At 41.6% G+C, this 59434-nt stretch overlaps 1 protein-coding gene across 1 annotated transcript; it reads left to right on the top strand.

The window, feature by feature from the left end:
• The first annotated feature begins 8855 nt into the window (after positions 1–8855).
• Positions 8856–54472, top strand: ZBTB46 (zinc finger and BTB domain containing 46). Its single transcript, XM_009893420.1, has 5 exons — positions 8856–8909; positions 16654–17623; positions 34732–35013; positions 48824–48999; positions 54086–54472. Exons 1-5 carry the CDS (start codon positions 8856–8858, stop codon positions 54470–54472), a joined length of 1869 nt encoding a protein of 622 aa, XP_009891722.1.
• The last annotated feature ends 4962 nt before the right edge of the window (positions 54473–59434 follow it).

The raw sequence follows: 59434 nt of genomic DNA, 5'->3' as shown, positions 1-59434 counted from the left end.
CGTAACCTCCAAAAGGGGAATTTTCCAGCTGGTAATTTCTGCTGCGTCAACACCCAGCTCAAGGGAGAGGAGAAGAGACAAGGGGGCATTTTAACAGCAGCTCCACTTGCGAATAGCCAGGCTCAATCCCGGCTCCAGCATTAAAACCCTTTCCGCCCCCTAAAAACCAGCATCCGTGCAAGTTGGACCAAGAGTTTGTCAGGAGTGTGGTTCAAAACTGCTTGGAAAAAGGGATGAGGTAATAATACCGGTGAAGCATGTTGTATTTCTCTCTTTCTGCCTGTCTCTCTTTCTCTTTCTCCCTCTCCTCTTCTTCTTCTTTTTTTTTTTTTTTTTTTTTTTTTTTTTTCTCCTCTCTAAAGCCAGTACTGTTTTGGGTTATTGTCTCCCCCTAAAGCCAGACATAGATCGCCTGGCCTTGCCTCCATTTTAATTGCAGGCTGAAATGGGGGAAGTGACCCTCTTTTCTTTAAAAAAAAAAAAACAAAAAACCAACCAAAAAAACCCAACAAACAAAAAAAAAAACCCTTGAAAAAATTATGCTGTTCATTTGTGGGGGGATATAGGTGGTTTTTCATAAGGCTGTAACAAGTGCAAAAGTGGCTGTAAATGTTTTCTGTCATGCTGGGAAACAAGTGAGGTGTCCTCCCCCCTCCCCAGAAGAAAGTGTTTGTAAAATTCGGCTGAGGGGAGGAGGAGGAGAGGTGGTGGGAAAGGTGCTGGTAGAAGAAGGGGTTGTGCTGCTGGATTGCCTTTGTGTCTCTGTAAATAGACATGTCAGTTCCCAAAGTAATACAAGTAGTGTCTGATAACTCAATCCCAGATGACAAATAGAGAATGGAGCAGATTTTCAGGACTGTAATAGTGGGAGGATTTCTCTTTTGAAACGGAGGAAAAGAAAAAAAACCCAACAAAAAAACCGCTGGTACCTCCTGAGGAGGTTCTTCACCGGCGCGGTATTGTGAAGCTCAGTGTTCGGATGAAATCGGGAGATACAAACCGATATTTATTTATTTTTACACCTGACAGGGGAAAGATAAACAAAGGAGAGTTTAACAGCTCTTTAATGAATTCCTCATGCTTTTTATTTTGCAATCTCAATGATTCATTTGGCAAGCCTTACAGGACCGGATTATTATCAGCATTGTTTAAAGCCATGCTAATTAGGAGATGTGTTTTGCAAACAGTGGTATTGTAGACACCTGTACCAAAGTTCTTGCATGCATTTTAATTGCATCACTAGTATCATTTTTAGCATTTAGTCACTGTAATACAGATCTAGGTCTCAGTTCTTGAACTCAATCAAGTATTTATTACAAGTGTGGTTCTCTGTGTGCATAGAGCAGCTCTGCTACTAACGCATTAAATGTATTTTCTCAAAAAGGGCAGTATTTTTTCGCTTCTCTTTTTTTCTATGGGGATTAAAAGGAAAAGCTACGTGATCCAAAAAGAGTGAGAGAAACGTAGTTTTGAGGAAGAAGCTTGCTGTGACTGGATAGCTCTTCCACTTTTATCATTACCTTGCTTGAACATTTTATGTTTTTATAGCATCTTTTAATTGGAAGTAAAATTTGACTTTCCCCTTCTAAATTCTGTCTAGCTTCTCTCGCTGTTTCTCAAGTTTTATATTTTGAAGTGCTTGGTGATGGAAAAAAATGGGTGGAGTGTATTATTAGTCACAATATTTTCAACATGTGGTGAGGAATTATGACTTTAAGGTGTTTTTGGGGAACTGACAAGAAATGGGTAGAGGAGCCTGCCCCATGGGCTGGAGGGAGAGCTGCTAACAGTATTTAGGGGGGCTCCCAAACATACTTTCCTGAAAAATATTACGTGGTTTGGTACGCCGGGGGAATAACTGCAACTGAAACAGAAAACTAGTCTTTTGTTTTTTTGATGCAGCCTGTCCAGGAGGGGGAAACTCACTCACAGCTAAACTTCTCTCGCAGTTGTTTTCATAGGCTGTACGTTAGCTGTGGTGTGATTGAGTCGATTTTAGTGTGGTATCAAAAAAACGGGGTATTCTAATAATTCTAACGTTAGATGTTTATTCATATACTTTAAATGCTGCTTCATTCTAGGGTGTGTAGCCTTTGAAAACATGACCTGTACACGGGGTTCTTGGAGACTGAAGAAAATGGGCCACTTTCTCCCCGTGGTCTTTGTTTTCTGGGACAGTTGTACAACAGTGGATATGTTCTTTGCAAGAGGATTTTTTTTTTTTTTTTTTTTATAACTGGAATTGCTTAAAGGAAAACCAGTTTAGCAGCCCCCCTTCCCCAGCAATCCTCCGTCAAAAGGAAAAATGCCTCGTGCTTGAAAGATCTGTTATTTGCTGTTAATACGCCTGCTTTTCCTCCGGTAACGTGTTGCGTTACTGTGAGGTTGAGCATATTCTTTTTGTCTTTGCTGTCCACTTGTGTGGATTATTATTATTATTATTTTTTTTTTTAAGATACGTGTTTTTGAAGTTTCTAAGCAAAGTTTCCTGTCCTCCCAGCAGCGCGGCAGCAGGCTAACACCCAATCCAAACTGCTGTTGCTTGCTTTCAGAGCAGAATTATTTCATAAACAGCTCAACCTTTCCCAGGACATTTTCCCCTTAATGTTCCTGCCGGCTTTACTGGCTGCTCCAGAGCGCTCTGTAACCCTCTCTAGGCTCCCCTTAAATTGGGAAAAAGCATTCACAGGGGTTTTCCTGGCTCCTGTGCGTGCTTAGTTTAATGGGCAAACAAAAGAGCAAAGAGAGGGCTTAGTTTAAGTCTTTGAAGAGCTACCTGCAGTTGTAATGGTTATCCCACACCTCCCTTATAATTCCCAGGAGCCGGCAGTTTGTGTCCATTCTTGGCTGCGAGCGTTTACCCTAGAAAATTCTGACACTTCGCACAAAAGGTTTCATACTGTGTTTATATTTTGCTTCTGGCTTATGACTGGCGTGAATATTTTTAAGTGCGCAGCTTACCTGTGTTTTATGTGTGTGATATTTGAAACTTAAAATGTATTAATAGTGAAAGCAGGCGTGCTGTGGGGTTGTCTGTAGATAGCAGGGGTCATGTTAGGCGAGAGTACAAGGACCTACCACGGCCGCGAGACAGAGGGAGGTGTTTGGTTTGCGTGAAGTACTGCGATCCTACTCCTCACCGAAGGGTCTCCGTGAGCATTTTTATGATATTTTCAAGTACAATGACAGTCAGGACTCCAGTGTTAAAATTTGTTGCTTCAGAACTTCACTTCAGTCCTTCTTGAGGGCTTTTTGTTTCACTCGGCGATACACTTGTGTTACAGCCCCCTTAAATATAACCTTCAGTAGTTGGTTTTCTCGATTCTTTCCAGATCTTTAGTGCTTTAGGCAGGACGAGAAATAAAAGCGCGTCTCGCTTGTTGCGGGATTTCTTTCACTTGAGAGGCAGGAGGAAAGAATCTTGGCTTCCCTAAAACAGTTCGACAGTTTTCTGTTTCGTGCTGCCTGGGTGTATTTGGAAGCAGAGCGATGCCCCGTTTGCAGGGATAGCTGCTTGGGATTCAGTTCCCATCCCATAGCTGTTGACCGAACGTGCTGGTGTCGTAACTGCTTTTCCCCTTCTGTGAAAAGAGGGTGCCAGGATTTACTCGGCTCTTCCAAAACAGTTTTCTAATACACCGATGAAAAATCATATCGTTCAAAATATGAACAAAAAATCAATCGTTTGTGCTGAAAACGCTTGTTCTTCATACATACAAACTAGTGTGAGGTCCTCCCTGAATTTCCTACGAGATATGGTGGAGTTCAGAGGCTGGTGGGTGGGGTTTTCTCTCCCTTACCAAGTTAGCTGTGGTGCAGATATTTTCTGAACGCTTGCTTTAACTTTCCTTCATACCCATATATTTAAGAAACATCAATTTGTGTTTTGACTGCTGTTGAAATGTTGGTTTGGAACAGCTTCCCCGTGCTTCGCAGGCGGGATGAGATCCTTGACAGTCATTCTAATTAGATGGAAACGCGTTCCGCTGTGCGGTGTTCTGTTGCGCGGAGGTAAGGCTGTAGGTGCGCACTGGAACAACGCGGCTGCCGAGAGGAGCGGTACCTTTGCTGAAACGTAACAGGTAGATGCCGAGTTAGAGCTGAAACTCACCTTTTTGCCTTGCTTTTTGGGGATGTGGCTCACTTGTATTCCAGCCCCTGGAGTGGTGGGGATCCCTTCTGTCCTGTTACTCACTTGGCTCGTGTGTGCGCTGGGGCAGGAGAACGTCCTGCAGATGTTGGAAGTTGCCTCACCTGCGCTTTATGCTAAAACTGAGTTGGGGTCTCCTGCGATGGAGGGAGGCAACCAGGCGTCAGAAATACTCTACAAACACAGCTACTAGCTTGTATATGGATTAAAATAAACTTAGTAACAAGAATGTCGGTGTGTGTGCCAGGACCTTAGCTGCTTAAGAACCCTACTTAGAAAAGTGAGTAGGATTTTACCTATTAAAGAAAATGTTTATACCTGTGTATACTTAAATACTTAGTTATCTTCCCTAATTATTTCCTCTTCAAGTATTGAACAAACTGCTTATTCCATCCAAGCAAGTTTGCTTCCTGGGATTTCTCACCTTGCGAGGAAGAACTCTGCAGAAAGAGTTGATATTTCAGGCAGTTAGCTCACTCCCTTTTCAGGAAAGGGTTAAACAAAATTTGCACCTTTTGCACTAATACACCATTGGAGGAAATACCTTTCTGACTAGTGCTCAAATCATGCTCTGAAAGAGAAGAATTGATGGTCTGTATTAGCCATTAGGTGCTTAAAATACCTAAACCCAACACCAACTAATTTAAGTACCGATAAATGAAGTAGTCAGGATGCAGTACTCCGAAAAGTCCTGCCACTATAGTATTGGAGAATGAGGTGGTGGCTAAATATAAAACTAGCTTATTGACTTCCTTCTTATTACCACTGTATCCTTCTTGGCTTCACTCCACTTTTTTTTTTTTTTTTTTTCCCTCTTTTTTTTTTAATAAGAGTTGATCAAATCTGGATTATGAGATTTATACTAAAAAGTCAAAAGGGATACTTATCCAAGGCATTAAGTGCTGGTGCCATGAATTACACAATCGAAATTAGATCGTTCACACAGCACCCCGTATGGTATCTTTAGTTTTGCACTGGTTGATTTTTTTTTTTTTTTTTTTTTTTCCCTGTTAGATTATTCCTGACTCCTTACACGTCTTTTCTGTCTCTTAGGTGCTCTTTCTCTCGGTTCCTCCGACTGCTGTACTTCTCTTTAAAAATTGCCTCATGATTCTTCCTCCTTCTTTGGCTCCCTCCCTTTTGACGTACTGAGTTTGGGAACTGTAGCAAAGATCCCCTAGTTAAAAAGCCAAAAACCAATGTGAAAGTTTTGGGGGAACCATTCTTCAGGGCAATTCCCAGTGTGATGTGCTTGCAGTTCTTCAATCCTCTTTTTTAAGGGTGCTTTTTATGTTGGTTTTTTTTGTCTAATAGACGCACAGGAGCAAAGTCTTTTTGTTTAGTTTACTTTTGTGACTCTTTTAAGTGGAAGCTTAAGATCTTATAGGAGTTAATGGCACTTGGACAGGTGAGTGTCATACTAGCCACAGGCATTTGGATTTTTTCAAGTTTTTTAATCTTCACTACTAGAGTAGCAGATATAGCTGTAGCTAAACTCTGGTTTTTTTTTGTTTTTCGGGGTGGGGTGTTTTTTGTTTGTTTTTTTTTTTTTTTTTTTTTTAATATCACCAGACTTCTCAAGTCTGTAAGGGACTTGGTTTTTAAGTGCTGGCTAGCTCTTCCATGTTCTTGCTGTGTTCTGCAAGGTCCATGGCACGGGTAGTGTTGGATCTGTTCTTCTCTCGGCGTGACCAGATGAGAGAGAGGACAGAGAACAAAAATAGGGGAATGGTATGAGCAACTGTTCCTGTACTGTGATGGAGAGAGAGGATGGAGAGACAGGCACATGGACAGAGTTGGAAGTTATGGGGAAATGAGTAAGTGAAATGCAGAGGAAATACAAAGAACTATTACTGCGAGTAAGCATTTTGAACGAGAGCATGCACCCGGTAAGGAAAGGTGTATCCTGTTGTGTTACCAGTTGGAATATTGGATTTTGGGCTGCATAACTTTTGTAGGCACGGAATATAAAACTATTACCTTCTGTAAGGTATTTGTGTCTCTTTCTGTATCTTTGTGCCTTTTCTTTTTTCAACATTTTTAAATTTTGTAAGAGGAACAAACTGCTTCACTTGGTGCTTTTGTGCGCGCTGCTCTTTAGCTTGAGAGTGTTCCTGGCTTTTGAAGGCTGTGATTCAGTTGAGTTGGGTGGGAATAGAACTCAAATTTATCTTTTGTATAATGTGGGCACATCATTTTTCTGTAACTTCAGGCAAATATTTTTGTTTGGAGGGGAATCGCTGTAACTGAGGTTAGATTAGTACTAACCCCATTTAAAGCGTGTGGATGGCAGGTGTCACAGAAACATCAACTGAAACTTTAGGACGTTAACTAGAACAAACAACAATGTTAAAATTGTTTGAAATCCTCATATAAAGTATTGTTTTTTACAGTGACTCCTTCAAAGCACTTCTGTCAAAGCACAGTCGAAAGTTATTAATAGCCTTAAAATTTGTATGTTAAACATAACTCTAACTTAACACAAGAGCTAAATCAGTTTCCCTATATGTCAGAATGTATTTCCTATATATCAGAATATTTCTTGTTTAAAATGGCAAAGTATTGTAAATATGCAGTTATTTTAACTGTTGCTTGTCATTATGTGACAGTGCAGGCTTTTGTATTAAGTTAAAGTTAGATTTTAATTTTTGCCTCCTATTCTTTCATTCCCAAATGCAGGACATCTGATGAACCTTTTGGAGCTTGTTACCAGAGACCATTCTCCTCTATTCATTAAAACATGCACTATCCAGCTGTGAAACATCGTGACGTTTGTTTTTGCTAACAGGAAACACTTTCAAATATTGGTAAGTTCTCAGCATTTAAAGATATTTTTGTAATGTGGTAAGAGAAAGAGTAGCTGGAGATAACATTGTCATGGGGGATTACAGTTCTTTCTAAAATTTGATATCAATCTAAAATTAGTAACAAAGGCTTGTTTAGAAATCTTACCCAACCGCAAGAGTTGAAGAAATACCTCTGGCTATTCTTCTGCACCTACCTTGTGGTAGAGGTGCCTCCATTAATCATGGTCACTTGGTTCTCATCTGTTTGATTAGAAGAGGAAAACAAGTGCAGAGCTCAAAGCAAGAATGAAAAACGCAGAGCAGTGCAAAATAGTATAGGTCTCAGCTTTACCGTCCTTACCAGACTATTCTGGCTCATTTTGTGACTCTGGGACAGAGGTGTAAATGAGAGTCTTAACAGCAACAGTCCTAAGATGAAGTGAAAATACGTATTACTTTTACACGTTGCTAACAAAGTTATTTCCCGTGTGTCTGTGTTGGTCTGGCTCCTTCACTCCCCCACTTCATTTTTTTTTTTTTTTTTAACTGTCTAAATAACAGGAGTAAAAAGAGCTAGCCAAAACAATTGCTATGGAGAAGCAATCAGAATTAGAGAAAGGCGAGACTTGGCAGTCTGAAATAGAAATTGAGAACAAAGTCAATGGTATTTGCTTCACTTGGGTCATATTTGTTTTCAGGATTTTCACAGTTCTGCTTGCTGCCATAAGAATGCTTGGATTTTCCTTATTACTTCAGTTGTTTATTAAGTATGTTATTGCACTGTTTATAATGACATTAGTTTGTACTGGAAAAGCCTTCCTAATTTTTATCTTCTGATGTTTTCTTTCACAATCTGTTACTACAGAAGGTCAGTCTTGAAATCAACAGTATTGATTTAAAACTTATTTTCGTTGAGAGACCTAATCTGTATATTGAAGATGTCTGAAATACAGACATCAGAAATACATGGCAAATTCTGTGCTGTAACGACTAACAGAGTATAAACAGTATAAAGTTTAGAACAAAGTAGAGTCAGAAGTTGGAGTTAAATGTTGCAAGGGTAGTGAATATTCGATTCTGAAGAAAATAAAGTCTGTGTTGCATAAGAAAAACAGGTGTACAAGATGATAGTTACAGTGAATGCGTCCTCACGGACAACAAAACCTTTGTGTAAATGAACTCTTCTTATACCTTGTAATCGTAAACGTTAATATTTTATCTGAGAATTTTATCTGTGAAGGTGCCTTACTGTACCTAAGTATCTATATGTTTACACAGAATTTTCAAAATCTTTGGGATAATGTAGTCTCTTAACCTGGAATGGCATCACCAGTAGAAACTGGCCATGAAACATTTCAAGAGGAAATTTTCTTGAATGTTCCAATGCAAACTTTTTTCAGGAGTTGTCCTGGTAGCTTTTTAACCTCAGTATTTTATAGGTCAAATAAGGTGAATTAGTGCCCTTCAGGCCACAAATGTCTCTTTAAACAGTCATTAAAGTGAGAATGTTTTGAAAAGCTACCAAACAGGAAACACCGTTGTTTCAAGGATCTGTTTGAAGTTTTAGTATCTAAAATTAGATTTTTTTTTTTTCCCATACTTTAAGAAGTAACTCTTGCTTGTATTGTCAAAAAGGTAACTAGGCTTTAATTACCTGCAATTTATTGATACGCTTTGAGTTAACGTTTTTGGGGGTTTGTTAGGTCATAAATAGGGGTGTTATAACTGTGAGTATGGAGGGAAACAAAATGTATCACTGTTGGTCAGTAATCTTGTAGTTTAATCTAATAACCTCTTCTGGGTTTGGGGTTTGTTTTTTTTTTTTTGGTCATAGTTCTGTCTTCTCCTGTGAGAGTTCACACCAGTGCGATTGGAAGGTCGTGGAACAGTGCACTACCTGTGCTGCCCTGGGGCTGTTGATGTCCTCAGCTGTTGTAGGAGAAACACTAGACCTGGAACCCAGTTTGTTACTGGTAAGAAGTAATTATCTTGGATTTTTTTGTTTGGTTTAATATTAGTTTGCATGGTTTCATTAACAAAATCACTAAAAATCGTTTCATTGCATATTAATTTAAGAACACTGCAGCAAAATGCGCATCTCTGATCTCTTTCTTTTGTTGTTTTTCTTCCCCTCCTATGTTTAACTTTACAGTTTCTACATTTCCAAATGCCCTCCTTCCAAAATGTGGAGGCTAAAAGTTTTCTCTTAGCTTTCATTTTCAGACCTGGTTTTCTCTTGAAATTCTGCGTGCACTGTCAGAACTAGCGAAGGTTAATAAATGGGTTTTTATAAGATACTTTCAGAAATCCTGTCTTTTGGTTGCGCTTTTGTAGTGTCCAGCTTCTGCACACTAGCTGGCCCCGTAACTTCAGGTAGATGGTTCAACAGGTCGAAGGCTAAAGCCAAGTCGCTGATTTAAAGTTTTGGATAGAGAGGGAGATGTTTAATGATAGCTCCCTGTTGGTTTATGTTCCGCTTATTGGAGTTGGATTTTGCTTGTGGTTCGTGTTTGGATTGTAGAAACAAAGCTTTAGTGATATGGTGAATGACTAGAAGCGTGTCGCATATTGCATGTCTTTATTCTTTTTGCTGAAATTGGCTTCCTTTTAATTCCCAATTGCATTTCGATCCATGTATTTTCATGGTAGGAGCGATGGTAAACTGATGATGTGGTCTTAAATGTATTGTATTTCCTGACTAAACCTAACCCCGACAGACAGGGAGTCGGAATCTCTTTGCCTGCCCAGAGGACCAGTGATTCGAGTGAGGGATTTCTTTGCCGGTGTGTTCCAGCTGCGGAGGGTGTAATGCTTGCCCTGCTGATGTTGTTTGAGCTTTACCTGGGGACTTTCAGGATTGTGACTGCTACAGGGATACTAAACGGAAATGCTGGTTTAATGCTGTCGATGATGGGGTAGCATTGGCTTGAAATTGGAGAAATGTTAGTCAATCCTCGTCAGGCAGGTGTTTGGGTTGTTGAATACTTTTAGGTGTTCGGGTTGTTTTTTTTCTTTTTCCGTACAGTCATAGAGAGTTGAGTGGGTTTCTCAAATTTGATAATAAAAATATAACTAGTATTTTTCACCGAAAATCATTTGCGTCCCAAATTCTTGACTTTTCTGTAATTCTGTAGTATTTCTGAAACTGAAGGGCGAAACTTTTATTTTCTTCCTATGACCCCTAACCCGTAAGGATGAACGTGCACTGTTGGGCTGTAACTAAACATTCTCATCCCCGGTCATGAGGGAAGAGTGTTAGACTGTTGTTTTCATGAAACCGTGAGTTGTGAGTAACCTCTTTGGCCCAAGGGTCTGGTTTGGTCTGTTTACAAACATCTGCCTGTTTCTCTTTGAATTCAGAGTTGTGGTTGGAATGACCAACTTAAACAAAATGATTGGTTTGGTGAGTCAGAATGGGGTAGAAGAGTTTCTTTTTTGCCAACTGTTCCTTTTCATAAGCTGTTACTTGCATCGACTTTGAACAACGCTGAACGCACGAATGTAACTTTGGGATATCTAGTATCAAGAAACTAAGACTATTCTAGAATTGTGTGCTCTTCCTCAAAAACACTTAGGAGAAGACACGTTACTTCTGGAAATTTGTACTTGTAAAGCTCGTGAGCAGTGGTGTCTTTGCAGGGAGTTATCCATTAATATCCTGAGTCTTCTGCTTGCTCTCTCATTTAGAATAAGCACAGGTACCGTCCTTTTCAGTTGCTAAGGTTACGTTGGGGTTTTTTTGTTCTCCATTTTTTTCCAGCACAAAGCACATGGATAGGAGGAATCCTATGCATCTCTGTTGCCTTTAATTGGATAAAAGTGAAACTCGTATACACGCGGTGTCTTGTTGTGCAAGGAGGCGTTTCAAGCCCGATCTCACCTTACAGAGCTCCTTTGCAGAGGCATTTAAAAAATGTTGGAATGTCTTGGGAGTGGAGACATGGACAGGACACAGGGGAAGCAGAGAAGTGGGGTGTGTTTGTTGGTTTTTTTTGTATAATAAACCATCGGAGTGAATTTGAGTTCTTCCTTAATCTGTTTTTACTTTTCTCTGAAGGGAGAGGGGGGAGGAAACAACACATTTTTGGTTAAATTCCAGTTGGCCTGTTTTCTCTGGGGACCATAGAGTAGCTGGTGGAGGTGGAATATTTTGGTACGCTGTAATTTGTGTCCTTAGTACTAAGTGTAGAAACACGTTTAGAAAATTGTAACAGACTAAATGTCATGTAGTTTAAATTTTTGGGTTTCTTATACTCTGAAAGCAAAAAGTAAACAAACAAAAAACCCCTACCAACAACAAAAACCCCAAAACCCCTCTAGTGCTTCTTTCTTTTTCCCCTGTTTTCCTTCTGAGTGAAGGGAGCTTATTTTTGTCCTCACTGTTTCCCAGGGGACTGTACTGTAGAGGCTTTCATCTGTGTACTCCATTTATTGTCTGTGGCTTTTTGTCAAATTTCAAATAATACACTGAGTTTTAGATGCAACAGATTTGCATCCCTTAATTTTACTGGTGTTAAGATTTTGGTCAAGGAGACTTATTATGGGTACGCGTGCTGAGGGGTGTTGGCTTTGTAAGTATTACTGGTTACTCTTTCTAAAACCCTTCCAACATTAGGTGAAGATTGTGTTTGTTTACTCTTATGTCATCAGGTGATGTTTCCATGTTCAAATAACTGTACTGATAGTGCAAGATAAACAGTTTTCATAGATGCTATATTTGTGTAGCAAAGGTTCATTCTAGCTTGGGTTAAAGAGATTATGTAAATTATTAATGTTTGCTTTAAGACCAGGTTTTTGACAACATGAAAAACAAAAAGCTGGCCTGTATCTTGGCAGAAGTTTGCATGAAAGCGATTATTAAATCCGTTCATTTTTTGTTCTTTTTGCTGTTACATGCAAGTGTTGTTTGTTTAGGGACAACTTTGTTGAGTTATTTCTGGAAAAGTAGTAGACGTGAATTACTGTACTGTCTGCGAAATGACTTATGAAGAAAGCCTGATCTGCTACAATTTATTTTGTGGAAAACCTACAGATGAGCTTTCATGGTTCATTGGCTTCTTGGAAAGCTGTGTCGTAGCCATGTGCTGTCATCGCAGGCCCAGACCTAAAGGATTTTAGTAGGTGTTCAACTTTGAAATCCTTCAGTGTACTAAAAAGACCTGAGATAAAACAAAAAAATATATCACTGATCTTCGAGGGTTCTTTCTAAAAAATCTCCGCAGTTTATTCCATCTTTACCGTGCTTCCACTACAAGTTTGAAGGGTACTGCTTTTCTGAAGAAATCTTTCCACAACGTCTTTTAAGTGGAGATAAATATCGTTACCAGGAAAAGGGAAAAAAACCCAACCCCAACAAGAAGCCACAAAACAGCATGTAAAATTGGAACACAAGAGCACAGGGTTTTGAAGCTTCCTGAATTTTTAACTACTAGCAAATTGCCTTAAATTTAACTTGGATTAATTCCCTAGTGATCCTTGACATTAAACGGATGTTCTGGTTTGACATGGGTAGACAGAAAACTAATTAATTCCTCTGAATTTGAGGCATATTTAATTTTCTCCCCCAAAGACCTCTCATTTAAAAGGTACAATGCTGTAACAAATGTTGAATGTGGAACGATGTGTATAAGGTAGCAGACCTTTAGACAGAGGAAGATCAAGACGTACAATAATAACTGCTGGTTTGGAAGATGTTAAATTTTATTGATCAGACTGAACACGGGAGTGTACAGATCATTTCTTGCGTACTTGAAAGTGCTGTAGTGTGCCCACCTGTCAGTGGAAGGGATGCTGCTCTTTGGGCATCTTCCCCATTCATTTCTCTCTCTCTTTATACTTAAAGTACTTTGGAACAAGGGCAAGTTGTCTTCCCTTTGCATAGAGGAATGATTATTCTCATTATTTTGACTTGTTTTCTTATATTCATTATATTTTAGAACGTCAGGTGGTTTTGCTTTCTTCTCCAAAAGGTACCTACCCGTCCTCTGCTCTTGTCCTCAGTGTCCTTGGAAATGTGGGCGAGTAAGATACAAGGACTGTATGATCGTACTGTAGTGACACGCTTTTGTTCATCCATGGCTTGCCTGGAGGGTGTCTTCTGTCAAGAGCTTGGTGGGAGGGAGCCCAGTAAGGAATCTTGCATAGATTGTTTTGTGTGTTTTTAGTAAAAATCCCTTGATATGAAATAGCTTTTCTCTGACTTTATTCCCTAAAGAGGCGAGCAAGTGCTTCATCCATAACAAGCACCAGATTAGTCAATGCCTGAGCCTCAAACTGGTCCAGTCTGAACCAAAGGTAGCAAGAGACAAATATTTTAATCTGGGTTTCTGCCATAGGCAGCTTAAACAAAGGACAACGTGTATCTAAAATAGACTGTTATCAACGGCGAGGGGGGACCCAACACACTGAACTAAGCTGAGTAAATATATGAAATAGTAAAGGAAAAAAAATCTCAAGGCATCGGTGTAATTTCCAGGTGAAAAACATTCAGGAAGAAAAACGGTTGTTGCATACATTCACAAAAGCAGGTGAAGACATTGACAAACTCTCCTGATGCTAAGATGTATTAAATTGAGGAAGAGAAAGTTATACTTGCAGGAGATACTCTCCCTGCTCCCTTCCCCCCAGTTCCAGGGAGTTGATGTGGAATCTTGGAATACGGATTTTGATACCCGTGAAGGAACAGCAAAAGGAAATGCCATATCTGAAACCTTCTGATCGCTTGGTGATTGTATGCTGTGAGGTTTTCTTGCGCCTTCCTCTGAACCCTGTGGATGTGGCAGCTGTTGAAGACAGGATTGGTGATGGACAACTCACTTTATCCTGTGTGGCAATTCATATTTCCTGAGGGGACTACGCTGACTCTTCAGCTCATAAAAGTAGATGCAGTAGTGGTTTCTGGAATAAAGACAAAACTGAACTGTCATTCGGCCTTAAGAGGTGGTTCTCTCAAACGTGAAGATGTTGGGAAGCGGTGGCAGCCACCTTCGGAGCCTGGGCTAGGGAGCTGCTGTGCTGGCTGGTTCTAGCACAGCCTTTTCAGGCCAAACACCTGAAAAATCAGTTGTTTGGGTTTTGTTTGTTTTTTGTTTGTTTTTTTTTTTTCTTTCTTTCTCCCTGACTCCCTGCTCCCTGACTCTGATTCTTGGGTTTATTTTTATTTCTTTATTTTATTTATTTATTTGAGATGGAGAGAGCTTCTCTGTGAGAACTTGATTTGAGGTCTCTGGGCAGGTTTTGATGGTAAGTAGGCAGTGTCATTAAATAGTGTAGAGCTATGCTGTTACTGACCTCTTCCAGTTCAAATTAAAAATAAAAAAAAATTAGCTTTTTTGTGTGTTCTGTGCTTAATTCTGTAGAAAAGCTGTATGAATTTGCAATACATAAACAACAGTTCAGCCTGTTTGTGTTGCAGGAAGATGGTTCTCCCTCTCTTGGGGGAAGCAAATGGTTCTCAATGATCAGGGACCAGCTGGTCTTGAAAATTAGCATTTCTGACACTGCTGAAGAGACAGCTCCATTCTTGCGGAACTGGAGAAGCTGGTGCAGGCAATATTGCGTAACTTGAACTTTTGAATCATCAGGTGGCTCTCTTGAAGAGAGGTCCCGCGTCTCGTATGTTCTGTGGGTTGAGAGGTTGTTTTCTAGCTAATAGTGTTGGCTAAACTGTAGTTCTTTTGCTCCTGTAGATGATAATAATAGCACAAACGAGGGAAAGGCGGCAGAGGTCTTACGGATCTGTATCCCACACTTGGGAAACCCACTTGCATGTGTCAAGAAACTTTCTTAATCATGGCTGTCCTAGGACTGCCCGCTGCTGTGAGCCGATTTGAACAGATGGGACTGAATTTGCGTTTGAACTTGATGTATGTTTGATAGTTGCTTCAAGCTCATATCAGCCTCCTTACTGACAGTGCTTATATTTAACCATGTATGCTTCAAGACCATAAGACTGCAGAAGTACAGTAATTTTTGGTTTTATCAGCAACCACCTGTAGCCTAAATCCGGGCTTCTGATGTGCGCGCCTGCCCATAATTACATTTGGAATTTGGTCTTGGTCAACACATACCAATTTTACAGTTGTATGATATCAATTCTATAGTTGGAACTTCTTACTTTAGAACAAATTTTAAGTTTTTGAGAGAAAGGAGTAGATGTCCTTCAGGTTGTATGGAGCTTGGTGGTCTTAATCAGTTGGACCATTAAACCAGTGTTGTAAACATGGTGTATCAATCTTGATAGTAAGTTCCAAAAAAGTGGTATAAGCTAGGTAAAATGGGAGAAGTTAATGCCAAGGGCTTTGTAAAACTGTGGCAGCAAAGGCAAGTATGGAATTGCAAAGGTAGTAACTGCCAAGGTATGGTGTCACGGAGAGGACTTCATCAGTCTGTTCTGGTGCTGCCAGCCTTCATCCTTAACATCTTGAGTGTTGTGAACGTGAAGTCGTCTCACTTGAGAGACAGAATGTATTGATGCGCCACACACCAGTGAACGCCAGTTGCCTTGGGAGATGAAGGGCAGGGACTTTCTGACGAAGCTGCATGGACAACAGATTAAGCTGCGTGATGGGAGTGACTTACTGAATGCTGTGAGAAATGTATGTATGCGCTCGTCCATGATGAGGTATTACTTCTCTTGTGTTTGTGCTTTGCAGGTGGGATAAAATTCAATCTGAAAATATTAGTGCCACTGATTACTTCCAACATATCCACATTTAAGACCTTTTTTTCCTGGTTTGGGAGTGAGAGCAGGATAATTTGGAGCATAACTTACAAGATACGGGTCTCTGCTGTGCTGCTGGCACTAACTAGCCTTTTTTTGGATAATACTGTCAAATTTTATGAAAGGTGATGAAGAGTCTTGTGAATTCTTCTTGGCTTGATGGATTCTTTGTTATTTTGGTCATAAGCATCCTTTCTAAACGCGAACGTTTAAGTGATTATTAGAATTTCTCTACCCAATGTCTTAGGGTGGTTGTGGGGTAAACCTGAAGATGTAGAGCTAAGGAAATAACATGCTTTCTTGCAAAGTTAAAAATCTTGTGCTTGTAAGTAGTTAAGCTTCAGATAACATTAAATTCATAGTTCTGATCTATTGCCAATTTAGTTTGGGTGGGGACTTAAAATTTTATCTGTGGTCTTGGATTTGCCTATTGCTCTTCTGACTTGAAAACAGTATTTATAGCTCCTCAACGGCAATATAGCATGGGAAATAGCTGGTTTTAATTGGCTTTTGCTGTTTGAGGATTTCAGCTATTCAGTGTGCTACACATAATGCTTGTTCCCTTGAGGAAATTGTGTTTCAAGAGTGCTCCTCAATAGCTTGTCTTCATCAGCACGGTTTCAAGTGTAATATCTCTTTCAAACCCAAACTTTACTGAAAGCAGACAGTAAAAACTGACAGCTGTTTAACCCAAGTAACTTAAGACAGGTTTTCTTAGAAGTCTGTAGTAATTTAAAGAAGTGTTTCTCTGGGATGTTATGAGCCACTGGAGGATTGAGCTTCAAATGTAGTCCCTTTTAACATAAGTTATCTGAAGTCTGGTAAAAATAAGCTGCATGGTGTAATGAATGTGCAGTCTTTCTAGGCAGTAGTAGTATTTTGTGGTATTCTTTCAAGATGAGCCTGTTACTTAATTTGGTCCAACTTGGGGTTTGACTCAGTCGTTGTGAGCTTGTATTGGATTTTGTAATACTGTCATTTCCTTCCCCATACAGGACTTGTGGAAGAGGAAACACAAAGATTTCCAAATGAATAACCGAAAGGAAGATATGGAGATTGCTTCCCACTACCGTCATCTGCTGCGCGAGCTTAACGAGCAGAGACAGCACGGCATCCTCTGTGATGTTTGCATTATAGTGGAGGGGAAGATATTTAAGGCTCACAAAAACGTTCTGCTTGGGAGTAGTCGCTACTTCAAAACGCTGTACTGCCAGGTACAGAAAACCTCCGACCAGGCCACAGTTACCCATTTAGACATCGTAACCGCCCAAGGCTTCAAAGCAATCATTGACTTCATGTATTCCGCACACCTAGCGCTGACCAGCAGAAACGTCATTGAGGTGATGTCAGCTGCCAGCTATCTGCAAATGACAGATATTGTACAAGCCTGTCACAATTTCATAAAAGCCGCTCTCGACATAAGCATAAAGTCGGATGCCTCGGATGACCTCGTCGATTATGAACTTGGAGCCCCTTCCAGCAGTAGCACGGATGCTTTGATTTCAGCAGTCGTAGCTGGCAGGAGTATATCTCCTTGGTTAGCTCGGCGAACAAGCCCCGCAAACTCTTCTGGAGATTCAGCTATTGCCAGCTGCCATGAAGGAGGGAGTAGTTACGGAAAAGAGGATCAAGAACCAAAACCAGAGAGCCACGAAGACATTTCATCCCAGTCTCTTTGGTCTAGTGACATGGGCTATGGGTCTTTACGTATCAAAGAGGAACAGGTTTCACCGTCTCATTATGGAGGGAGTGAACTACATTCTGCCAAGGATAGTGCAATACAGAATGCGTTCTCAGAACAAGGAGTGGGGGATGGCTGGCAACCCACTGGGCGCAGGAAGAACAGAAAAAATAAAGAAACTGTGCGGCATATTACGCAGCAAGTGGAGGATGACAGCAGGGCAAGTTCTCCAATGCCGTCTTTTTTACCTGCATCAGGATGGCCCTACAGCAGTCGAGACCCAAGTAAGTCATTCCTCTGTTTTTTGTGGCTGAAATTAAAAGCGTTGACTTAATTAGAATCTGTTTACGGTATGATCTTATCAGTCTCTGAAATATATTAGCTTGCCAGAAACTGAAGAATGTAGAAACCTGTGTTTCCAGCAGTTCAGAAGAACTAAGCGCTGTACGGTTCAGTCGGGAGCCTCAGTGTGTCGCAGCATTGCAGGCTGGTTCTCCTCTGAAAGAAGTTGGTAGTTTTGTTTTGGCCTTGAAAGTAGAATGGCCTAAATCAGTCCTCAAAACACCATTGTAATTGTTCGAGTTAATGAGAGAAAAGGTTGGAATTTCTTCTAGCAGGTGTGCAAACTGATGTCAAGGTTGAAGAACTTCCCTTGCACAGTATATTGATGATGTAATTGCACCACGCGCAGGTGTAATTTACTCTTAACAATACTATTTTCAGTTCTTCTGATATTCAGGTGTCACTTTCTCGTGTGTAAAAAAAAAAAAAACAACACCGTAGCTTGTTGCTGGTAATGGCAAGATAAGTGTTTGGTAACTCTTAAGAATGTGTTTTTTTGAGGTACTACTAAGGCTTAAAATGGATTTTTGATGTGGGACTACTTGTAGTCTGAGATGAGTGGCTGCTTTTAAAGTGTATAGCCAGGGAGAATGATGTTTTCTTGACTTCTTTTGCATCTTCAGTAGTAATTTTTCTGTCTCAAGATAACGGTCCTATTTGATTCATTAATACTGGCAGTTAATAGATCCAGGAATGCTACTGATTTAGGGTTTGGATGTGGTTTTCCTAAGGACTTCAAGGGAGTGTGGTATTAAACTCCCTCAAGCTGACTTGAAGAACTTGGTCTGTGCTATGAGTTAGCCTGTGTTTCATTGCATACCAGAGTCCAAGTTGGCCAGGAGAAGGATGTGTGAGATTATATACCCTTATGTTGCCAAATTCAGATGAAAAAAGCAATATAAATAGAACTGAAAGTCTGAAGAGTCTTTATGGGCTGAAAAAGGATGTTTAAGTTGCTTACACACTGAAGTTTAAGTGTGGTTTTCATTGAATGGGTAACTCTACAAATGTCTTTAGATTTATTGTGTTTTACAGTTATCTGCTGCAGCAAGCTTGTGTATAATTATTCTTATTGGGTGATGATAAAATCTAAACAATGTCAGTTAGAAGAAAAATGTGAGATAACTTAAGATAACAGTGATCTATGAGTCCTGTTTTCATAATGCACGTATTTTAGGATTGTTCTGAATGAAGATTCGGCATGGATTGCCTGGTATGCTGTTCACATCCAAATATCCTTTATTTTCACAGCATCCCATAAAAACAACTCAGTCATTCGTACTGTCTGTGAGGTGGGGGTGTTTGGACAGGTATGTGAAGCAAACTACGCACATTGGAGTGACTGCAGAAACAAAACTGTAACTCTGATGGTCTTGTTCAATCTATAACCAGTTTGCTGTCTTTGAAAATCACCGGCGACAGTGCAAAATATAACAGATTGTATTCCTGGAAGCTGAATGATGTCTAGATTACTTGGTTCCTAATTGTTAAGGAATTAAATAGAAGTGGCCTTTTTCTTTACAGCTGTGTGCAGATGAGAGAAAGATGGTTTCTAGTGTTGACTCAGCGCAGTGCTGAGACAGCGCATCAGCAGGCACAATCAAATTATTTGTTCCGAATCTTGTCTTAAATGCAGTTTCCAATAAAAGAGGTGTTTCTCATGATGGGAGAGGGGAAGCGGAGTGGTGGTGGTTTGGGGTATAGCTTCAATATTCCACTAGTGCTGGTGGAAGGAAAAGGAAAGGAAAAACTGAATAGCAACACTTCTCACTGTCCAAAACGAGAGGAACGCCAGAACCGGACAGGCACAGGGGCAATGTCCAGCCGGTCTGGCGGCAGCTCCGAGAGCAATGTGTGCAATGTAAAAGGAACCATGCTGAGCAAGGGGGATGTTTGGAGGCTGAGCTGCTCGTGGTTTCCCCGTGTCGACCATCTGGAGAGGTGAGCAGAGATGAAATTCTCCTTTCCGCCCAGCTGAAAAGGGACGTTTCTCTGCACTGTGGCGGCTGAGCTCATGGGATGAGTGTGTCTCCTCTGCGTGCTTAGGGGGAACATGCAGGAGGAGCCTTGCTTGCATTTTAGGTTAAATTTTCTTGTCTTTTGGGAGATTTTGGGGTATGAATTCAGAGGATTTGAGATCTGTGTGTGTTCAGTTTCAGTTAACACTTGGACACCTTGTCAGCAGCACGGCTCTCGTGTGCTTGTATGTGTGGATGTGTGCTCTGGGTGAAATCAGAGTTGGTCGCTGGGGTGAGGTTGCTTCTCTTTCAATGTGTGGTGAGACCATCCCCAAACCATCGCTGTCTTGGACCCCACAAGCAGTGGGGTCTTTTGGTCTCACTCTAATATTTCCCATCTCCAGCAGGTGGAAGCAACCCTCTTGCGAACTGCTCCGTCTCCCAAGCTGCCGAGCTACAGGGGTCTGCTTAGGTTGGTTATCGGTACCCCAGGTTCTTCCCTCTCCTGCGAGAATTCGGAAGTAGTCTTGGTGTGTTGCAAATTTAGCTCCTGTGCATGAAGAAAAATTGATTCTCTTGTGTGAAAACGGATAATGGCAATTGTCTGCACTGCGTAATGAGTATTGGGGATGTGTTTAAATTTTAGCTTGAAGTAGTCTTTGATTTAGTACTGTCAGCCTTCATTCTTTAAAACAGACTTCATAGTCTAGGGCTTTTTTTTTTTTACCTCATTTATTTAGAAGTGTCCCTATCCATATCATTCATAGCTAAGATGAAAAGGTACTCGTTTGCTGAGGAAATGGGTGTTGAATGTTCTTTTATAAGTAGTTAAGAGGAAAAAAGTTACCTAGAACTCTTTGTTCTTTGAGGCTCATTCGCTTCTCTGATCCATCCAGTTATTTTAAGATGCTTGCTTGTTAAGTCTGGAAGCCCTCATTGTGGGCTAATTTGGGTACCGTTTGCAAATGCCTCTGTACTGGAGGGCTAACGCAGACCTTCTGGTAATGCAAAAGCCGATTTAGTAGAGTCCATCTTAAAGTTCAGTGTTAGCGTCTTCCTCCTGATACTCATTTGGTCTTGCTTGCAAGCAGCCTTGCATTTCAGCAACATGCAAGCAACGTTTTTGGAAGGTGGATCTTACAAGTAACCATTGCATCACGCTTTCAATTCAGCGATTATTTGGGGCAGTATACTTCACAGATTAAAAATACTCTCCTGTTGCTGTATTATGCAGGATTACCTAATTGAGGTTATGTTACAAAGCAGCACATTGCAGACATAGAAACTTTGCTTTTGAGACAACTAACATCTCGTTTACACTTGGTGTTGGCGCTTCTTTCAGTGGGAAACATGTTCTTACCAATACAGGCAGTGTACTAAAGTGTCCCAAATACGTAAGTAGACTGTACTTAAGTATGGATCAATGGGGCCTCAAAAAGACACAGTTGGGGTTTTTTGGGGTTTTTTTTTTTAATTGAAAGGATAAGAAAATTCTTTCCGAATCACTTGATTCTCTTCCAGATGCTGGTGGGGTGTTGCTGAGAGTCTTTGAATTTGATCACACTATGGATTAAAATAAATAGGAGTGTCTGGAGTAATCTTATTAATGGTAATCTAACATCATGGAAATAGCAACTGAAGCAAGAGATTCTTAATGTCTGCCATGAAGAGTGTATCTTCTTCATCAAAAAGGATTTGCAGAAGTATGCAAACTAAGTCGAGATGCTGGATTGAGAATGTGATTAAGCTCTCAGTTTCAACAGGGTGGTGTCAGTCAAGCACAAAGCTTGATGAGGACTATCTTTTCGTGCTAGTTTCAAGTTATTAATTTGGATTCTCTGTTTAACGTAAAACACATCAGGTTTTTTCTTTCTCATCCTGTTCGGGTTGTTCAGGATGTCAGTCTGTCACTCCTTGTATGAAACATTCGTATATATGTTTTCCTCACCAACCCGCATTACCTTGGAACAGCAATTCTCCAAAGTAAACTGAAAGATGGGTTTTTATAAATACTAACTTTCTTCATAACTGAGCCAAGAAGAATTTCCTCCACAGGCTTGCCAAAATAACAGGTCTGCCTTTTATTTTAACCTTTTTTTTCCTTGAATTTCATAGGTTTTCTAAAGAAACATATCGCCATTTGTTAGTCTTAATATCGAAGATGCTTATGAAATTCAGAAGTAGTCTTGTGCCTTGAGAATCTTCATTTTCCTTTGGTTGCTATTCCTTTAACATTGCTGGATAAAGTTTTTACACCTCCTGAGTGCATGGACCGCAGGACCGGGTGATATTTAAAAGGCTCTTGCGGAAGAGGACAGTGATCTTCACTAGAAGAGCTGTTAAACTAGCAAAACGTTGCTGGTTTTGCCTCTTCATATAACGCAAAACTCTGTCACTTGGAGGGTGACTTTTGAAGAATTTATTGATGGTTTTGTTAATGTGTTAGTTCAAGCATAGTAGTTATGAATCAGGAATTTATTTCTAAGGAAATACTCCCACACATCTTCTGAGTGTTTGCACCCTAAAGCTGTGAGTGAGTTTTTGTGTGCCAATTGACTGTGAAATGAAGCTAATTATTTTCAAAACAAACCAGTCGTTTTTAAAGACGCTGTGGTTTGGGAACTTTTTGCTTTACTTTGGTTATGTGTAGTGAAACTTGCATTCTGTAAGAAGAGCTTCAGGACTTAAATAAGCCCGGAGTAGTGACCTTCGTGGGAAGGATGGACGGGACTTCACTATATCCATCTGACTTTGCAGAGGTCCAAGTTCCTTTAGTATTTTCCCGTCAAAATCTTTAATTATGCACAAGTTTCCTCCCCCGTGGTGAGGAGACGTTCAAGTTCATCGTTTTCCAGTGACACAGTCTGATTTCAGCGCCTGCTGCAGGGCGTTGTGCTTCTGGCTCTCCGGGAAGACTGGGGACAGCTGGTGTCGTAAGCCTTTGCCTATCCCTTTTTTTGTCTTGGTTTCTAGAGAGCAAATTCTGGTTAGAGGAGTTGTTGGCGAGCACAGATGCTTGGCAGTTTGATCATATAGTCAGCTTACATTTCAGAAGGCTTCAGTGGGAGGCAAGAAAGAGCTCTGGCCAGGTGAACTCTCAGTGAATTTTGTGCCGGTGAGGTCTGGACCTGTCTGAGTACAAGTAGGTGAATGTGTAGATTGTCTTATTATAGGATAATTTTATTCTTGCTGAGAAAAAGTCTTTTTCTCAGCAAGCGACCGCGCTTCTGGTAACTTTCACCTTTTCAATGCAAATCTTCAAATATTTCCTTGATATTTTTTTTTTTTTTAAATTATTAGTATTAAAAAAAAGTGAAAATTCCATTGTTTCAGTTGTGATATTTGGCAAGCATATTAGTCCAAGTAGTGGAATAGAGGTGGTCTTGCATAATGAGAAGAGGAAAAAATTGAGCATGGTGTTTGCATTCAGGATTCGGGTGTTTAAGGAACTTTAAGATTTTTGTTCTGCAAAACCTGTGTGATACTTGTGGCTTTACACAATGCTTTATAAAGAATCGATTTCCCTGTCCTGAAGAGCTAGTGTTTAAAAGAGAAGAAAAAAGATCTGCAGGCTAGCACTGAAGGGTTAATATTAGTGAAGAAATAAACAAAATGCAGTGTGGACGAGTTCAGAAAGAATGGGGCTTTGCAATTGGTGACGGAGGCTATTTGGTGTGAAGGATTATGCCAACACAGAATTGAGATAGGGGAAGCGAAGGAGGGGTGGCGTGGTACGGTAGAGGAGTATGAAAGGAATGGGAAGAGGGATAGTAGAAAAAAGAGAACTGAGAACAAGTTCTGAGAACAAAGAGCCTGAATTTGGTGTAGTAAAGGTGCTATCTGAGACAGACTGAAGAGATCAAGAGAGCAAGGTTAAACCAGAACGTGTCTGGACCAGGAATACCTGTTAAGTGTGAAGACCCAATGAATTAATTGATTTTTAAGCTTCCCTACCTAGCTGTTCCTGTTAGAGATGGATAAATCTTACTGAGACTAACTCTCTCCTGTACAGTCATTCTTCATTCTTTTTAGCTTTTGCAGCCCAATATGAAAATCTTGTTGCTCCAGCTTGAGGTGCAGCTGCATGGTGAATAGTGGTGCTCCCACGTGCTGTTCTGCCTTGCCTGTATCCCGGTAGTGGCAGACTGAGCCCTCTACTCTGACCTTCGTGATTCTTTCCCTGCTCTTCAAAAAGTGTACAAAAAGTGTTGTGGGTTTGTTCAGGGTTTTTTTTTCTGAGATGCGGTATCACGTACTTGACATTCACTGTTCATCTTATCTAAAATAAAGATATATTGGTAAACCGGAGATTTTCATGGGATGAAAACAAATGTATTGAAGGAGATGCTACAGGGAGACTAAGTGGGTAGGTTGAAAGTGTGCAGCGTTGAAATGATCCATGTAGCGTGGCAGCTGAAAAAATCATTGGGACAGAATATAGTCATTTATTCTTCCTTTAAATGGATTTTGCTTTGAAGAGATGGGGTCTCCGATCCATCTGCCATCATCTGAGTTCTGGGTACAATGTAAAAATGTAAGGCTGGTGTTTAAGTATTTGTTACAGCCATAAATGAAAACCAAGCTGGTTAAAATTTCAGTTGTCAGATTAATATCTCATGTCCTAAAACAACACGGGCTCAAATTTTAATAGTTTCCTACTGTTTATTATTTAGATCACTTATGCTCAGTTGTGGAAAGATCACTTTTTAAGGAGGATGAATGTTTTGGATCAAAATGTTCAGCTTATTGGAAAGGTGTTGGAGTATTTTTGAGTGTAGGTAATAAGAAATTACAAACTGCCTGCCACTTGGAAAATTAAGTTAATTACTGCATTTTTCCACCTGCTTTTCATGACGTTGTAGTTATGGTGCAAGGTATTAAAATTTTCTTTGCTATGACTGAGGGCATTTTAATGATGCTTTTATTGGGGAGGTATTTCGCTGCCTTAAGCAGTGGTAGTGAGCGATGCCAGGCTTTCTTTCCCAGCCAGACCTGGAGGGGTTACAGATTTGTGCTCTAATGCCACCCCCAGAATTCTTTCTTAGCACCGAAAATCAGCTTAGCCCGTGTTCTGCATTCCTCTGGTTTACGGAGCTGCCCAGGTTTCTAGACTGTCTTTGGTACCCTCTTTTTGGGTATGACGTTCCCTGCATGGAGGTAGCTGTTACTTGCAGCAAAATGCAAAACCAAGCCAACAAAAAACCAAAACGCAACATGCTGACCTCTGTGTCCCTATGCTGAATTTTGCGGAAACATCGCCGAGAGTGCTCAGCGAATAATTCGGGTTCTCCGTGTCGCCACAGTTACAGGCTAACAAAATTATTAGGACGCAGCCTTTGCTGGAATAACTCTTTTGAGTCTCTGTTATTAAAGGGTTAGGTCAGGTTATTTTCAAGTCTGGAAACGAAAATCATTGCTTCAAACCCAGACACTTATTCCCTGGCTACACCCTGGCTTTAAAATGGTTCCACCCTAAACCAGCTTTAGCTCAAAGCTCAGTGTCTGTTTCCTTTCCCCACCCTGCATTCCATTTTAGCCAGGCTCCAAAGCCGCCCTCCTCCTCCTCCTCCTCCTCCTCTTCCTCCTCCCTATGGTAACAGCCCCGATTCTGTTAATCTGCTTTAACTCCTGAGATCAGTGGCACTTCCCCTCTCTTGAGTGCCCTTCTCACTATTTTACTTGTTCCTTGTGCTAAAGTTACACTAGGCTCATCTCTACAGAGATGCCAATTTAAAAAAAAAAAAAAATTACCTTTTTTTGTTTCGTTACTGAAATTACAAGTGAGAAACCAAGAAGGTTTTAGAATTTTAACATAAAAAGAAAATAATCTAATCCTACTTTGTAATCAACACTGTTCAGGACATTCACTTTGAAGTGTTGATTTTGCATTAAAATATAGTAGGGATTCATTCTTTAGTGCAGTGTCTAGGAATCAAACCCAAAAACTAACTTTGCTGTATTGGTCTCAGTTTTGGGTTTGGTTTTTTCTTTGTATTTTTTTTTTTTCCACATTTCTTACAGGCAGTTGTTTCAAAAGGTAAATATTTGTTCTTGAGGATTTTCAAAGGCTGTAGCTCAGCATCTTGTCATATCACCAGTACTAGTGTTCATATTTAATGTGATACTTGAATGTTATATTTCTGTCCCTTCATGTTTGTGTCTATTCATGTGCAGATGTGCAGCAAGAGACTGTCTCTGTACTGAGGAGCAGCAGAGAATAATGTCAGTCCTTTTACTGCGTGAGTTAGGAGACTTAGAAAAAGAGGTTAAGCTTACAGTCAACCTTAATATTTTTAAAGTGGTAGTCTGCCTGTTCTGGGGAAAGAAGAGTGTGACTTAAAGTATTTCTGCACTGCTTAGTTTCTTCTGCAAGGAAGATTTTATTATTCCATTTTACAACAGTTTCAAAAATAATTAACTCATCCAGTTTAACCATTTCCCTCTTCTTTGGATTTGGGTGTTTTGTTGTATCTTGTTTTGGGGAGGATGGGTTCATTGATCAGGTTTACTCTGTACCCCTCCGAACAGTTGAGTCGAGGTCACTAACGGGTGGTGGGAGAGTGGCAACAAACATCTGGGGTTGGGGCCAGGAGCTCCTTTTGCTGACACAGTCTGCAGAAAAATAGCTGTAGAATTTGATTTCAGTGTTAGAAAAAACAAGTATCACAGGAAAGAGATAAAAATTGATTTTTGATTTTTTATTTTTTTTTTTTTTAAAGCTGGAGCAGTGGGGGAAATTTTCCAGTTGATATTTATATACTGATTACTGTTTTTACAAAGATGGAGATACACTTGTGCTTTTAGAATACCACTGCAGAAACACCAATATAGAACCAGGTCATACTTGTGTAGAACAAGCTTGTTTTATTTTAGAAATACTACTCAAGAGGCATTGAGGAGAATGTTTCTGTTGGTGAAACATATATGGTTTTCCCATATATCTATACATACATCCTATGGCTGTAGGCTTGAAAATTATATTCAATCCTATATACTGAAAGCTGCCTTTCAGTTGGTGTGGACCCCCCCCCCAGCTCTCCAGAACAGTAACAGCATTGGAAATGTGCAGTTTTATGCAGGATGGTGTTTCTCAGCAGCTCAAATCCTGACAGCACAGGACAGTGTCCCGGGTCACCCTGCGTTGAGTCACGGCTGAGAAGCTGTAGCAGGACTCAAACCTGGAAGGAGAGGGGTGGAAAAGCGCAGTCTGAAGGAGAGTACATTTTCGGTTCCATAAGGATTCACTTGGGATATCTTACAGCCTTTAACAGAAAGGCAGTTTTTTGATGATCATGTATGTTGTGGTTAAATATCTATGTTTGCCTGATAGCTTCCCAAGTTATGAAATTGGAGCTTATTTTGAATGTTGTGCACATTTACTATACCCACATGTATACTATTATGTTTGTAAAATAGTGCTAATCAAAACCAATATAGCTCACGGCATCACTTCTCTATGTAAATATTACAGTGTGTGAGAATGCTGGGTTTTTCTTAACAAATACTAAGTTCTGAAACACTTTTGAACTTTCTGTTAGAAAGGAGGGGGTATCTGAAAGACAAGCTTCAAGGATATTTTTAGCAGTTGGTAAAAGTTTGTCATTTTTCTACCAGCCCAGGTGCTCCTTCTTTTTTCTTTTTAATTCCCAAGAAAAAACACTAGGAAAAGAAAGCGCAGGGGTTTTTTTTGTTTTGTGTTTTCGGTTTTTTTTTTTCTTTCCGTGAGTTTAAAAATTGTCTTTTGCACAGAAGGAGATCAAACCAAATCTTCCTAAACTTATACACGGAAACATCATCCCTGAAATTTTAGATTAAATCTGCAGATCTGTATAGGTGCTTGACACAAATAGGTAGAAGAACCTCAGAAAATTAAGTCTTTGATTTCACCTAACTTTTCCGGAAGAGTTCGGCTCAGGTCATAATTTGGAAGTGTCCTTGAAAGAAAAGCTGAGTTTAAGTGGCTCCCACTTTCCCTTGGTGCTTAATTGCACCCCCACGCTCTGCTGCAGTTGTTCCGGTGAAAATGTCTGTGCAACCATGTAGTGAACTGGATTGGGGAACTGATCTGGGTTTAAAAATAACTTTTTTTAATAAACCAGTTTATTTTTAACATATTAGTTCCTGTCTCAGGTTCACCTCACAACTGTACGTGTAGTCTTGGTACAACTGAGGGAGTAGGAGGGAGGATGCAGGAATGAGCATTTGGGGTGGGAGAAGTATCTGATGTTGGGACTTCTTCCCTCACCCCCCTCTGTCCTTTCTGCCTGTTGTGTTGTAAATGGAAAAAAATAAAAATAAAAATTGCATTTGACACCACACTGAAGGTCACCCAGCTGTGTGCAGGAGATCCTAAACCACTGCCCCAGAAAGCGCGATGCCTGCATCTGTCACAGGTGGTGTCCAAGGCCGATGCTGTTGACTTTGTTCATTAACAACTTGGGTGGTGGGATGGAATGAGCCCGCAGCAAGTGGCTGGATGACACCAGACTGGGAGGAATGATCTGCTGGAAGGCAACAGTGCCAGAAACGGCATGCATTCAGCAAAGACAAATGTGAAATCCTGCGTGTGGGACGGAATAACCCCCTGCACTGGTATGGGTTGGCAGCCAAGGAATGAGAAATCAGTGTTGCAGAAAATGTGTTGTGGTGAGAAAGGAGCTGAGGAGGGCTCTGTGTGCCCTCGTGGCGGTGGAGGCCATCTGTGTGCTCCGTTGCCTTACGGCGAGCGTACCTAGCATGTCAAGGGAAGTGAGACAACATTTGGAGTACAAGATCCAGTTTGGGGATCTCCAGGACAAGAAAGACGTAGACAAGCTAGAGCAAGCCCTGCTGAGGCTGTCAAGATGTTGTGTACAAGGAGAGGCTGAGACAGCTTGGGTCAGCCTTGAAGAAGAGAAGAGGGGTGGATGGATTGTCCAGAGCCAGACCCTTCTCAGATGCATATGGAGAAAGGATGAGAGATAATGGACACAAGTTACAAAAAGGGAAATTCTCATGGGGTAAAAGGAGGAAATTCTTTACAGAGTGGTCAAATGATGGAGGAAGGGACTGGAGAAGTTGTGGTATCTCTCTCCCTGCAGATATTCAGAACTTGGCTGTACAAGCCCCTGAGCAATGGGATCTAACTCAGAGTAACCCTGAAATCGCTTCCAACCTAATTTATTCTGCGATTCTTAAAAATGGATCCAGGTAATACAGCAGTAACGCAGTTACAAGTCGGGACAGCTGCTCGCTCACTGTCTGTTTGGTGACACCACTTAAGACATAACTTCAGTTGCTCTTGTTTTCAAACTGTACTTCCCTTGGTGCTTGCTTTTCTGTTTCTCGCAGCAGGATTCATGTACCTGGAAGTTTGTCTTTCCTTCCCTTCACCTTTACACCCTAATTTGTGTAAAGAGAGAATATTCTCTCCACCTATAAACTTTGCTGTGGGTTTTTTATGTGCTTTGTTCTTACAGGTGTTAAAAAGAAAATGAGCAGTGTGACTTGCCAGCCCTGCCTCACGTTTGCCTACAGGAGGGAAAGTGTTTGGTGGACTTAGCTGAGGATTCTACTGTTTATGACTGTCACGCGTGCTTTATAAATAAGAGTAGGATATAAGATTATCCAGTGTTTCTTTAATTAGCTCCAGGTAGTTGTGGGATCTTGCTGTCACCCCTAGCTTTGGCAAGTATCCACAAACTGCAGGCAGCCAGAGACCTTGGCTGGATTTTGTCACCGTGTTAGAATTGTAGAATGACAGAATGGTTTAGGTTGGAAGGGACCTTAAAGACCATCTCATTCCACCCCCCTGCCCTGGGCAGGAACACCTCCCACCAGCCCAGGTTGCTCCAAGCCCCGTCCAACCTGGTCTTGAACCCCTCCAGGGATGGGGCAGCCACAGCTTCTCGGGGCAACCTGCCCCAGGGGTTCACCACCCTCACAGGGAAACATTTCTTCCTAATTTCTAATCTAAATCTCCCCTCTTCCAGTTTGAAGCCATTCCCCCTCGTCCTATCACTACATGCCCCTGTGAAAAGCCCCTCTCCAGTTTTCTTGTAGGCGCCCTTCAGATACTGGAGGCCACTATAAGGTCTCCCCGGAGCCTTCTCTTCTCCAGACTGATGTCACTGATGTTGGGCTAAAAGGATGCTGGTGGAACCAGCAAGGACAATGGCGTTCGTGCTGCTGAAGCACCTGAAGTCTGAAGTTGTGCCAAAACAGGTACTCGCACTGTGTGGAAATGGGCTACATTCGAGGCGGGTTGTGGAGTGATCTGAAGGGCTCCTCAAAGCTTCCTGAAATTTGCCGGGTTAGGAAAAATGTACAGAAACTGGCTTAAAGCTTTGGCTGTAAATGATAAGGTAAATGCTGTTGCACTCCTTTCAGGGGCCGCCGTGTTTGCTGGCTGACTTCCCCCAGCTCGTTGGCAGCTGGATCGCTGTGATTAGGTAGGCAGTCGCGTGATGATGTGTGTCACGCGACCTCATCATCCTGGAAACTCAGAAGAGCGAGGGAGAAGCACTACTGCTTGGTGTTTCTGCCAGACAGAAAGGGACTTTGAAGAGAAGATGACAGGCTTCTTGGATCTCCTCTTGCCTTGAGGCTGTAATGAAAAGAGCAATATGGAGGGATAGCGACCTGGCCAAACGTTGCCTTTAGTTCTTGGGGACCAGCTTGTTTCTGCTTTGAATTTTCCAGCAGCAGATGAAATCTTGGATGGCTTTTATTCACGCCTTGCTCTCTTCTCATGGGTTTGGTCCTCCAGCTACAGATTTCTAGAAGGCATTCAACTATGTACGTGAGAGAACAGGAATAAAAGTTGAAAGAGGGAACAATTATTTAAAAAAAACAAATTATGAAAGAGAATAATAGCATTGGGAGTCTGGGTAACAACAGAAAACACAATGGGGAGTTTACTGAGAAGGTAAAAACACAATACAAACAAGAGATGAGTGGTGTGAGAGAAGCAGACACTGAGGAAGTAGTTTGCGAACAGCTGAGTTTAAGCTCTAACGAGGAAAAATGACATAAGCAGGGAGAAGAAATGCAAGAAAAAAATTTAGTTTGTGTATTAAAGTAATTAGTTAAGGTACTCAAATGGATTCTTTAAAATGGAGAAGCTTTTTCTTGGTCTTTCTGAGATGGCCTGTGTAGTTGTGGTTTTTTTTTTCATTTGTTTGACTAGGTTTAATGCTTTTTACTGTCAATTTTCTCCTAGATGTTGGAAAACAACTCGTCACGTTCACATTTCATTGGGATACTTTTTTCAGTTGTGTTACCTTTGTCTGTGCCATATCCCTTCCCCAGGGGCTGGCAGATGTCTGTGGTACTTCTTGATTTTTCTGACTAGTACAACTGGGTTTTCTCATATCTGGGTTTGTGATAGGAGCTCAGTTTGATGTTCAGGTAATTGTATTTATTTATTTTTTATGGTAGTAGCGGCATGCTTGCTGATAGATGGAATTTTTAATCTGGATTTGGACTTCTGATAGTGTAGCAAAGCAAGCGACTTTGCTGTGGCTGTCCTTCCCTCGCAGAGCGAGCACACAGTTCAGTCCTGTTTTGCCCAAGTGCAAATTTCTGCGCGACAGCCGCCCCGTGCGCCTCCGGGATGTTGTCTTGGCCCGAGCGTTATTGCTGGTTATAGACCCGTTAAAGCCTGCCTGGTCGGCGTGGTTGGGAATGAAGTACGTTCTGTCGCGCCGTGCTGAGCTGGGATGTGTGATCTCTGCCAGAAGATGCTCATGATCGGGTGTCCTATATTCCTTTTATATTAGGCTTTCATGTGTAGATAAGAACTTTACCAGTTAAATGTTGTTTTCAGAGTTTCAGAGATGCATGGAAATACTGTTGCTGAAATTGTAAAAAAAGAGTGGTTTGTTTGAAAATTAAAAATAATTTTAAAAAGACCCCTCATCCAAGTCAAACTAACAAAGCCTTTCTAAAGCGTCTGTGTTTTCGAAAGTAGGCTAGTGTAATAGAATAACTGCAAAATAATTATTTGCTAAAGAGACTAATGAGCTCAGTTTTTTAGAGCACCGTTAATCCCGCGTCTAGCTGGCTGCCCCGATGGGGGTTTCCCGCGAGCGGTGCCTGGGATCCGTGCAGTCGCAGGGATTGCCTCGGCGGCGTGAAAAACGAGATGTGGAGGAGTCGGACGGAGCTGTCGGGCTGCCCCGTGACGCGCTGCCTTGAATAATTGCGAAATAGAAGCTCATTTACTAAAGCTTGGTTTACGTACGGTTGAAGCGCTGTAGTAAACAGTTTAGATTACTGGGAAGTGACAGATACTTTTGATTCATAGAATTCTTTGGCTAAACTTGTTAAAAGGAGCTGTATTCTAGAGAAAAGAGAGAAGTGGTTTTGGAGGCGCCGTGAAGAGGAACTTTGTGCGTTTTTGGTGTACTGAGAGTATTTTAGTACTTATGTGACTAAGTGGATATTTATTTTGCCTTAATATGTATTTGATTAGGTTACATCAGCTATAAATACTGGAAGCTCTAAAGCCTCTGTTTCACTGTCTGTCTCTGATCTTGGCTTTTGAGGAACATTTAATGTCTTGTTGTGGTTACAATTAATCTGTGTGTGTTTTAGCAATTAGTGTTTATGTGCAGCAGGCAGCAACAGATTCTGGCAACTGTCAATCAGCATCTGTAATTGGCTATGAAAAAGGAAGGGAGAAAACCCAAGGTGATTTACTGCCTGCCCGGTTATTTGGCAACACTGTTTTGTTGACAAACACCCGTCCTGGCCCGAGTTATTTGCTGTGATTTGCCGTGTCGGTGGCGAGGAGCAGAATAGCAGTATTATTTTCACTGTGATTTGATAAAGCTGTGTTACGTTACCGGTTTAATGGGCTAGAATTTACTTTCTTCGCCACCTTTTGTAGCAGCTGCTGCTTCGTAAACTCTCGTAATTTCCCTTTATGCGGAAATGTTTGCTTTTAAAACAAACTTCATTATCATCTAGAAAAACGCATATACCTGTTAACCGCTCACTCAGTAACAGAGGGATGACAAAATGCGTAAAAATTCAAAGCAATTGAGTTCTTCTGCTTGGCTAAGAGTTAATAAAACCGATCATGTGAGATTATACAAGCGAAACGCAGATGGAGGAGGGAAAATGGTTTGTTTTAAAGAGGGAGCATCTCTAGTGGTTCACATAGTTGCTGCTGCTGTGTGTCTAACCCCCAGCCTTGGCTGTTCCTTACATCTCCCGGTGTAGGAGTACTCCGCTAGTTCTTGGGTTTTCCTTATTGTTTGCTTTGAGGCTTTTTGTTTTTTAAAGGAAGTGGGAAAAGTTAAGAGCAAGAAGTCCTGGCAGTACTGTACAGCTCAGGAAAGTAAATCTGAACGGGTTAAGAAACCTGATGTGCCCTGGGCTGGGACTGGGGAGTTCACTGCCTGATCCTGCCTCCGCCGGCTGGACACCTTGAGCGAGTCACCGTGTCTTTCTCTGGCCGTTACCACCTGAAAAATGAAGATAAAAATAATGTTACTCCTTGAGCAGTTTTCCAGGTTACAGGAGGTCGGCACGGGACTGGTGTCCTCGTTAGCCTTTTGCAATAAGGCTGTGCAGATTGATATCTTGCCCTGGTTTGACGTTGCTGCGCGCTACAGCCACGTGCGAGTGTGCCGCGCTCCTCTTCCCTCCTCGCGGGCTCTGCTGCTGCTGAGACCCGCTGTACGGGAGTAAATTCACTGCTGCGGGGTGTGTGGACAACACCTGCGTTCCTTGTCCTGAGAAGTGCAAGAAGAATTTGTGAAAGCAGCTGAGTGTTAATTTTGTACATGTCACACCACTAGTTTCAACTGTAATAGTTGCCTCTTGCATTAAGAAGATTTAAATATATTTTGAACTAGGAGGCAATAAAATGTTCAGGATCTACAAAACGGTTTCTTTTTCCATCTCATCATTCATTACCAATGCCTTCTCTTTACATTTCTTGCCTCGACATGTTTTTAGTACAGATACTGCAAACGCTTTAGCCCTGGTTGCCCGGTACTTGACTGGGTTTGGGCCACATCAGCTGGGTTCTGCTGCTGCAGATTCTGGAGTAGGTAATTGCAATTTGTTTTACGCACTTTATAAATGGGGTAACAACCTTTTTTGTAGGTAAGTTGTTTGTTGGTTTGTTTTTTTTTTTTGCTTCATGTGAAGGGTAGAGATAAATGAAAGAGTCACTTCTCTTTACATAAAAAAATATAAATTATTTAAGGCTGTAACAGAGTCAAAGCTCACAGCATGAGACACTCTTAACAAATGTGTATTTTGACATTAACCTTAAGTATAATTGTATAGTAAGTATAATTAATCTTATTACAGTGGGTTTGGGGTTTTTTTTTAGGTTTTCTAATTGATGTTTTTGTTAATATTCTGTTACGTTTTTCTACAGTGTCTTAGCAGCTACCTGTTGTAAGGTGCCTAATTCTGTGGTTTTGGGGGTTGGGTTTTTTTTTCCGACTGTATCGCTTCTGTGTAGAACCTACCCTGTGATATATGCTGAAAACTACTGATTACTGTATATTTTTCAAATGAATGAATTTATACTAATTAGCAGTCCACTATTATACGCTGTTTATTACTGGACTTTTCAAAACCTTCATCATGGGGAAGAAATGAAAGAATGAAAATCCAGACCACCGGAGTAAAATTATGGAAAAAACCCCAGAACTTATATGTTTGAAAGTAATTTCAGTACTAGCAGAATTGGGTGAAATCGTAGTTTAAAATAAATAAATGAATAAAGTCTTACCCGGTTATTGTTTGTGGGGGAGGTTGAACACATCCCTCTCCCTCCTCTCTGCTCTCTTAGTGTGTGGTATTGGGGTTAAGACCCGTTGACGGGGCAGAAGCGAAGGGTGCAGATGGGCAGAGGCTGGAAGAACAGAAACCCCCAGCTGTGGGGTGGGTGCGCTTTCTGTCGAGCCCCTGAGTGGCCAAGCTCTTCAGACTTCGGGAAAAGAGGATGGAGACGGTTAGGTGACAGTAAGGCCAAAATAGGTGGTGATAAGTTCTCATTTCTTCGGACGCATGGTTAGACAGGAGCGTGTGGTTGGCGTGCCACATCTCAGGAATTTGCATCTCTGACGGCATCTTTGGTCACGCAGGTGCTGATGTGACGGTAACAGAGCCCAGCAGCTCTGACAGCAGAGTGGAGCGATCGGACCCCTACGCGACCGTCGAGGAAGCCCTCATCAGTGGGGAGGCCAGCTACATCTCCCAGCCCCTGACGCCGGAGAAGGAGGATGCGCTCCAGGCTGCCACCGTCGCCAACCTGCGCGCGGCTCTCATGAGTAAGAACAGTTTGCTGTCTCTGAAAGCCGACATGCTGGGAGAGGATAGTTCTCTGCTGTTTGAGTACTTGCCCAAAGGCACGCATTCTCTCTCTCGTAAGTTTGTGTTTTTATATTTTTTGTTTACCGATACTTTAAGTGAAATCTTTAGTGACAAGAAAACACAGGTCACTGTCTCGTTTATTACTGCCCCTATGTTTATATCCAGTTTTAAGTGCTGCTTAATCCCACTTTCCATAAAATGTGGGAACATGTGTCTGGTATTGATCCAACTTTAATGTTAACTGCTGAAGCCATGGAAGGAATTATTTAGCGCATGTGTACGTAGCGCTTGTCCTCATATTTCTCTTCTACTTGTTTGCAAAATGGTACTTAAAGACAAAATACAAAGTATTTGAGTCCTTACGGTAAAAGAAGTAGCTGCAAAGGTTTTGAATCCAACATTGCGTAATGTTGAAAGGAAGCTTGGCTGTTGCTCCTGTGTCTGTAGAAACAGTTGTGATTTTGGAGACCACGTGATCTTTACTTCTCACTGGTTCCTTTTGAACATCTCCCTAAGTAATGAGCAGCTATTGATTGTTTTGTTATAATCTCTCATGGAAGTGAATGTTTTTCTACTGGTGGTCTGTTGGAGACAACTGATGTGTACCGTTACATGTGAACAGCTTATTTTTCAGCATGCTTTTGTACTTCCTTCATTGCAATCTTAAAACAGTTTGATTCTCCAGTGCACAAAGAAAGAAAAGTTATTAATGCTGTATTTGAATAATATTCTCAGAAGACGGGGATATCATTTGTGACATAAAATAGGGCAAGCAGTGGCTTTGAGTGCTATGTGTTAGTTTCCAGCAGAAGAGGTTTATTTTAATCTATACGGAAAAAATTGACCAATTAAATAGAATGAAAAGTTCACTTAAGAGATTAGTTTTTAGTTTCTTTGATGGCAAAAAAAATAGGTAACTTTTAATGGTCACTTGGGTTGTATGATAAAGGGAAAAAACTGCACAACATAATATTGGTGTTTGTATCCCTTTTTGCTTCTTATGTCTGAACGGTGGTAGTATTATTTTTTAAAAAATCTTACTTAATTTAGAGGGGGGAAAAAATATTGTACCTTATTCTGCAGCTTTAATGTTTGGGGGAGAATTGCTAGTGCAATGTTCTTGTTGCTTGTTAGTTTGCTTACTGAATGGTCTCCAATTAAATCAGTTTAGGTGGTTCAAACTAGGCTCCTGGGTTGAAAATCTGTTCCTTGCAAAGATCCTGTGCAGCAGTTCAGTGGCCGGGCTGGCGCGCGGTGTGAAGAGTGCCCTCAGCTGGCACCGGGGCGGGTGGGAGCGTGGATGGATGCACCGCGTGTCCGGATCTGTGACTCGTGGCAGGTGAAATCAACGGTTTCGTCTTCCGTCATGGTAAACCGGAATAATGACGGGGCTGCCCTCTATCCATCATCCTTCTCTTGGTTGGAGGATTTTAGATTTTACTTAGAAGCTGAAGGACCAGTTGGCGTAAAGACAAATGAGTGTAAGGCAGTCATCATTTGGGCTAGAAATTAGAGATCGCCTAACAAGCTGAGAAGCAGAGTTCGGGAACAGACGTGGTATAGGCAGAAGACCAACTGGGTTTAAAATAAAGCTTGATAGTTTAGAAGGGGGGGTAAATGATAGCGCATTGAGGGATGCGATGACTGAGGAGGTCCTTCCAGCCTATATTCGAGGTCCCCGTTTTCCATTCCTCTCACTATTACTTGAATTTCCTTCAGCTAAGGTTCAATTACCTCGTCTTGGTGGATTGGAAAGTGAATTGCGTAAGACAAAAAGGAGACCGCTGGCTTGGTCTGTAGCTCTGGCACCGGTAGGTGGATGTGGCTGTGGCCTGGTAAGAAGATTTTTACAGAAGCAGCGAGTTAAGGGACATATTTTTCTTTCATCTAATGCAGATTCACAGGTATCGATGTATTTTAATCACTTGAAAAAGATGTTCTGATATGACTCACTTGCTTTTAAGTGGTCATTACTGAATACAATAGGACATCGGGTTTAATGAGAATTTTCAGTGTATAGAACGACAGTAAAGTAAGTGGTAAGAAGATTCTGGAGATCTAAAAGCACAGTCTAGGTTGGTGCTAGCTTTGTAGATGTTTTTCACGTGTTTCTTCAAACACAATTTGAGGATGTTGAGTCATTTTAAGTCCTGGGTTATATTAAAAAAAAAAAAAAAATCACACAGAGAAGGCTGGGAAAGTAGGCAGGAGCACAGCAAACAAGACTTTTTTTACTTTTTTTTTAAAAAAACAAACCAGCACAGTTTTCATCTGTCTAATTTGAAAAGGAAACGCACTAATTTAAAGAATTTTAACTGATCAATCTCTCTTGAGTTTAAAAAATGTGCAGTGTGCTTTTAATCTTGACTGCTGTCACTGCATTGTCTTCGTACTCGCTTGTGAAGCGCTACAGTAAGTAACTGACTGGAGGAGCAACGTTCGTGCTTATTTTTCTTTTTGGAAGGAAAAGACTTAGTGGAGGTGGACAAATCCGAAGAGTATATTATACACATTTAAAATTCTGATGAGCCGTTTTTAAAGGGGATGTTACTCTCTAAGTCACTGTATACATTACAAGTTTTTGTTTTTTATTCTGCATAGTTCATACTGTTGTGAAAGTTAATAGAGGATACTCCAAGGGGTTTGTTTTACCCCATATTCTTTTTAACTATTTAATTCTATATTGTAATGATCGTATGAGATGTGAGATTACTTAACATTCTGCTGATGGAAAATGAAGCCTGGGATGTGTGGGGGGTGTTGTGCCACTATGATGATGTCAAACAGAAGTACGGCGTTTCTCACGTTAACCAGTTCAAACTAATTTGAAATCAGAAGGGAAAATTTAAATGTCTTGTCATTTGGGTAACACGGTTGCCAGAAAACCTGCAGCTGAAGGGCTCTGAGAATTTAAGACATTCATGGTGTATGATCAAGACTGACATCGTTCATGTGCTTGTCAGAAACATAAAGAACATGCAGGTTTTGCAGAAAAACCTACATGTCAGTTATTCATGGGTAACACTCGGGTCCTCTTGGGTGCCATTAGTTACTGAGCGTGTGTAGTATGTTTTGGGGGATTTTTTCAGGTAAAACATTATAGCAGGTTCAGTTTTCCTCGTCTTTACGTGTTTTCATGGTTTGGCTGTAGAAGCGGGTCATTCTTTGCTGATTTCCAGCGTCAGCAGTGCTGTTCTACTGAGCTCTTCGGTTTAATAACGTGTGTCTTATTTCATTTACGATACTGAACTTTGGTACCATTGTTCCGTACGGTTACACCACATCTACAAAGTCTCAAAGGCTTTAGTTGAATGTTTCTAGCTGGTTTTGCCAAGTATAATCAAGAGAACGACAACTTTAATATTCATTAGAAAATGAGTTGGTTAGTTCACATCCTTGTTTTCTCATTAATAAAAAAAAAAAGGTCGGAAAACTTTCAGATTTTGGGGTGACTGACTACCTAAAAGGGCGACTCTTCCAGATTTTCAGAATAGTACATTGCATACTTTTTTATATGTCTAAGTTTGGCTTTTCCTGTTTACCCTGTTGCAACTGAAACTGTTTATAGAAGCAATTCCCATGAAGCTTGCTGTCCAAGTGATTACATGGTACACAGAGCCCTTTTCTTTTGGGCAAACCAGCTAATACGTTATTTTTAGTTAGTGGTTCATTTGAGCCAATAATTTATACTCGCACTGGATGTTAAAGGAATACATTTTACACAGTGGTCAACTTTCCCAAGAGGGAGTTAAAGGTATTCGGTTTGGTGCGGAATTTTTGTACAAACCAAGATTTAGGGGAGAATGAGTGCAATTTTAAATAAGATATAATAACATTTGCCTTTCTGTTTTCCACAATAGTTTACTGTTCAGCTGTCAGAAAGTGCTATATTTATGTAAGTGCTGCTAAACCAGCGCATCGTCTTCCATATGTAAAGCTGACTGAAGGAAAGCGCTTTTGATTTCCGTTTTAGAAGTTAAAATACTCTATTTGAAAATTCACTTCAATATCAGTTTAGGAGGGAAAAAGGTTTCTTACAGTACCAGTCAGAATGGGACAAAAGGTAAATTCAGGTGCTGTTTGCGTTCTCGTGTACGAAGTGTTACATGCAGTTGTTGAAACCAAATAAATATTAATTATTGTTTTAAAAACCATCTCTGTACTTTGTTGTGTTGTATACCTTTGTGGCTCCTGTCGGATGATTAATTGTTTCTCCTTGCTCTATTTCATTCCTCGTTCATTACCCTTAACTTTTGCTTTAAGAAGTGCATAGTTTCTTAGGAACCTGTATAATTCTGTAGAAGTGCTAATAAATAATAAAGAATTAATCAAGCCAGACCCCACTGGCTTATCGTTATGCTAAAATACCGTTTGTTCAAGGAATTGCAACCTGGAGGTGCCTCCTAAGCTGTCCATGGTCACAGTGTGTAGCTTCAATGTAAACAGGGCAGTTTGAAACAGTTCGGGATGCTCAGGAAAAAAAGGAACATGTGGATGGCTGGGCAGGAATTCCCTTCCCCCCCCCCATTTTTTTCCTATCTTGAATTTACAGGGTTTTAGCATTTTGTTGTCCTGTCTTTAAATGGTAACAGCAATAGATGAGCACCGCCAGAATGAAAACTTGAAGTATTGTTATCATGCTTGAATAGAGTCGACTAAGTTGTGAAAGATTTCCATCCACGATCAAAGCGGAGGAAGGTAAATCAAACACCCAGCTTGTAGCACAAGAGCAGAATTTCCTTTGATAGCTGATAAAAGTTGGTTTGGGGATCGTTCGCGTTTAGAAACCTTTGTGCGGTTTCCCTCGACTGTTTTGTTGTGAGCCAGATCACAGCATGTTGTATTCGGACATAGTATAAACTTTGACTTGTTATTTGTAGCTGCATTGAAGAGTGTGTTTTTTATATGCGCAAAGGTTTCAATCAGACTCTTTTGTGTTAGAAATAAAAAAGCCTTCAGGGCACAGAGTGCTTTAAATATGAATTTGTTTACTTTTATGCCGTATTCGCTTCTGATTTTGCCTTCTTGCTTTTCAAAAATAATGACCTGCTCAATATGTCATTCCAATATTCAGTCAAGGTGTTTGTTAACGTTTGTTTAACAATTTGTAATGTATACTGATTTTGATTACACAGTTTTTATTTGTATGTAGATTTGTCATTGATTATTGGTGCCATTTCTGGAATACTGTTTACCACTTGGCTGTTGCTACGGTGTAGACAAGAGGGTACGATTCTGCTTCGGCCAGAAAAATAATGTTTTCTTTAACTATGCTGGATTTTTATAATGTAACGACTGTCAGGTATAATCAAAGAGTTTTGTACATATATTCGAACTTCCATGCTTGCTAGCTATAGAATGACAGGAATACTTTTTTCCCATCTTTTGTAAAGCACTTTGAGATCAAGGACTGACAGTACTATATTAAATAAAACACCGCGGTCAAATCTGAAGCTTTGACAGAAATTTTCAAGAAAGCTCGTAGTAGAACAAAGTTTGTGTGTATGTCACTTACAGATTGAAATGTATGTGTTGGAAATGGTGCTTCTCCAAGAGGTGTCTTTCAGAAACGCCATTGCTCTGGATATTTGTGCCGCGTTGTGCATCTCTCTCCCGACGGACTCTTTAGTGACTGCACCGTGCGATAGAGCTCCACCGCATACCTCACGTGCGGATGAGGCACTTTGGGTGGGGAGGCTGGTTTTTTTTAAAAAAAAAAACAAAACAAAAAAACAAAACAAAAAAAAACCAAAACGAACAAACCAAACCAAACCAAAAGCCTGGCATCGCTGTCCTGCTGCATTCCCTCCCACTGACAGAAGATAAGCTGCCTTTGCAAGGCCTTTTTTAAAACCACCAGCTGGTGCTCGTTCACGTGGGTGAGATTCGTTTCCTGTGTTCCCCAGGGCCTGGCACCAACTTGAGTCGTTCAAGGGGCGAATGTGATGGCAAAGTGGAAGCACCATCTCCCCCGCTGCCTTCAGCACACCTTGCCACTCAGAGCCCCCCCGCGAGCTGCTCTGCTGGTGAAATGTCACCAGAAACCGTGATAAAAGGAGAGGTGCCTTCCTCAACCCAGGTAAGATCGTGGGGGGAAAAACGCAGAGATATTTAAATGCAAAAATATCTGTTTAATCACGTTCTCCCCAGTTAGGACTACTTTGAAAGACCGTAATACCTTATACTTTAATAGTTAGCTTTTTTTTTTTTTTTTTTAAATATAGGTTATTTTAAAACTAGAAATCTGTTGAGGTCGGAGCTGATGCTGTCCTAATTTTATCCTTTCTGCCTTACCTCTACAGAACTTGGTTCAAAAAACTGTATTTTTTAAAGTATGTGTGTCCTTCTTACTGTAAATACCTTTGTTTGCAAAACATTGCGTGCAAGATTATTAATAATGGCATAAAGATATCGAGTGCCCAGCTATCCAGTAGCCACTTGTGGTGCTTTACATTTGGATTTCTTCTATCTAAACGCAGACAGAAGCAGCCTGGCTTTCTGTATTACAGGAGTCAGGAGTCTGACTTGGAGCCCCTAGCTTTCTGCGTTTCTTATTCTTAATTTTTTTGAATGAGGCTTTAGTCCCATTAAACAAATAGGTGGAAACACAGATTTTTTTTATTTTTTTTTTTTTTCCTTTGCAGAGCGAAGCGAGCTGGTGGTAATGGCTGGTAGCCACGTGCCCGGTCTCCAGCAGACCTGCCCAGGCTGCATCACGCCTCTGCCTCATAGAGGGTTGCCATCTGCCGCACGCTGGCATATTGCAATGCTTTAGGAAAAAAAAAAATTTAAAAAAAAAATCAGCTTTTATTTATAATTTGGGTCAGCAATGCCAGAGAGCGTTGCGTAAAGGCAACTAGGCAGGTGTTGGTTGTCTATGGGCTTTTCTATGTAGAAAGAAAAAGGAGCTACGTAGGGCTAAGGGAAAATGTTCCAGTTCTGTTGTATCTGCTAGACATTTTCTGCCCGGTGTTTCTTTCCCACTGGCCTGAGTGGGAGCCGCAGATGCTTAGCGAGACTGAAAACTGAGTATTTACCCAGGACCTAGGGAGACATGTTGATTACTGTCTTCAAAACGCCCGATCTTGCAAAATACGGCCCAGTTACCTTAGCTGCGTTGACAGTGAAAGCTTTGTAAAGGCACGTAGGGTTGCCAAGTCAAATGATGAGCCTCTCTTAAAGAACGCGTGAAGGCAATGACAGGGTGGGAGTCTGAGCATTAACTACGAAGACACGTTCTTGTGAATGCTTACCTTAACTTAAGTATGCTTTTCATTTGCAGGCCACTTACGATGGAGTTTTAGCACTTTGGCAGTTTGATAACTTTGATTCAGGTAAGGAGAGAGAAAAATACTCTTTTAAACTAGCATTATTTTATGCCAGAAGACGCTGATTTGTACATGTGTATGTGTATTTCTGTTTTAGATACGAGTTTCTCAAGATCTGAAGACACGGACGTAACCACTGATGGCCCATTCCCGGACTCGGCCCTGGCCGCGAGGTTGACCTGTGGGTTCTGCAGGAGGGTTTTCCAGCGTGCTGAAGAGCTGAAGGAGCACATCCACGAGCATGCTTTCTCCATGCTTCTCCCGTTCGACTTGCTTGGCTGTTCCCGGCCTGGCCTTGCCGACAGCGTGTATTCTGGCCAGCTCGCCCGCTTCCAGTGCTCCAAATGCCCCGCCAGCTTCACTCTGAAATCCAACGTGGACCGGCACGAAAAGACCATCCACTTCAACTGTAAGAAGATGCAGTGTCCTAACTGTGCCAAGCTGTTTCGAGACAAGACAGACTTAAACCGGCACCTTATGTCTGTGCACTCGAACGAGCGTACTTTTGTGTGTCTCTTCTGTGGGAAGGGCTTCGGTACACAGAAGAACCTCGCGAACCACGTGAAAGCGTGTTACCTGGGCTCTGCCCAGCTGGGCGGGTTTGAGCTTTTGGACAGTGTAGGACAAAACGAGGATGCCTACGATGCGTAGCTACCGTTGTCTATGCGAGACACTTCCTTTTTAAACTAGGAAAAGCAAATTGCTCCCTTGTTCTCGTGCTGCAAATAAACATACCAGAGGTGCAATGTAATTGAGTAACTCCCCAAAGCTGATCAGGCTGATAACGTGCTGGTTTGAGAAACTCTGTCGCTGCAGCTACGGTGCGATTTTTGTGCAAAGAATACTTCTGTCAGTCCATATGATGGGCGCTTTGGCTGTCTTATTGGTGTCATCATACTGTGTGCTTATACTACTGCCTTAAACTTTTTCATTAAGTAGATCTCAAAGTGCTTTATAAAAGAAATGGTGATGTTTTCCTTGTATTCCCTGGGAAAATAACATACCTCAGCTTGTTGAGCGTGCTAGCAATAGAATTAATAATAGAATCCAGTCTTCTGAGTTCTGGTCTAGTGCTCTGTCCATTAGACAATTCGGGCATTTCAGGGTTTTTCAGCTTGAGATTAGGAGCTGTGAAAGCACTGGGTTGCTCAACCCTGTAAGCTGTTTATAAAGTCTGGTTTTCTGTGTTGTTTAAAGGAGAAAAACACGCAACAGGGTATATTATTTGGGCTTGGAAGTTGTTGCGGGGCTTGTATCTTTCATTGATAGTATGTTTGAGTACGTTTAGGACGTTTTTAAAAAAATACAGTGGAGTATGGCTGTGGTTTTCAGGAATTGTGTAAATTTTTCTGACTCATTTGTTTTATATCATGCAATTAAGTTAGCCAGACTGACTGAATGTTGTTGAAACTGAGGAGAGGAGGCTTTACATACAAGATCTAATTGTAACTCAGGGTGCGCATACAAAATCAGTAATGGTTGTTACCAGAGGATTGAAGTCTTATTGTAATTCCTGTTTTATTGTATGAAATTCATTTATTTTTTTAAAAGATTAAATATTTCTGTGTCTCTTGCTATATATTTACATGCCAAACCAGATTATAGTAACTGTGAAATTAAAGTAGTATAATTAAGTGTAGTGCTTTCCAGCTGCTCAGTGTACAACACAGCTTGTCAGCAGCTTGAGCTGTAGCGTTGCTTTCCTTAACGCGTGAGAGACAGCTGAGGAGACGAAAGCAGCTTCTACAAATGATCTTTAGCGTTCTTCAGAAAAGTTCTTTCTCATAATGTTGTTGCATCTCAGGGAGACAAAAATGAGAAATGCTTGGTCGCGCACAAAGCGGACTCGAGCAGCCTGGAGGTCTCTCGTGGAAAGCTAGACAAGAGAGATCACAGAATCCTGGAATCGTCTAGGTTGGAAGGGACCTCTATAATCGGTGTAGTACACCATACTTCAAATTTTCTTTTAATATATTTAATTTATTATTTTTGCAGTCACATTCATTTTTTTCCAATGTTGTTCCCATTGACATGTTTGGCACGGGGGATCACGGCTGTCTGTGTATAGTTTATAGTCTGTTAGCTTCCCTCGTTACAGATGTCAGTTTAATTGTCTCGTAATTTATTTTGCTCTTAAATAACCAGCAAGTGAGGAAGGACAAAGCTGAGCCAGAAGAGAAAGTTGTGACCAAAATGATTCTTATCTGGAAATTTGGGAGCGGCATGGTACGATTTGTCTAAGTTGGAGAAGTACAATAGCAACGAAAGTAAATTCAGCAAATTTTAAAAGGCTTCATTCACTTGATAATAGTTAATGACGGTTTGTGTTTGTTCATTTTTCTCATGTTTGAGGATTTGATTCAATGTGGAACTATTTTTCTGTAGTCAGGTCAATTCGTCCTCTGTAATAGAGGTTTAAGTAGTATTTTATTTGGCCTGTACATCAGAGTGCTTCCTGGCTTCAGCACTGAGCATTTCCAGTGTTTTCCTTCAGGAGCAGGAGTAGGTTTTTTTCAAATGTTAGAACCATAGGGTATAACATACCAGAGACTTTGCAGAGTTTGTGTAGAAAACTTTTTAAAAGCAGGATTTTTGTGTTAGAAAATGGCATGGGAAGATGATGGGAAGTGTAAGTTTGACAGTTAAATTGCACCTTGCTGTTCATAACCTGAAATATAATGAGGATTAAGTGGAGAAGGCTTCTCCGAAAGTTTGTGAATTCTTCGTAATAACCAAATGGGTGTAGTATTTCAGTGATTATTAACTGCATATCGGTTTACAGAGTTAATATGAAGTAGCTCTATCGGGCAGTACATCACTAGTGCTTTCCCTTCTCTCAAGTCAGGGATGCGGGAGCCTATTTTGTTTGACAGCCTCGGTGAAATAAGTAAAGTTACTTGAGATGACAATACCAAAGGCTTTTTTCGAAGCATTATTGTGTTGTTCCTAAAAAGGCACGTCTTCTGTAAATATTTTAGTGGAGTTAAGTACATAGATTTTTACTATGGCACTGTTTGTGTTCCGTTCTCCATTTCTCGGTGCGATTCTTCCTGTAGTTGTGCCCAGTAGCGAGTCATCATTAACTGATGTTAATGGTCTTGATGGTCTTGGTAAAGATTATTTCTGAGGATCTTAATGCTGCTGTATGTAAGGTCTATAAAATATTGTCATTTAGACAAGAGGTTATTATACCTATACCAAAGTTGGTACGTTGTTCATGAAATATATGTGCCTGTGGGTGCATCTATTTAGCAGTACTGTGAAAATGTTAACTCTGCGATACAGTTATTTTTCTAACATTGCTGTTGTTTCTCAGGTGTTTACTTTTGTAGATACAAGATCTAAATACACGGCTGTTTGGTGAAAAAGTACTTTTCAATAAAACTACAGCTGCAAAAAGTGCTCTGTGACCATTCTTAAGTATAAGCGTACTAGAAGCTGAAAAGTTGTTCTTGAGCGATTTCAGCTGAATGCAGGCAAAAGTAAGCAAGAGGGATCTTGGAATCAGAAAGCGATACGAATAGGGTGGTGGAAATACGTTTATGTCTTGGAAACAGATGGCTATTTGTGTGTGAGAGTAGCGTGCCAACGGTGCCGGCTGCGCGCCCAACCCTTGCAGTTGCCTTTTCAGTAGCTCAGCCATGAAGCGAAGGGATGGGTTCTGGACGGTAAACGAGGGGAGGCATCTGGTCATTTCGGAAATGACGGGATCGGGTACAGTCTGGCGACATAGGAAATAAGGGATTTTGTGGTATTCTCTTCTCTAAAGCACTTTTGCTTCGTAATCTTGGGAGCCGGTTGCTGTCGGGATCTCCACGTCAGTTCTTTCCAGGGTGAGGTGGTTAAACGTGACTCACGGAGCGGCTTCTCCTGCTCGCTGTGGTCTGCACGCGTGTTGAGTAGCACTGGACGTGGCTTTGGCCTGGAGGAAGGAGGGTTACGTGTCCCCTCTTGACTTCCCTCGATCAGCTTACAGCTTGCTTACCTTGTCTAGACTCCATAGTAATAGGTTTATAGTGATCCCGGGGAATATAAGTGTTTGTGTGGTGTATTGGTAATGCTCGAGCGGTTACAAGATCAGACCGGAAACCTATTTATCATAAATAGCCTTGTATCATAAAATTGGGACGTGCTGTAGAAGAAAGTGGGCTTCTTGCCTCTGGTTGTATGGAGAAGGGGGTGTAAAACCCAAAGGAGAAGATAAAGCGAAAAATACTTTTCCTGTAATATAAAAGAGAAAGAGGTTTTATGTTCTAGTAGCTTAAAAAAAAATCTTGTAAATTAGAAGGCAGGTGTGGGGTAGGAGAAGGGCTGGGTGGTTAAGTTTATTACCAAGAGCTTGCACGAGGCTCTGGGCATCAGGCCGTGGTAAAGCATCTCCTCTGGGAGGTTCCCAAAGCAGTGCAAGTGCACGCTCACTTGACACCAGCCCGTCAAAACTCTGCCTCATCGCAGTGAGTAATCTTTACTGATGGGTGAATAAAATATTCTGTAGCATTCACTTTCCCTGTCATCAGTATAGCAGCCATGGCCCAGGTGAGTAGGCTCTTTTTGTGGTGGTTTTTTTTTTCCCCCCACCTTGGGCTAGAAGATTGTCTTGACAGCTTTACAAATGTGCTGGAAAAACCCACCAAACCACCAAAAAAAATCACCTGTGGGATGGACCACCACAGCTGCTGAGCAGCCCAAAGGAGCGAGTTAGGAGTACGAGAAAAGAAGATAAGAATATCAGATCCAATTGAAGCTGCTAATCAAAGGAAGTAGTATTTCCACAAAGTTGCCTGTGTGGAGCATATGTTTAATTCCGAGTAGTCGAAACAAATGCTAAGACAAAATTCAAGTCACGGCAGCTTTTAAGATCTTGAGCCATGCTTTTAAAAAACTTAGAATACTTTTCCTAAGATGAGCTTGTGTTGAAAGCTTTGTTCTGATTGAGAAGGGTGGTGTTACTGTATTTAAAAGTGTTTCTTAATAGTGTCATGTGGAGTGCCAAAGGTAGTTACTTTTCACATTGTTTTGTCCGTATTGCAAATACAAGACAAAGTAAATTTAAAAACAGAAGGGGGGGGGGGGTGGGGGGGGGGGGGGGAAGCCCCCAAATTGGGCATTATCTCCCGACTTGCTTAAAACAGGCCATTTTTAAGTAGCCGTTCTTCAGTGTCCAGTGTAACTCCCAGGACATTGTGTGTGGTATACTGAGGGCACGCAGCATGCGTTCAGCTAGTACGGCATTTGTAGGAGATGACGTTTCAATAAGCATCTAAAAATACTGCAAAGCACTTGGTATTGTAGAAGCCGTATAGCAGGTCTGGTATTTCCCTTATTCCCGGAGCTCTCCTGCATAGACTCTTTCATTTACCAAGAGCCATTTGCATACACGATAGCATACTTTAGGTGATTAACTAGAACTTGCTTTCTCTTTTTTCCCCCTCGTCGTTATGTAAACAATATATTGCTTTGAGAAATAACAATAATTAGGAGAAAAGTGGGTGAAAATTAACATACTAATGGAAAGCAACAGAATTATTAGAAGGTGGAGATTTAAAATCAGATCCACGTGGATGGTGACTTCCACACTTAGAGCGGGAGGATGTCCTCAGGGAGCAGCAAATACTCTGTTTTCACCTGCCGTATTTTGCATATTGCACTTTCACTTTGTTTGGAGGAGGAAATACCGAGGCAGCTGCCATGTGCATTCTTCTGGCAAATTAGACCCTTGGGCTGTCAATACTGTACGCGTCCCCTGGGTCCGCTTTCAGCGCGCTTCTGAGGAGATGACAAGAAGAAAAGAATCAGCAGTGTCAGAACGGCTTCAAAGGATTCTTCCCTTTTCTAGTTCAGCAAAATACGGTTGGAGGGGACAGGAAAAAAAGTCCATGAGGGGCTATATACAGTTGTCTCGCGAGGGTCACGCTGTAATTCAACATTACGCATCCTTTTGTATTACTGTATCCACACCGCGACGGTAACACTAGTTGAGAGTTGGGTAATGTGGAGTGTTTGTTGTGACTGTCCGGTTTCTCCTGCGTAATCCTTCGTCTCTGCACTTTTGCTGAAATACTCCTGGAGTGTGAGGATGATCTTGCATCGCCCCAGAAATAAAACTGAAGCGCGGGGCACTGTCGGGGTGTTACCTCTGTGGTCCTGTTTGCGGCTGGCTACTTCTTTCACGAGTAATAGTGTTAGAATTTTAGATCTTGATACTGAAGATAATTCATGATAATAAATCCGAATTGTAACAGATTGTCAGCCCTCCTTGTTTGCCATTTACCGAGCGTTAGGCAATGTGTGTTACCGGCTGTTGCTAAATGTTTGTGTATTGGCTTGTTCAAAAGTTGCTCTGATGAAGGTACTTGAAGTTCTCAGCTCTAATAATGCGAGTGTGATAATACAGTGTAAGATTAAAAAAATTGTAGGTGGTTAAGAGGCGAGACTGTGATTTCACAGTGAACTAATAGTGAAATAATAAATGAGGAGACTGACCGTTTTGAGACATTCTGAAAGTAATCTCTGCGTTTTGCTTGCTCTCTTGCAGTCAACGAGTTCACAGTCATCAGGAAGAAGTTCAAGTGCCCGTACTGCAGTTTTTCAGCCATGCATCAGTGCATCCTGAAGAGGCACATGCGATCCCACACGGGAGAAAGACCTTATCCCTGCGAGATCTGCGGGAAGAAGTTCACCCGCCGGGAGCACATGAAGCGGCACACCTTGGTAAGAGGGCGGGCGCCGGGTGCAAACAGCCAACGGCTTCAGGTTAAAGATAACAAGAACTGCGTTGGGTTTAGGTCTGTAGTTTGTTCTCCCCCGAGGCTCCTCTGAAGGCTTCTCCGATATCTTCCCCCCCCCTCCCTTCAAAGCTGTTTTGCTGCCTGTTTGTCCAGAGCTAACCTCCGCTGCTCTCCCAGCTCTGCCGGAGGGTTCCCCAGTCGCACAATGGTGGTGGTTTGGGCCGGGTTGGGCTCACACCAGGACAACCTCGGAGCAGTGGGCGCTGCCGGGGCTGAGCCATCCTCCCAAACCCAGCCTCGCTCTCCAGCACAGCCTTCTCCTTCCCATCCAACCCTGACTGCCCCGAGAGCCTGGGTGTTAGGGATGGGAGGTAGAAGAGCTAATGCTGTCTCCAGGATGGAAAAGGATAATGTGTAGAAAAGGAAAATTTTTTTTTTTTTTTTTTTTTTTTTTTTTTTTTTTTAGTGAGTTGAATGACTCGGTGCAGAAAGCTTTAAAATAAGTGGCTCAGCAAGAGGAATTCGAGGCAAAGCCACTCTGGTCTGGCAATGCCTAGTTATCAAAAGTAATGTTACGCGTTATTAAAAACAGCTGCTCAGAACCAGGAGGCTGGCTGGTGTCATTGTCCGGCTTTCACAGCTTCTTCAGAGACAGAATTTTAAGCCAAACTTTGCTTTTTTCCAGGGGAGAGTTAATTTGTCATCCTGAAAGTGGTTTCGTAAAGCCTTGGTATAGAGGTGATACTGTGGAAGAGCAAATAGTTTCGATGTAATTACTTCAGTAATGCACACCAGCAACCTCTTTTGCCCCTCTAATTAAGCTTGTAGAGAAAACTTGATTTTTTAATTTTTTTTTTTAAATAGTGGGGATGGTAGCTGTGAGGTTCTGATACAGAGAGATTGTTTAAAAAAGGATAAATCACAAGGCTGTTGACCGTCTCAGTGACTAACAATTGATTTGTTGAGGTCATTTGAATCACTTTCCCCATATTTATATTATCTCTATATATATCAGATTTGTATTATCTATTAAATTTTGAATGTAAAGAATATCTTACTGGAGGAAGTGTACGTAGAGGAATGACTGTTTTCCTGGTTGTGATTCTCAAAAAGCCACAAAGAACTTTTATCCCTTCATTCCCGTCTTGCAAGCGCATGCGTCCCCTTGCATACCTCCCCGCAAAGGCAGCTTAATGCCACTTGGTTCGAGCGTAACAAAATTGGCAATTCCTTTTCTTGCTGTACAAATGTCGACGCTAATGACAGTCGGCAAATCTTTACGTACTGTGGGGAAGGCAGGAGAATGTCCTACACCCTCCAGGAGTGAAGTGGAGGTGAGCTGCAAATTAATTTTAGTTCTTGGGTTGTTTTTTTTTCTGCCAGAATTATTCTAGGTGAGTGACTTGGTTCTGTTGAGTCTCAAGTTCTATTGCACAGGCAGGGCGATGAAATCAGCTCTTTGTGAACACACCCGGGAGAGGATATACGTCTGTCTGAACCTCTCACTGACTTCTTTTATATCGGGAATGAAGCCAGTTTAGAAAATACCAGCTAAAATACAAATTTTTAGTGCCAATTCCTGAAAAAAGTGCAACGCTGACAATACTGATTTGTTTTCATTTCCAAAGAGCCATAAATGACTCAGAGGTATCTTGCAATGGGTGCGCTAAAGAAAAAAGGACAGGGATTTGGGGGAGTTTTTGCTGCTGTTGTAAGTAAGGCCCCAGAAAGATTCCGGTTTCATTATTTATCTGAAGTTTCTTTTGAACTAAAGCTACGAAAAGGCTTATTTTTTTAATATGCAAATGACACTGCGATCCTCATTTACAAAAGGGGTCGTGCAGGCTGTCCGAGGGGCTTGTGGCAACATTAACTGCTGGATTCGTGCACTTTGCTGGTCTCGGCATCTTATTTCCGACGCGCCTGACGTTTTGGGGCTTAATTGTCAACTCTCAGGTAAATCTGTAAAGACGAATGCTGGTGTGCGTCAAATAAAAATATGCGTTGGAAAAATAACGTGTAGGAAAAGGAAGTAGGTTGAACACACCAAACCCCCTCTTTGCTCTCAGTTCCTCAACTGATAACCAAAGACAAAAGGGACTATTTTAGTTTGTTTAACTCAGATTAAAGAGCATATTTTTATAGTCTTTATATAAAATTAAAATTGATAGAAATGCTTGTTTTCTTTGAATTGGAGCGTTAAAGTAAAAATAAGATTTTCTTTCTAAAATCTCTGCATTTCAAGTGATACTTCTGTGTAGTGGCAGAGGACAACCCGGGGTTTCTTGTGCCGTTGCAGTGAGCAGACTCTGTCCAGAAGGAAGCGCTACCCCTGTAATACCTTCAAGGTTTTCAGCATTTTTTATTAAAAAAAAAAAAAACAAACCAAACCACAAAACTTAACCAAAAATTTCTTGGTTCTAGTTTGAAGTGATGATCAAGGGGCTTCTGTGACGAGTTGCTAGGGTGTTCAGAACCCCACCGTCAGCTACTGCTGCCTTCCACGTGTGGGCGTCCGTTCGGATGCGTGCCCAGCCACCTCCCGGGGGACTGCCTGCGCCCCGAGATGGCCCTTCCGTGTTGCCTTTTCTGGTTTTCGGGAGGCAGATCGAGCAGTGAGCTTAGTCCTGCTGCACACACGCAGATTTCAAGGTCTGTTACTAGTTTTGCAGCAGGGAACACCTTGTGGTGCCAGCTGGTTGCCTCTGTCAAACTATTTCTGAGAACTTTCCATTTTTATTTTATTTTTTTTAAAAAAAAATATTTTCAGAAATTTAGGATGTTTTCAGCACAACATTTTCCCCTCTCTCCCTTGCGATACTGGTATTTAGTCAGTTAGAATATGGTCTTTCTAATGGCGTTTTCATATACTGAGGGCCAAACGCCATTTCTGTGCTTAATAGTTACTAATTTGGCGATAAGGGAAATAAGATTAATTTCTGCTCAGCTGTGTCCAGTAATATGGTTCACTTCGAATACGCTGACTAAACTGTCAGTGTTGGAAAAGAGGGAGAGAAGTGATCAGTTTTTTTAACAGATGCTTCAATTACACATCGTTTTAGTACCTGTTTGATAATTTCTTTTTTTGTATGGCTCTTTTAGCCCTTACTCTGCACCCTTGACCACCTTCTGTAATCCTACTCGGCTTTTTGATGCCTGAAAATCATTCTTCTGACACTTAAAAATGAGTGGTCGATGCTGTTAGATGACTTTGACCAGCCCTGTCCAACTGCTTTGGAAAGAAAAAAAAAGAAAAAAAAAAAGAAAAAAAAAAAAAGGCTTACATGCAGTATAAAAAAGAAATAATACAATGACTTTGCTTGATGCAGTTGAAGAATACCTGGCGGGGACTAGCTCAGAGCGAGGAGAACCTGCAGCCAGAGCACATCAGAAGAGCTCGCGGGCTTTGAGCACCGCTGGGGCCGGTGCACGGCAAAGCCTGAGCCAGTGTCCTGCGGTAGTGAGGGCTGAGGGGGGAAGACGGGTCAATTTGTCCTCTTCCCAAATGCCTTCAGCTCGGCTGGGTGTTGCGGATGAGCGATGAGCGCAGGGTGATGGAGGATCCCGTGCTGGGGCAGGAGCGGGGAGCAGCCTCGCCAGGCAGCTGCTTTAAAATAAAAGGAAGGACTTTCCCACGCGAGGCGTGTTTAACCAGCAAAACCTTTCCTACGGGCCGCTGTGAGCATGAAAAGAATAAGTGAGTTTTAAAAAAGAAAAAAAGATTAGGCACTGGCCATACGTGCCCAGAGGGTCTGGTAGTGGATGGTCTGCAGGAAACGGCTTTCTCAGGACAACCCCAAATCGCTGGTCACTGAGCAGGGTGGTACGAGGTGCATCCTTCTCTGCTTCTACACCGCTTCCCAAAGTGTTGATCACTGCCAGCGGTGGGGCACTGGCCAAGGCAAGCTCTTGGGCTGTCCCAGTGTGCTGTTAGTATATATAAAAAATAAAAAGAAAAAAATATATATATATTAAAAAAAAAATATATATGTATAGTATATATTGGTCAGCCCTGTAGTGGTCAGGCAGTTGGACAAGATGATCGTTGTAGGTCCCTTCCAACTGAACTATATAAAAATAAATAAATGGAATATATTTACGTATTATACCTTTATATTTTTGTACCTGATGAGGCTCCTTGTTGTGGAATTGAGGAGTTCTCACCGCACTGTTTGACTCTTTCCTTTGGGAGAGGAGCAGATGATCCTTTTGAGCAAGCTCCTTGCCTTCCACACGTGGCAAAAGTAGCCAGCAACAGATTTCGCCTTCGATCAGGTGGTTTTGTGCCTCTCAGAGTATGTCATTTTGCTCATTGTGGAGTGAAGTTTGAATCTCGAAGTGATTTCTGATGTCCTGCTGAGCTTTTTCCCACTTACCACTTATTCTGTAAGTGCAATAGCTCCATATGCTGTTATTCTTGGATATAGAATGCAGCTTGATTGATAGAACAGAAACATTTGTGACAAACCATTTTTCAGCCACCAAAGTAGTCAGAAATAAGGTTAGAAGTGCATTCGGCTGCTCTTCTTTTTTTTTTTTTCTTATTTTTTTTTCCTTCCCCCCAGACATAAAGGATGCGTTCACGGTGCTCCTATTCTTTCGCTCTTGGCAGCAGTGGGATCAAGAGAGAAACCGCTAAATTAACATGACATCAACACCCGTTTGATTGTGGGTGGTTCTGCTCCGGTCTGTGGAGAAGTTGTGCTTGGGGCTGATGGTGGTTTTTTTCCTTTTTAAAATTTTCCTTGTGGTGGTGGTGCAATACAACTATTGCACCCCACAAAAACAAAAGGGGAGGAAAAAAATGAAGTGATAAAAGTTCCTCTTAAAACTACTAGTTTGATGATCAAAAGGCAGTCTCAAAAGGGTTTTCCAATGTATGACACCATTACAGGGTTGGATTAATCACGGTGGGTTTGAGGTCACGATGACAACCCGTGACGATGTCGGGCTGCAGCCGTGGGCTGCAGTGGTTTTGCCTTTGCGGAGGACAGGGGATCCTGTCCTTCCCTGCAGCTCTTGATCCGTCTCCGTTGGTGTTAACTTCTCCGGTGGTTCTTCTTTTCCAGGTCCACAGCAAAGATAAAAAATACGTCTGCAAAGTGTGCAACCGAGTGTTCATGTCTGCAGCCAGCGTGGGGATTAAGCATGGCTCTCGCCGCCACGGAGTTTGTGCCGATTGCTCTGGCCGAGGCATAGCCGGTCACCTGGACCACAACGGAGGAGAAGGGTCTCCAGACGAGTGCTACCCCGGGGAAGGCCAGTACATGGAAGACCCAGATGACATCAAAGTGGAAGGAGACGAGGAGATGGGAGACGACGATGACATCAAGTGGAAGGATGACGTGGGAATGTCACAAGATGATGTGATTTTAGATGATGACAAAGATGTCGACTCTCCACAGGAGCAGGACAACTCTGGGGAGAACGACAAGGATTTTACCTGGATTTCTTAGGGATTACTTTTTTTGGGTTTTGTTTCGCTCTGTCGTTTGTAGGGGGAGGGAGGGTGGGGGAGGAAGGAGTATGTTGGAAAAAAAAAAACAAAACTAAGTAGCCTTGTTGTCGTCCATGTGTGCAAAATAACTCTTGTGTTTTCTAAACGAGTCCTTCTCTGTTCCACTCAGATACTGTCTTAGCGCTGTCGCTTCCAGCGACGCGACTGACTTCGCCTTCCCCCTTCTCCCTTCCCGAACGACCCCGGCCGCGGCCGGCCGAGCCAGCCAGGTTGCATGCAAGCGCGGTAGAGTTTCGGCAGGTGCGAGCGCTGCGCCGTGGGGAAGCTGGGTGAAGCATGAGTCCTCCTACCCTTCCCACCCCAAACCCAACACCGGAGAGATTTTTGTGTCCAAAGCAGGTTTTGGTGGGTTTTTTTTAGTGGTTGTTGGCTTTTTTAACACCTTGTCTGTGTGCTAAAATCCCAGCAGCAGTGGAATTACAAGCTAACGTTGTGAAAGCAAATCGATGTGTGTGTTGGAGGGCTTCCCTTGATGATACAGCCTTTTGCAAAGTTGTTTAAAGAGACTTTTTATTATTTTTTATGGAGCCAAATAGATCAAAAGGCAAGTCAGATTACAGCCTTACGAATTCTTTTCTTAGATTCTTAGCTTCCAAAAGAGTCACCATCAAAGACAGAAAGATTATGATGTTTCTTGGACCTACTGGCATCTTACCCACATCCCGTCTTCCAGCCTGGGTTATCCGCGGTCGCTGAAATGCAGGTTGGTGCTTCCAGAAGCACCTTTTGCTATAAAGGACGCAGGTAATTCTCTACCTGTCATTCTTCTCCGCAAATATCTTCACTTTTTCTCCCTTTAGCTCAGCTGCCTTTTAAGTAAATATATGCAAACTGTAGCAAAAAGGGGGCGTTAAGCAAAGCGCAGGGTGAACTGGGAAACAGGAGAAGCCAATATCCCCGTCCGGGTGGGAATCTTGCTGCTCCCATCCCGTAGACTTTGGTGGGGCCGGGGTCTCACCTGGGTACATTGTTCTTCCTCACCAATCTGAAGATTTTTTTTGTTCATCACTGGTAGGCATAACACATACTTAATTCATGAGGCAAACCTTCAGCTTTAGCTGCACTGGTTCCATGTAAATTTTCAAATAAGCCTTTTTTTGTTTTGTTTTTTTCAAATAAGAACCAGGTTTCTCTCCCAGTGTCTCCTAACAGGCTCTGTGGAGCTGCTCCAGGTAGTTGGATTCTCCTTGCTCATATCGGCCACTGTTGCCTTCTTCCAGCTAAATAACAACAGCAACAAAGTGTGTTGGAAGTGTCTTGTTCCTGAGAGGAAGCTTGTTTTACTCTTCACCTCTTTGCTTCTGGTGCTTTTAAAAACAAAAACAAACAGACAAAAAAAAAAAGCTGAAGACCTCACTCTTTCTATGCCATGGAGCAATTTTATATGATGTCTGTGGTGATGGTATCTTGAAACCTGCCACGAAAGACAACCCGTTACCAGAAAGCCAAATGACTAAAGGTGCTATTTTCCCCCCGCGGTGGGACAGGCGGTCCCTGCGGGGCGGAGAGCGTTCTTGCAGGTCTGGTGGTCCTTAACCAAAACATGGTTCCACCCAGCAAAGGAAATAAAAAGTATATTGTACAATAAACCCCAGTAAAGCAAATAATCTTGAAGGATTTAAGCCACTCGGTGCCGGGATTTGGTGGAGTGCGGTGGAATCCTTGATCCGGGCACCTGCAGTAGCCGGTTCTTAATTTGTTCCCCGATTTCGGGGTGGCATCCCGGGTTTATGGCGTTCCGTTCCTTTCTCGGCTCTCCAGTTCCTTTGCCACCTCCTCGGCGTGCGTCATCCCGGTTCACCCTGACCATGGCCATCGCAGGAGCCCCCAGCAGCTCCCGGCCTCCTGGTCTGTGGGTTTGGGTACACGTCAGTGATTTGGAAATGTGGGTCTTTCCTAAAATCCTCTGTTTGGCTCAGCGAGGCCACGCCAGCACCCTCTGCTGCTGCTCCTTAGGACTGAAAAAGCGAAGCGGGACTTGTTGCTTTTAGCCAGTGAGAATGGATAACCCTCTTCTTTAAATACTTAAAAGAGCGATAGGGTCGTGTAGAAACCTTTTTATGAAACTGTAAAAAAAAAAAAAAAAAAAAAAAAACAAACCCAAACATATGTAATTTTGCATTTTAGCTTCTTGTAAAGCCCTCCTACTGTATTTAAAAAGACGTGAACAAACCCAGTATTTTACGATTGGACCTTTGTATACTCGTTTTCCAGCAGTCGTAGCGGTTGCGTGGGGGTCCCGGAGGGAGGTCGCTGTTCCCTTACCCCGACTGTCGCCCCTCGGAGCGCGGGCTCTGTATTTATTGTCATTTATCCTGTACATACGGAGGGGGGGGGGGGGGGTGCCTGAGGTCCTGAACTTGCAGCATCGCCTGTTACGTGTAGACAAATACATACAGTACTTAAAAAGATAGCTGTAGCTTTGCTTTTTATATGTAAAAATCTATTTAAAAAAAGAAAAAAAAAAAAAAGACAAACTTTAAAAAAACCCAAACCGTTCAAAACCCCGCCGTTTCTGTCACATTCCGCCTCGCCCGTCTACTCCGATGCCGGCGTGCGCATCCGCTGTCCTGCCTTCCCAGGAGGAGCAGGAGGCGTTGGTCCGAGTCCTCCTCTTCCTCGCTCCTCCCCGCCCTGGCCCTCGGGTGACTCCGTTTCCGTGGTGGGGCTTTCGGGGTGCGCGTAGCTTTACTTTGCGATTCCTTTGGAAATATTATTCTTCTTTTCTTTTTCTTTTTGTCTTCCCTTTTTTTCGAAGGGCGGGCGGTAGGGCAGGTGGCTTTCGGAAGCATTTCCTAGTAGGGCCACTTCGAAGCTTTTTGAGCTGAGGATGCAAAAAATAAATCCGGGAAAAAAAAAAAAAAGAGAAAAACGGAAAATCCACGTAAAAGCTAACTTTGACATTGTTACCATTATAATCTAGCACATGCTTCTATATTACTAACATACACTATATATACCAAATAAAAGCCTTCTAACACCTGATGTATATTCCAAGTGCTTTGTTTCGATGGAGGTGTGCGGATTTGGAAATGCAGGAAGCCGTCTTTAAACTTCCGTGCTCCGGCAGGTGCTCCGTGAGGCTCGGGTTGGAAAAAGGAATTTGGGCTTTTTTTTTTTTTTTTTTTTTTTCTTTCTTCTTTTTTTAATGCTGAAACTTTATAAAACTTCATCAGTTGCTCCGTGCGGCCGGACCTCTCGGGCTCCTCTGGGATCTACTGCCTATGCAAACTTCCGCTCGTTGAGATTTAAACGAAAAAACCAGTGATTTTGCCTGTTCTATCCAACACTAGCTTGAGTAACCTCTCGCGTCTCGTCTTTGTATTTCCCTTCAGGGCTTTGTATACTTCACTGAGGTTCCCTTTTTTTAATTTTTTCTAAATCTACATATGTGTGTGTGTGTATATATATATACAGATTTAGTTTCCAAAAAAAATAACTCCCTTAGAGGTGAAAAATTGATCCACTTGCTCTCAATAACTTGCGACTCATTTTTTTTGCTAAGGATTCGTACATACTTGTAAATGTCCCTCCCTGAGTTTCTTTACGATCCTAATTTTATTATTATTTTTTTTTTAAATACAAAAGTGTGCCAGGAGCACAAAGAGCATTTCAAGCCGTGCTTTGCGACCGTCTCGCGCAGAACAGGGTGCGAACGGCATCGTCCTGCCCTCGCCCTCCAGAAAAAGGCCCCGAGGAACACACGTTGCATTTCGAGAGGACCTTGATCGGTGAAGACGGATGAGGTTCTCGCACGGCCTTCTGCCAATTTGGTATTTCCAAAACTTCCATTGAAAAATCACAAATTGCCCAGTTTGGTATATTTTGAGGTCACCCTAAAGCCTCGCAGCTACGGAGTGACTTTGTGCGGAGGTGAAAGGGGAACGTGTCCGAAAGTGACTGTCCTTTCCCTTCTTTTTCTTTTTTTTTTTTTTTTAAATCAAAAAATCAAGTGTTTTGGACTACAAAAGGAATATTTTTCGTACGAAAGGAAACCTGCTCTAGCATTAGATCCCGTTTTGTTTCTTCTCTCCACTCATGCCTTTAAATACTTTGCTTTTCCAAAGCGAAAGCCGCGTTGCTTCGGGGTTTGGTGCGTTTTGGGATCGATGGGGGCTCAGTTTGTGTCCCCGAGAGAGTCCCGATTCCCGCTGGGGGTGACCCCCCCCCCGCCTCGATGCTTCCCGTTTTGCACATCGCCCTTTAGGAAAGAAACTCCATGAAAAGAATGCAAAAACTGGAATTTTTTGCAATATTATGAAAGATAATCTTATTTTAGCTCATTCTGTGACATGTGCAACTCCTAAGAAAGCCATACTTAATGGTTCTTTTTATTTTTTAGATTCTATATTGTGTTTTGAATTTCTGCCTTTTTTTTTAGTTCTGCATAGTAAGAGTGCTGTGTGTATGCTTTCATATATATTTATTTTTCAACGTGCTTTAAACCTGTCTACAAAAATAAAGCTAAACAAAAAAAAGGACAGTGTTTGAAGATTGTTGATTATTTTTTTTGCTGGGAATATTCTATATTATACTGACTTTATATTAATTATTATAAACCTGTGTTTGTATTGAAGATGTGTTTAATATTTTGGGGAGGTTGAGGAGATTTTAGTAACCAGAAGTCAGTGGGAGAACATGGCTGTGTTGTACTGATTTTCTGTAAATGTAGTTCAGGTAAATATGACCTTATTTTCTAGTTGATCTCCCGGTTTCTCGTCTGCCTGGGCATGCCGGAGGTGTGCCTCTTGATTATAATTACTTTGTGATGGGATTTAGCTTAGACATACTTGCAAAAATCAATCAGTTTCAATAAATTGGGAAATTGCTGCTACAGTTTTGTCTTGGTTTTTTCTATTATTATTATTATTATTATTATTATTATTATTATTATTATTAT

Source organism: Charadrius vociferus, unplaced genomic scaffold (genome assembly GCF_000708025.1).
Source record: "Charadrius vociferus isolate BGI_N301 unplaced genomic scaffold, ASM70802v2 scaffold259, whole genome shotgun sequence".
NCBI lineage: Eukaryota > Metazoa > Chordata > Aves > Charadriiformes > Charadriidae > Charadrius > Charadrius vociferus.
This window is presented reverse-complemented; position numbering and strand designations above follow the sequence as displayed.

Excerpts from the sequence above, each read along its gene's own strand:
- ZBTB46 (XM_009893420.1), top strand. The coding sequence starts at position 8,856 with ATGTCCTCAGCTGTTGTAGGAGAAACACTAGACCTGGAACCCAGTTTG. Across the intron at positions 8,910-16,653 it reads TGGAACCCAGTTTGTTACTG|GACTTGTGGAAGAGGAAACA; the intron begins GTAAGAAGTAAT and ends TTCCCCATACAG. Across the intron at positions 49,000-54,085 it reads ACATGAAGCGGCACACCTTG|GTCCACAGCAAAGATAAAAA; the intron begins GTAAGAGGGCGG and ends CTTCTTTTCCAG.